At 33.7% G+C, this 66,268-nt stretch overlaps 3 protein-coding genes and 1 long non-coding RNA gene across 10 annotated transcripts; 2 read left to right on the top strand and 2 right to left on the bottom strand.

Annotated features, from left to right (window-relative positions):
• The first annotated feature begins 12,571 nt into the window (after positions 1 to 12,571).
• Positions 12,572 to 19,883, top strand: LOC129313476 (uncharacterized). 3 transcript variants are annotated; one of them, XM_054956632.1, is made up of 13 exons: positions 12,572 to 12,729; positions 13,633 to 13,732; positions 14,054 to 14,181; positions 14,468 to 14,621; positions 14,758 to 14,867; positions 15,282 to 15,365; positions 15,448 to 15,496; positions 15,579 to 15,670; positions 16,485 to 16,608; positions 16,794 to 16,873; positions 16,948 to 18,452; positions 18,940 to 19,053; positions 19,179 to 19,883. In XM_054956632.1, the coding sequence occupies exons 2-13, from the start codon at positions 13,640 to 13,642 to the stop codon at positions 19,739 to 19,741; spliced, it is 3,096 nt and encodes a 1,031-aa protein (XP_054812607.1). In that variant the 5' UTR covers positions 12,572 to 12,729; positions 13,633 to 13,639; the 3' UTR covers positions 19,742 to 19,883. The 3 variants fall into 3 exon arrangements, with proteins under 3 accessions (XP_054812607.1, XP_054812605.1, XP_054812606.1); XM_054956630.1 differs by having other exon boundaries at positions 16,479 to 16,608; XM_054956631.1 differs by lacking the exon at positions 12,572 to 12,729 and adding an exon at positions 12,750 to 12,802 and having other exon boundaries at positions 16,479 to 16,608.
• A 239-nt stretch (positions 19,884 to 20,122) lies between these two features.
• Positions 20,123 to 21,692, top strand: LOC129313478 (uncharacterized). 2 transcript variants are annotated; one of them, XR_008593955.1, is made up of 2 exons: positions 20,123 to 20,506; positions 20,803 to 21,692. It is a non-coding gene; the product is annotated as an uncharacterized LOC129313478 (long non-coding RNA). The 2 variants fall into 2 exon arrangements; XR_008593954.1 differs by having other exon boundaries at positions 20,793 to 21,692.
• A 671-nt stretch (positions 21,693 to 22,363) lies between these two features.
• Positions 22,364 to 26,370, bottom strand: LOC129313477 (AP2-like ethylene-responsive transcription factor TOE3). 3 transcript variants are annotated; one of them, XM_054956633.1, is made up of 10 exons: positions 25,284 to 26,366; positions 24,958 to 24,983; positions 24,827 to 24,857; positions 24,615 to 24,702; positions 24,392 to 24,537; positions 24,101 to 24,145; positions 23,881 to 23,984; positions 23,651 to 23,775; positions 23,422 to 23,535; positions 22,364 to 22,766 (listed from the first exon to the last, which is right to left on the bottom strand). In XM_054956633.1, exons 1-10 carry the CDS (start codon positions 25,808 to 25,810, stop codon positions 22,497 to 22,499), a joined length of 1,476 nt encoding a protein of 491 aa, XP_054812608.1. In that variant the 5' UTR covers positions 25,811 to 26,366; the 3' UTR covers positions 22,364 to 22,496. The 3 variants fall into 3 exon arrangements, with proteins under 3 accessions (XP_054812608.1, XP_054812609.1, XP_054812610.1); XM_054956635.1 differs by having other exon boundaries at positions 22,602 to 22,840; positions 25,284 to 26,370; XM_054956634.1 differs by lacking the exon at positions 24,101 to 24,145.
• Positions 26,371 to 54,489: 28,119 nt separating this feature from the next.
• On the bottom strand, positions 54,490 to 60,339 carry LOC129313558 (DNA repair protein RAD51 homolog 2). Of its 2 annotated transcripts, none has more exons than XM_054956784.1 (12): positions 60,157 to 60,339; positions 59,761 to 59,874; positions 59,528 to 59,680; positions 58,493 to 58,596; positions 58,328 to 58,391; positions 58,154 to 58,209; positions 56,882 to 56,962; positions 56,470 to 56,526; positions 56,294 to 56,385; positions 56,097 to 56,219; positions 55,573 to 55,716; positions 54,490 to 55,357 (listed from the first exon to the last, which is right to left on the bottom strand). In XM_054956784.1, exons 1-12 carry the CDS (start codon positions 60,238 to 60,240, stop codon positions 55,320 to 55,322), a joined length of 1,110 nt encoding a protein of 369 aa, XP_054812759.1. In that variant the 5' UTR covers positions 60,241 to 60,339; the 3' UTR covers positions 54,490 to 55,319. The 2 variants fall into 2 exon arrangements, with proteins under 2 accessions (XP_054812759.1, XP_054812760.1); XM_054956785.1 differs by having other exon boundaries at positions 58,328 to 58,346.
• Positions 60,340 to 66,268: the final 5,929 nt, after the last annotated feature.

Below are 66,268 nucleotides of genomic sequence, written 5' to 3'. Positions count from 1 at the left end.
TCTTAATATAAAATTAAAAAAAATATAAAAATATAAAAATATTAAGTTGGGAGTTGTAATATTTTAAATAAAATACTTTATATTTTAATAATATTTATTAAATTTTATTTTAACAAGACTTCAAGGTACCCAATGTTCTTAGAAAAAGACTTTAGGCTACTCAAAGCTCCTAAAAAAGAGTTTAAGAATAAATTAACACTAAAGAACATGGTCAAAGTCTTGCATATCACTATGTGTGGACTCTACGCAGGTGTCGCATGAGTAAAAAAATGTAAAACTTAAATGTTGAATAATAGAAGGGTGTTTTTAGACCTCAAATAAATATTTCATGGAGAAAATTATCTCACTTAAGAGTATATAGTGCCTAACACTCCTAAAAACTAAGTATAGGAGCAAAATTAAACATTAACCTTATTTTTTTAGCAAATGAGATTATTAAAGGAGATAATTTTTATTTTATTTAATTTTATAAAAATCATTACAACAATAGGATAAATGACAGTATTAGTTCGTGCAGTATAATATCTTATATAGTGTTACATAAAAAAACTTCATAGTATCCAAGTCTTACCAAACTTTATCATACCATGCTTCATGCTATCAATCAAATCTTTTGCTACACATGATACACTGTGCTAAACAAATCATGAGTGAAATTAAAATACAGAACTATAATATAAAGAAGATTGGAATTAATCAAAGGGAAAAGGTATTTTTTGCCTTTGAAATTTTCTCTAAGAAGCTCCCAATACTCTAAAGTATTTTGTGTAACATTTTTACACTTGAAGTAGTTAAAATGAAACATTCCCCTACCTTACTGTTGTATGAGCACAAATGAAGGTTTATAGTCAATTTAGTGGTCCCCATTTTTTGTGCATTTTTGTCGCTTCTTTAGTCTTCTCCTTCTTCTTATCTCCCTTCTAGTCATAAATGTTTGCTCTCACTAATGTCACCCCTCTATGTCTCTCTTTCTCTTCATCTCCCTCCTAATCCTAAATCATCCCCCTCTCTTTCTCTCATTTCCCTTCATTTGATGCCACCTGTTGAAACACACTTCCAAATGTTTAAATAAAAAGCTATCCCAACCAATAACGTAGAGAATCTCCATTATTTTTCTCTGAATATAGCCTATGTCTAATTTTTTTACATCTTTAATACTACTCAAATAATAGAAATTGCTCGCAAGAGCCAAATGCAAATGCTAACTTGCTTTATCTCTCCCTTTTTTTTCATTCTTCAATTAACTAAATATATAATGTAAAATTTAAAAAAAAATTATTCAAATGATGTTGAAAGGATGAAAGAAATGAATAAGAAAATTTTTTAATTGAGAACTAACCTTCCATAGTACAGTACAAGAATCATAGAATGCAAGATATAGCCTATAAAACTGTTAAGCATGCTATTGCTCATAAAGCTTCCATAGCTGTTAATGCACAATGCAACATGAAATGTTACAATCACCGAAGAGCAAACACTAGATAAGAAGCTCCCTGAGAATATAACTAAAGGACCCCAGCGGGTTCTTAATTAACCCATTAATGGCTGGGAATCATGGCTTGAATCTCTAAAATGGTGAATGGAGGAGGAGGAGGAGGGTCATTTCTTGGCGTTGTTGGAAGAAACAGTGGTGACACTGTTAGACATCTTGAGTCCTGTATTGGTAACTATTGGGGGGTTCCTCTAGTTGTGTTCAAGGACATGGAGGGAGAAATTAAGGGTTAATGGAGATAAGGAAGAAAGAAAAGTCTTTCTTTCAATCAGTGTTTGTTGAAGACTGAAGAAGTGATAGAAAATGTGTGACAAATAGGGCCCGTAAGTTGACTTCTAATGGATGTATGCGCTTAATTAGCAGCAGGGTGGAGAAAGTTTTGTTTTAATTACTTCAGGGCAAAAATGTTATGTGAAATACTTTAAGGTATTGAGTGTTTCTCGTAAAAACTTCAAGAATAAAAATGCACATTTACCCTTAATTAAATGAAATTAAGAGACATATAGGAATTGAATTAAAATATTAAGAGTGGAAAATATTTTAGCCAAATTAAAAATGAGTTCTGTCCATAATTAAACTTAAAATATTCATAATTGAACCAAATAGTATATGAAAGTGTAGGAAAATGTACTGAATTGGCATCAATTTCAACTGATTATTAATAATCCTTATTAGATCTTACAACCTCCATATCCTCTCCAATCCTAAGCTTATAAGCTTTATCTAGATAACCTTTCCTAACAATTTCACAATTAATGAGTTCATCTATGGCTAGGCACCATGGTTTGCAAAACCCGACCAAACTAGCTGATTTGCTAATTCATTGTTCGATCAAGTTTGTTGTTTTTTTGGGAAGGATAGTCAACTCAAGAATAACTCAAATCAGCTCACTTAACCCCACAAGTCAGGCGAGTTAAGTGGGTTGATGATTTGTTTTTTTAGGCACCCTAAAATGTTGGAGTTTAGAGGGAAAAAGACAAATTAGGTATCAGCCTCAATATAGCATAACTTTTAAGATTTTGGTTTCCCTTTTTTACCTTCAACATCAGATCTGTGCGCATTATCTACTTGTTTCTTTTCTTCATCCTCAGTATCAGCAACCTGCTATATAACATCCTGAATTCTTAATTTTGAAATTAAGTAATTAATAAGGGGTGGATTAGTAAATTGATATAACATCCAAAAAATTTCAACCCTGGTTTATTAACCTAATAAGGGTAATTAGTGAGTTAATGAGGTGTGTGGCCAGAGGGGCTTAACTTAGCATAAGTGCTGTGGTTTCAGCCCTAGAAGTGGGTCCGGATAGATAGTGTGCCACCCAGGTAAGGAAAGAGGAAGAAAAGTAAAGCATTGTTCTCTGTGCCATGTGTCGTAGCGTGTGGTGGGTCTGCCACAACGCATGGAGATGAATTTAAATGCAACGAGCTCCTCTATGCCATGCGCCATCGCGCACAACCAAAATTTTTGATAAATTAGTTCATGTGCTATGCGAAAACATAAGAGAAAAAGAAGGAAATAAAGAGCTTGACTTTGGCTCTACCAAGGCACAATATTGGGTTTTAGTATGGATAGATTGAAGCTCTCAAACACCCAAGGTAAGTTTATGATGCCTTCTTCTTCCTTTCTCTCCCTCATTGATGATGATTTATGGTACGATTTGAGTTGGGAGATAGATTTTCAGTCCATAAGAGTATGGGTCTGATTTCATTAGTTAAAGTAAGTATAATGGGGTTGTTTAATGTATTAGAATACCACATTGATGATTTTAGAAATGGTTGGTCCATGGGAGCATTTAATATTTAAAAATTGATATTTATGAGGTAGTTGGGAGAGGTTTGTGGACATTAATGATGGTTTGAGGTATTGTTAATGATAATGTGCATTAATGAAAATTAATAAACCCATTGAGTATAAGTGGATAGTGATTACGAGTTGATAAAAATAGAGTGTATGGAGTTATATGTTGATGAAACTTTAAGAGTCAAACAGTGATGAAATTCTTGTAGTATGAATATAGAGAGGTTCATTTTTAGCACCATTCAAGCTTGTTGAAGCTTTAGGAAGTTAGTATAGTAAGGGTTAAATCTTTGACCTTTTAGAGGTTTGAGGTAACCGGAGGAAACTTAATCTTTATAGTTGAATATTAATTTTGTTTATGAAATGTAAATTGTGAGCTAAATTGATGATGCATATGGGTAAAGTGTTTGATTTGTGAAATGGTTTTTAGAAAAAAAATTTTGATTTTGTCACCCTTGATGTTTTATGAAATTGATTATGATTTATTACTATGTGCGGAGAATTGTGATATATTATGTGTTGAATTATGGAGTATTGAATTATGTGAGTTCATGTATATTGAATTAATTGTTAAAATACATATTATATGAGATATGTGCATAGCATGATCATTGACGAGAGTTCACCTAGGGAGAGGAGTAGATTAGTTGAAATTCACGTGGTATTGGCAGTGACCGTTAGAATCGAAAACTAGCTTTAGCACCGACTATTGGACTTGGGAGGTAGCCCTTATCTCATGATTAATTTAGGACCGTCTCACTTATTCTATGAGGGATTCAAACCTAACCAGTCTCCACCGATTCATGAAGAGGCTAGATTAGGGGCACGACATCCCATGGTTATTAGTATTGGGGGAAGCCAAATTACATAAGTGAGTGAGTTTACCCTGACTTGGTAGCTCCTCACAAGTGAAAGATTGGGTTAGTCCGTAAAGGACGTAGCCACGTGACAGCCACCGGTTTTGTGTCGAAAGTAACAGGAGGATATAAGGTTGGCATATGATCATGTATATAAGCCCGGTTATATGGTTTATAGTTTTGTGGTCTGGTATATGTTGAGGGTGCATGGTTGTTATTTTTGCGACCCTATGTTATGTTTTTGCTAAATAACATAATAAAATGTTTTGTGCCAAGTCCGGTCATATGGTTGTTAGTCTTGTGAACTGCGGCCGAATGTTATGTGCTGATTGTGCTTATTTACTTATTTGCATCTATTTACAATTGATATGCAACTGTATGGGTTAAGTGAAACTTGGTTACTGAGTAGTTGTACTCACTCCTCAATTCTCGATATTTTTCAGGACCTGGCTCATCGGATCCTAGTTGGGGAAAACATACAAAGGCTTAGGATTTATGGAGTAGTCCTCTATATGCCTCTCTTTTAATACTGTCATGTATATTTGTTAATTTAATTGCCAACTAAGATTATTTGACATGCTTTATACACTACTTGCATGATTTTGTATATAACTAGTGTATTTTATGTCTTAGGTTAGTGAGTTTTGGTTGTGAACTCGTAGATAGGGCCAAAATACTTATGCTAGTGGAAACATATGTATTTTGAGAAATTTAGAATGAAATTGTTGATTTTGTGCAACTTTTCCTCCCCCTTTGTGTTTTTATGAAAATTAAGGTTGAGTGGTGATTTTATAATATATGCGTTTTTGATTATGTGTGGTGCATTGCATGAGTCTGTACGAGTCTATGGAGTGTGGTTGAATGGTGGGTGTAAACTACTGGCACATGTGGTTGAGTTGGGACATCCCATTTAAGAGATTTTGTAAAAAAGTGGCCAAAATGGGTTTTGGTATCCAACTTTTTATAGAACATAAGTCCAAGTGTGAATTTGATGTCATTAGCTAGAATTAGGAGAAAGCTCCATATAGACACCAAAACCACCTCATTCAGATATTGGACGAAGATTTGGGACGTGTCGGAAGTTTGCTTCTTGTGCTGTCAAATGACAGCACTGATTTGTCAAATTTCGTGCAATGCGTCATGGTGCACGTGACACTTTCTATACAAAATCTGTTTTTGAGTTTTAAAACTCATTATTACGGGTCCCAATTGATTTTTAAGCTTTCACTTTACTTTCAAAACTCTAATTTGGACTTATTAAGTCATGTTTGAGATTTGAATTGTCGAGATTGAGATTCCTTTGAAAGTTTTTTTTTAGAAATTCCTCTTATAACTTTACAATTTAATAATCTTATAAGGGTTAAATCCTGGAATACCATGATTTGGAGTAATTTGCGGTTTAACCTCGGGGAGGTTACAATTGACATGTGAGAAAGACTTCAAATGATGGAGTATTGTTTTGATTTTTTAGGATATTATATGAGCAGATTAGAGTGGGAGAGTGTTATTGTGAAGCTAAGTATGTGAACACAGTGAGGAGTTTTCTCACTAGGTTATGCACCACAATACATGGTATAGATTTTTGCTTTTTTAGTATATGGCTCAACTCGTAGAAATAGAAGGAGAAGGGAGAAGGAGGCATGAGAAAATACCAAGCTCTACTAGGGCAAGCAATTTCGAGAGCAATGACGACATTTCTGACTTGTTACTTATCGAGTAAATCTTCTACTACCTTAACCTCCGATTCTACACTATTTTCTCTTCACTTAAACTATTGGGAAATTAAATTTGAAAGTTTTAAGTGGTTGATTTCTTATGCTATAATAATAAATAGGCTTTCCGGAGTTAAATTAGGATTTTATGACTAGTTTAAGTCTAAATGATAAAGTTTTGAAGCTATAGGCTCAAGTTAGTCAAATTTAGAAAGAGAAATAGGTAGAATTTAAGAATAAGCATGTTAAGAGTCGTAATAGGTGGCATGTAGGGTTAAAAAGTGGAAATGGATTTGAATAGGGAAAATGATAATGTTTGGGTGTTTAATTGTTGAAAAAGATATTATTAAGTCAAGCTGGTTATTGATTCTGGATGTTGATATGATGTAGGTTATTAAGTAATGTGTGAATTTAAGTGAAAGGGACTCACATAGAACAAGTGTACCCTGAGTAACCTTTATTAAGAACAAAAAAATTGAGATAATCATATAGTTTGTTAACTATTATAATTGTATAGAAGTAAATGTGTAAATTATGATTTCATTGTCCGTGAGATTTTTGTGCATCATTTTACAAAATTAATGGTTTTGGCACTAAAGTGGTTTAAAGTGCTTGTTGTATGACTATTAATTTTCAAATGAAATGAATATATGTATATAGTGTGATTTATACAAAAATAGTGGTATATGTGTGTGAAAGGCATGATCATAGGAGGTAAAAGTTCACCGTAGAAATATGTGAGGTTGTGTGTTATATGGTCGGCCTGACACCATAAGACATATGGTGTAGCACTATATTAAGACTATTACCATGGGACATTTAAGAAATCTAGCAACTTCTTAGTACCCGTGAGGATGCGGTTAGGAATCAACGACACCCCTATCACGTGTGTGTGTGTGTGTGAAAGGAAAAACCACAGTCAAAAAGTGGAATAAAATACTTTTAGCTAGGTATTTCTACCAATTGAAGGAGTGCTTGGGTTAATATATGATTGATCTACTAGAGTCTATGATTTCAAGTCGAGAATTTGGAGGATTGGTACATAAATAATCATGCTATTGGCTGTGATTGTTTGAAAGTATTTAGAAAGAGGAAACTTATGCTTACAGTTGATATATATAAATACTTATAGTTTGGTTTTATTTACTTATATGTGGTTATTCGTATTAATGAACACTTAATGAACTATTTTGGCTACTGAAATTTTGATCCTACTTGTGATTATTTATACTTTTACAACTTCCAACACTAGTGATGCCAAAAGAAAAGATACGGGTAGAAACTAGAGGATAACTCTCCCTAGTTGCCAATTATAAGAAGTTGGTGTAATGAACTTATGTTATATAAGTTGTATATTTGTATACAAGTTGCTATAGGAGTATATAGTTATGCATAAGCATTTTGATTGCAAATGTGTGCATGATTTTATATCTAATTCTATATGATGTATATATGCGTGTTTGAAGTGAAATGATGATACAAGCTAAGAAATTGATATTGAGTATGTATGGATAGAATAAAGTGTGATAAATGTGACAAGATTGGCTAATAGAATGAATTTATATTAAATGAGCAATTATGCCTGAATGTATGTTAAATAGGTGATTTATCGACCAAACTTGTATGTATATGTGATATTGTGTATATAAATGGTCAATCAAGTGTTAATTATTCTATTGGATATAATTAAGGCCTTAAAAGTGACTAATGACTTATGGTTTCAAATTGGGGTGCTCAAGTGGAAGATTTCGACATAAAATGGTCAAGATGCACTTGAATGTCATACCTTTAAACAAAATATTGAATTTAGATGAAACTAATGTCATTGGTTAGATTTTAAAACAAACTTTATATAGGTATTTGTATCACTTCAATCGGATATCGGATGCGAAAATAATGCATCTTTTAAGTTCGCATCAGAGCTGTTGTTTTGATAGTAGAATCTAATGTGTAGGCCACAGCACATGTGTCAACATGCCGTGGCACATGGCATAGAACTAACACCAGTATTTTTGTGCCACATGCCACAACGCATGGCTCATGTTTTGCCAAATAAGTGATGTTTAGAATCAGTTTTCTTTGAGGTTTCATGCACATGGTTTTAGTACTTCAACTGTGCACTGCTCTTCAACTTGAACACTTTAAAAATGGTTTTCAAATGTTTGAACTTGGGACCCAAACCATTATTAGAAATATTTTTAATTATTAAATTGTTTGTTTAAGTTTGAATGATAATATCGGGAAGGGCATTACATATTATAAGTCTTTGTCGTCTTTAAGGCTCAAGTAGTATGCTCTTGTACCTTCCCTCGACTTGGGCATCATCTCATTCATCTTTTGTCTTTGGCCATCCAACTTATGCTCTTGGGTTGCTTGGACTAGACTCACTCAAAGAGATAACTAAAAAGTAAGGATATAAGAGATGGATATGAAACAAAAAAAGTGCAGCTTGATGGGTGATGGAGAAGATGGTTTCATGCTTATATTTTTAATGGTTTTATTTGGTGTTTTTTAGGCTTATACACTGCACAACACAAAGATGACGTAGAAAGAACAAAGTAAGAAGAAAAGGTATTTTGTCTTTTGTGAAATTGGTAGGTCCTAAAGAATGACTTTGGGCTGAGATGAATGCTTTATCTAAGGATAGGGAGGGTAGTGGTCTAGTTTTGGTGAATTATATTATTCAAATTAATGTCTTTTTATTTTGATTATATTATTTATTATGACTAGTCTCTAATTTGACTCCCAGTTTGACCTTGGTTGAACTCGTGACCCTTAACACCCAATTCTGGACATCTCTTATGACCAATCTCATAGTCATGGGAATCTTCATCAATCACCTCTACTGCTTACTTCCTTTCATTATTCATTTTCTCAAAATGGCCCTTCTAGCCTCTCAAAATCTCATCCTTCTCATCATTCAGTGAGAGAAACCTTGAATGGTTGAGACTTTACAATGAGTCTCAACAAGTCATTACCTTCCTCGAGTACCTTATTCTCTCCTTACCTTTTTCAACTTTCTCAGTAACGCTGGGTTTCTCCGCCACAACCTTAAACACCATCATGTTGGGATCTTTAACTTCATTCCCTATACCATTGTCCTCCTTTCCACCTTCTCTTAGTCGCTCAGTTGCATTCATTTTCCTATGGTTCTATTTGTTGACATAATACTTAGGTTAAGCAAGCATCTCATTTGAAAAAAGGAGTGTTGATACCAATGTTTTAAAAGTCAAACTGAAAAAGCAAGTTACAATTTTTATTGTTTAAACGGTTAAATCGATGATTGAAGTGTTAACAAAATAATTAAATAAAAATATCAATATCAATATGAATCAATAAGAAGAAAAAAAATTATAAGTGTCTTAAAATAGAAAATAAAACTTATTATATTAATTATATAATTTTATTTTTTTAGTTTTATTTAATTTTTAATCAAAAAATAATCTTAAATTTAAAAAGTAGCATAGGGAAAGATATGACATGCTGAGTAAATAAAAAAAAAGACAAAATTGTAAGTGATAGGTTGATAGCCTAATAGACACTCTTGCTTTTAATCTTAATTCAAGGTGAGCATTGAGCACGAAATACAAAGAGCCTAAAAACCAAAAACACCATCTACAACACGATTTTGTTTTATAATATTATCTCTTTTTAATTGCTATTTCTTTCGAGCATCCAGATTCTTCCCTTCTCATTTTCTCCATTCCATCTTTGTCTTCACACTTCTTAAAGGCTTCCCCCTTTCTTTATGATTTGGTTTTTGTTATTGTTGATGTGGATAAAATTGAATGAACACAGTATCTACTACTTATTTAGCTCTCTCCTTACTTCTTTCTTCATCTTCTCAACAATATGATCTTAGCTTTTTCGTCTTGGCTTCCTCTCTCCATACATGCTTTTTGAGTAAGACAAAACACAATAAAAATATAAAGAAAGGTTAGTTAAATTAATGTACCTTTTTTTCTAGTGACATAGAGTCAAATACATAGAAGCTAGAAATTGAACCTACCAGTGGAAGGAGAGCAAAGCACACTGACAATAATGAAGGCATCAAGCCACCAATTCACGATAAAAGGCTGAGTGAGCATTGAGTTGAGGTCGTCATGAGCTTTCCTTCTCACCAGTGACGCAAAATGTTGGAGTTAGGTTAAGGATAGAGGCACATCAACATTAGAATTAGAGATTGAGTAAGCTTGGATGAGAGAATCAAAGTTTAAGCCTTAAGGGAGATGATAATGGTGAGAGTCAAGAGTGGGGGCAAATTTATGAATAATGGGTGAGAGATTGAGAGTGTGTAAGGTGTGACTGACCTTTGTTCTTAACTTCAAGCCTTAATTTTTTTTTAAGTTTGACCCGTTCTAGGTGGTAGGTTAAATCTAGTCCTCTTAAACTTGCTTGGCTCAATTTGTTTTGTTCGAAAGGTGACGGTTGGACTAGTCGAATCGTCCGATCCGATTCTAGTTTCAAAACACTGGTTGATACTTTTTATTGAATAATCCTAAAAAATTATCTTCTTGTTAGAGGCAACATTGCCTGCAGAACATTCTAACAATAGGCGTGAGTACTTTTTTTTTCTTTTATAGCATGGATTCAAAATTGCTAATATTTTCCTATTTCAATTTATAAGGCACTTTTAGACAAAATTATACATGTTAATAAAACTCATTAAAAACATTTTATAGCTTTATTTGTTTAAAACATTAATATAAATTTTTAAAAATATCCTCTATTCAATAGTATAACCTTATATATGAAACATTAAATAAAGAGAGAAAATATAACAAGGATAGAAGGGTAATATTGAAACAACAACAATTATTAAAATCTTATTTATGTTAACGTGCTTTATACGTTGAAACACCAAATAACATTCAAATATGTCTTATAGCTTGAGTGAAAGGAGTTTTTTTCCTTTTTTATTGACAATAAGGATATTAACAATCCTAAAAGGAGTGTAAAATTATATCAAAATAATCAATAAAGGTGGAATTTGTCATGATTAAAATTAACATTCAAAAAATAATAAATATAGTATCATTCGTTAATTTCATAAAGAATAATTGGATAAGAAACTTTTTGGGTAGATAGCACGAGCAAAAACAATGTTAATAATTTCGTAAAGACCCTTGAAACTAGAATTTTTTTAAGAAGAATTTCATTCAAAGACCTTAGATAAGATATATTTTCACATTAGTCTTAAAAAAATATGAACTTTAATATCATCGAAAGATGTTGGACCTAATTTGAAATAATATTGCCAAATAGAATGACCAAAATATCCTCATTTTAATGTGTTGCAGCAAAACACGTAACATAAGGAAATTAATAAACAAAGTAAAGCATTTAACATGTAATGTAATTGATTTTTCAAGTTATACTAACAGCTTAACAATAATAAATTTAACTCATCACATGAATTTCACAAATAAAGTTGTGGAGCTAGCACTTCATGTAATGAAATGAGTAAGCAAAGTTAAGGAATTCACATTAACAAGTATTCTTAATGATTGATAATCATATTATCTACAATATACTAGATGTGCCAAGTAACACAAGAAAATTAAACAAGCAAGGGCTTGTTTGGTTTTATTTTCTTAAAACAATTCTATACAATAGTTTTCCAAAACAAGTTTTAAAAAAAAAAATGAACAAAATCTATTTGAACTATTATTTTGAAAACCATATCTAAATTGACGAAATAAATGGTGAAAGAATAATTTATTTTATCAACATATTTTTCATAGGCATCATATTTTTTTTCGTCTTTTCTCTAATTTTGCAGGACACAAAAAAAAATCTAAAAGACATTCTGGTTTTTTAGTTCTTTAAAACAACTTTTAACATTTTTAAAAATAGATAACAGAAAACACTTTTCAAATGATTTTTTTATTTTTTTTTGTTTTCTGAATGAAAAAATATTCTAAAAACAAATAGTCAAATAAGTCTTAAAATTGTTGATTTTATATATAACGATAATGATAATAATTTAACAAGTTTCTGTAGATTTTAATCACCGCATAAACTTTTATTATCAATAAATTATATTACTTATTGAATATTTTATTTTACTTATTAATTCTTTTATATTATTTGTTACGTTACAACGTATTAAAAACAGATATTTTTTAATTTTATTTTAATTCAAACCTAATATCTTAAAGTGAAATTTCAGAATATTTTAGATTTGATTTGAAAATATGTCATAGTCATCTCTGTAATTCTTTAATGAAATTCTTCTTCTTCTTTTTTTTAAATTGCTCGGCCCATATAGTTCAATAAAAAATATCTTTTTTAACATGAACAGTTGAATAAAAGATATTCCAACAGCTCATGGACGCGAGAATTGAATAAGATCACAAATTAGGTTTATTTTTTTTTTTGGTTTATTTTCCCCAACTAGAACCCCAAGATCACAAATTAGGCTGACGACAAGGGCTTCTTCATGAAACCTAGAGAAAAAAACCTATCCGTCGGATGAAATGAATATCCACGTGTCGTTCATCCGAAGAACCAGTGACAGTGTAACGCGGATTGCGTTTGCCGAATACTGGAGAACCCAGCTCGACAAAACGGAACGGGCAGGAGGTCGGAACCAGAATTAAAAGGGCAGACAGGTAGTCTTCGTAATTAGGTAAAAATCTAAGGGTATTAACCAGAGGTCCATAATACTACTAAAATGACAGCGACGCGCAGCGAGCGAAGCAGCAGCCATAAAGCCATCCAAACAAAGCCGAACTCTCTCTTTTAAAGAGTCCTTGTGGCTTCCTCTGCCCCTCACCCTTTGGTCTCTCGCTCTCTTTCTGCGTTTTCGTTATCGTGCGCTTCTGAAACGATCTCGTCCTCACAGTTTCATCTTCTCGATCTCTCAACTGTAAGTCATGTAGTCTCAATCTACGGCCCTAATGTCTCCATCGAATTTATTTATCCTAGATCCCTAATTTAAGGTCAGCTGATGTTTTTTGATCGCATCGTCGCAATTATTTTTTCTAGTTGCAAACTTGTGTACTCTTGTTGCAATTTTTGAATTCAAAGTCAGTTTTCCGTTTCGGTTATGTTGTGTGTCGGATTTCGATTTTGATGTTTGTGAACAATTTGATTAATTTGTAGATTGTCAATTCATTCTCTCGCTATCTTTTTATTCGCCTGATTGTATGTTTCGATGCATCTTTCAGTTGATCTGTGGTCTCTCCAGGAGTTCTTAATTCGGTTCAAGTTTGAATATCGTCCTTAGACTTTTGATTTATATATCCGACGATTAAATGGTGCTGTAGTCGATACTGTTGGGGTATATTTTGTGATAAATGGAAGAATTATGTGTGTTTTTAGGTTTCAGTTCACTAACACGCTACTGATGGAGATCTCTCTGTTGAATCTTGCCTATTCTTCAATGCAATCTTTCCATTATTTTGTTGATTACTGTATTGATAGAGTGAATGTATCGGACTATAAGTATCAAGTTACAGTGGGCTTTGGTATCGATTTTTGCATTTTTATATTGTCATTATTGTTATTAAGCTGATTTCGAGGGGGGACACGGGAAGTTAAATTATTTGTCAAAATATTTTTTCCTGGTTCGAAGGCTCTTATTTTACTTGAACATCTAGAGATTATTCAATCCGAAGTTTGCGTCTTTGACTCTCTCTGATGTACATCGTGGGTGACAAATCTTTGTATGCTTTTGGATGTGATTGAGTGTTTTTGTTGTTGCAGTCTTTAGCTCTGGAATTGAATTCTGTTTGCTTATAGTATGCGTTTTGTTCTAATTTTCCTTCAGGGCAATCATGAGTGATGAAGGAGAAAGGACTTGTCCTCTTTGTGCAGAAGAGATGGATTTGACTGATCAGCAGTTGAAGCCATGCAAATGTGGTTATGAGGTTTTTTTCTCTTCCTTCATGGTTGTTAACTTTGGAGATTGTTCATTTTTCCCCTCTTGGAGCTGAAACTGTGTGCTTTCAAAGTTTTTCAATTGTTCTTCTCAGTTCCTCCCATTTGTTCTTTGCGGTCCATATTTTAGGATTTGGAGCACATATTATGTTATCTTTTAAGTTTTAAGGCTTATCCGTCACCTCTCCCTGTCATGTTTAGTTTTTTTTCAGTCCAATTTTGTTAAATCTATTGGAATTTGGAACTATCTCTTATGACTGAACTGTAGTTAACTTTATCCTCTTTTTAATTTCACCTCTTCTTAATCTCAGATATGCGTTTGGTGCTGGCATCACATAATGGATATGGCTGAGAAGGATGACACAGAAGGGAGATGCCCTGCATGTCGAACTCCATATGACAAGGAGAAGATTGTAGGGATGGCTGCAAACTGTGAGAGGTTGTTTGGTTAACAATATTTTTGTACATTTGATATGCATTAATATCTTTGTCGGCCTTTATCCCCTGAACATCTTAAATATTTCTGCCCCATCTGTAAAAAAACATCTGTTGGGTATTTCTTTTAGCTTGCTACTTTAGAAACTTAAAAGATAGTTTTTGTTTTCCGCATTGACTTTGAGATAGTTCAATAGCTGATGATGTTCAGATTTAATTATTTGTTTTCATTAAAATTTTACTTACTAAAGCGTTCATGTGTTTTCTTGGTGATGGGCTTTTCCCTGTAGATTGGTAGCAGAAATTAATACTGAAAGGAAGATGAAGAGTCAGAAAGCAAAGTCTAAATCTTCTGAAGGCCGGAAGCAGCTGAGCAGTGTTCGAGTGATTCAGCGGAATCTTGTCTATATAGTTGGATTGCCACTTAATCTGGCAGATGAAGAAGTAAAATTCTTTGCTTCTCCTCTACATGGGCACTGGACTGCTGTCTTTTCATTTGGATTCTTCTTCTTCTTCTAGTTATTGCCACGGTCTGTTTTTCCCTTAGAGTGGAGTATTATTTTCATCACCAATTGTGCAGATTCTTCAGCGGCGAGAGTATTTTGGTCAGTATGGGAAAGTCTTAAAAGTGTCAATGTCTCGGACAGCAGCTGGTGTCATCCAACAGTTTCCAAACAGTACATGTAGTGTGTAAGTTTATACTTCATTCTTTATCGTAGTTTTTCTTCCTCTAATGCTATTGGGTGTAATTTTATAGTTCTCTGATTGCTAGATTTTCAAAACTGTTACTTTGTTGCTGTAATATGACACTTAACTTTTTTTGTCATCGACTTGAATTAAGCACCTTTCTAGTTTTTTCTTTTAGACATCTTTCAGTTTGGACTATGTAGAATGGGAAAAGAGTGGCAAAAAGGACGTTTTGTTGTTCTCTGTGTGTAAAAATTTCCATTTATATACTGGAAATAGGCTTTTGCCAACCTAATGTGAGGAACTTGTTCAGGATTCTTTTTCTCCTTTGTCTACTTTATTACTGTGCCAGCATTTATTATTACCTTATTCATGATGTATTATTATCACGGTTGTTAATGGAAGGATTTATTACAGATATATTACTTACTCAAAGGAAGAAGAAGCAATTCGTTGTATTCAAAATGTACATGGATTTGTCTTGGAGGGTAGACCTTTAAGGTACTGACATATGCATGTGCTCGTGTTTGAGATGTTTGGCCTCTGAATCTTGCTTATTTGCTCTTCTATGTTGCACTTGCAGGGCTTGTTTTGGAACCACAAAGTATTGTCATGCCTGGCTCCGAAACATGGTACACTAAAGGATGTGCCTGCATAAATTTTCAATTTTTGTTATATTTGATTAAATCTGCTTTTAATATCTTCTGCTACCAGCCTTGCAGCAATCCTGATTGTTTATATCTGCATGAGATTGGCTCTCAAGAAGATAGTTTCACTAAAGATGAAATAATTTCAGCATACACTAGGTACTTTTTTTGCTTAATAGTGTCCATTTTATATCTTATTTGATGATGTTTATGAATCTATGCTCTTCCCCAATAGTGTGATTGTGATCCTAATATACTGACTTTTCCTTGAACAAAATGTAGATGGCTTTTTGCCTGTTTGGGGAAGAAAATACAAGTTATATTTTCCACCCTTGCTCTTGAAAGCATTTTGGTTTCGGTTGATTTTTTTAAAAACCCTTGTGTACTTGTTTATTTTGTCCTTTTCACATTGAACAATTAGACGAGGGTTGTAGGGTTTTTTTTTTTTTTCAATTCACTAGATCATATGTTGGTCCTGGTTAGAACTGGAAAGTATTTATCAGAGGGCTTCAAGCCTCCAACCACATGGTAAACCAAAGAGAAACGATGAATGATGCCAAAGATATTAGGAATTGTAAGAATAGATGATATGATATGTGTATAGATATTTGCTGGAAACTATCTGTTGCTTTGTAGTTGATGGTCTTAGGGAAGGTGTTTAGTCGTATTATAATTGAGATTTTGGCTATTGAGAAATTAATTAGTTCCTGGGGAACTCAATTTATAGTAACTAGATGTTTCCCCTTGGAGTCTGAAAAATAAACTGTGCTATTTATGGCTAAAAAATGTGGCCTTTTTATAAGTTTTATTTTATATATTTGATATATTGATGATGGAAGCTATGTTTTGGTTCCATTCCTTCAGAGTTTGTTCTTTTTTGCTTGCAAGTTTTTTGCTTTATGCTGCTTGAATTGCATGTGGTGATTATCATTTAGTGGTATGTTGTACTTATTTTTTATTTTTAAAGAAGCAGAGTTCAACAAATTACGGGTGCCACAAATAATATGCAACGGCGGTCAGGGAATGTGTTGCCACCCCCAGTTGATGATTTCATGAACCAATTTGCTGGAAAACCCATTGTGAAAAATGCCACAAATGTAAGATATGTATTTTACTTTCACCTAACTGTCTCCTTTTCCTTGGTAGCTTTGACCTTGTCACTTGCGCACATGGTTTTTTAGCTGCCTTCCCAGCTTGGGTATCCTGTTAGCAAAATGTAGTTTATGCACTTGGACGGCTGAACTTGAAGGATGTACTAACTACGTAATTTATTATTGAGTAGAATTCCTCTAGCACTGTAAGAGGTTCACCTCCGAATGGAAGTTCTGGAAGATCTATAGCTTTAGATCCTGCTGCTGCATGGTATGGTATTTGGCTGTTCAGTTTGCAATTGTTGAACGATGATATGTTCCCTGAACTTTTTATTTTTGTTTTAGGGGTACGAGAGCTACAAGTTGTGAGCCCTCTTCTGGAGGTTTATTATGTCCTAATGGACCAGCTAAGCCAAAAGCTGATGCTGTTAGTGGCACACTAGCCTTTTCTTCAGCTGTTACAGGTTCAAGCCAGAACTCTTCATTGCACAGTGATGCAACAAAGAGGCCACTGTCAAGTGGTGGAAGTCCTAATAACCTTAGAGTACGAAATGAATCATTAAAACCTGTAAAGCAACTAAATTTCATGGACAATCCGAGTAGTACATGTGAAAAGACTGCTACATCTGATGGTTCTCTTGCACCTGTGAATCGAGAGAGCTTGTTGTCTAATTTACCATTATCCAGAGATGGTGATAGAGGCAGTTGTACTACATCAAATACAACAACAAATTCTGCTGACTTCACTGGGCAGCCATGCAGCTCTGGTCTTGAGGAAGCAACTATTGCTACCAATGAAGAGATTCAGAACCTGTGCTCCAATCTGTCCACTGTTAACATTGATAGAAATGGCCAAAATGAATACTATGGTATGGTCAGATCTAATAGCCCCCCTTCTGATTATATCTTGACAAGGTCTCCTCAACTTCAAGCATCACAACAGCACAAAGATGACAAATTTAGGGATGTTCAATTTTCAAGTGAATCTGGTAAAGCTGCTCCATCTGATTGGGAGCAGTCTGATTGGAAATTGAATTCACAAGCCCAAATAGTATCAGTTACAACTGACTTGGAAGATGATATAGCTTCTTTCGATAATCAAAGGCTCAAAGATCCAGAAGTTGTTTGTCATTCTCCGTACATGCCTAAGTCAACAAGTTTTGTTCATGTCCCACTCCATTCTAATCATAGTCTTATCCAACAAGGGGAACAGTCTCCTGCTATGACTTTTGATTTTGTATCTGCTGATTCTAAGGTTGGGGATGATTCTCTATTGCATCCATCCAGCATATTATGTAATGGTCATCCTGATAAGTTGGTCCGCAGCTGCTCTTCTGATTTGAATAGCACCACTGATTGTACTTCACTTCAGGATATAAGAAATGAACAGTGCATTGAAAGATTATTCATCGAATCAGTTAGTGCTGGAAATGATGTTGCATTGGACAAGGGTGAGAGTAGCATTATTTCAAATATATTGTCCATGGACTTTGATTCTTGGGATGACTCACTAACATCACCTCAGAATTTGGTTAAGTTGCTGGGTGACAACACTGATAACCAGTTTGTTCCTTTAAAAAAATCCAGTTCTTTGAAAGTGCAGAATAATAGTCAATCAAGATTCTCTTTTGCAAGACAGGATGAACCTAAAATCCAAGCATTTAATGCAAATCCATCTCATGGTATTAGCGAGCAATTTCCAAGGAGGGGCTCTTTCATGCAGGATTTTTCTGAAATAGACTTGCATAATGATAGGAAGTTGGGTATGACAAATGGCTTCTCTTCCTGTAAACTTGAGGAATCTGAAAATCTAGGCGGTGGTCACTTTGTTTCTTCTAATAAGCACTCTGGTAAGTATTACCATTAGTAACCTGTTGAACTGGCTAATGTAGCTTTTATAGTTGCTTCTACACTGGATCTTGTTATTGGATTCACTGCTCTACTGTTTTCAATACCGTCCTTAAGTTTCTGCTTTTGCTCTTTCCTTGCTTGAAAACATTTGCTTTGTGTGAGATTCTATTTTGAAATATACTCTCTTTTGCTGTTATGTTTTGTAAAATGCACTTTTTTAATGGTGTCAAGTGAAAAAAGAAAACAGCCCAGATAGGCTTAAGGTAGCTAACAGCTGCTAAAGTTGTGCTGGATCTCCTGATCCCCACCTTTTGAGGTTGAAAAACTAAAGGTCTAGGTGCATCCTTGCAAAACTATCCATTGGCCGAGTTGATATGAGATTTGTATTTGTATTAGTGCTTCATTGTCTGAGTTGTTAAGAGATTTGCATGTGTATTTATGCTGCAAACATACATCTCATGACCTTGGTTTTATATTGATTTGCAGCTGTTTCTAGAGCTCAAATTTCTGCTCCTCCAGGATTTTCAGTTCCAAGCAGGCCTCCACCACCAGGTTTTTCTTCTTGCGAGAGAGTGGAACAGGCTTTCAGTTCAGTATCTGGTTAGTTATGATGTCTATTTAATGATTTATTGTCACTTGAAAATGTACACGTTTCGATATTATTAAGGTAAATTTGTTTATATATGTGCATGATTTTTAAGGTACTTATGTCTTCTTCTTGATAGGGAATTCATTGCTCGACCCATCCTCGTTGAGAAATTCATATCAGATACCCACAGCTGGAAATATTGGTGGTACAGGGGACATTGAATTAATAGATCCGGCCATTTTGGCTGTTGGCACTGGCAGACTTCAAGGTCCACTAAACAGCCCAGGGTTGGACATCAGATCTAGTTTCTCCCCACAATTAAATTACTTTGAAAATGAGGCCAGACTTCAATTATTGATGCAAAGATCTCTCTCACAACCACAGAACAGATTTTCTGAAATTGGGAGTACTTTTTCTCAGATTGGTGATTCTTATGGCATTTCTTCAAGGTTAGATCAATCACAAGTCAGCAATTTGACCCCCTTTGCTCAGTTGTCCTTACAGCAGTCTAGAAATGCTCTTTTGTCTAATGGCCATTGGGATGGGTGGAATGAAGTGCACAGTGGAAGTAGTCGGGGGGTGGCTGAGCTACTAAGAAATGAAAGACTTGGAATTAACAAGTTATATACAGGATATGATGATTCAAAATATCGGATGCCAAATTCTGGAGATCTTTACAACCGAACTTATGGGATGTGATTTACTTAGCTGTCTAGTTTTCTGTTGGCTAGCCACTGAAGCCAAGACAGAGATGGAAACTATTTTGTTGCATAGCTGAAGGTGATGGGACTGACTTATGATTGATCTGTTGGGCTAACTAGTGAGGAAACATTGTCAAACTCCCTAGAAGTTTGGTCTTTAGCTGCAGCTGGTAATCCTCAACTGTTTTTTTTTTTTTCCTTCTGGTTTAGTTGTTAGCTTGGCATTTTTATCTAGATGTGCGTTTAAAGTTTTTTCCTCCCCCATGCCCTCCAGATTTTTTGTTTGGCTCCCTGCACTGGCATTCTCATTATACGTTGAGTGCACTGCTATTTGCTTTTTATACCATGGGCCCTGATTTTACCTTCCTGCCCTTTGAAGGTCCGGATTCGCAGAAGTGAGCTGTAGTGGTGTACAAATTGCCAATACCATTGTTATCGAACTGCCAGGTAGAACTTAGTTGCGAGTGTTTTCCCTACAGAGTGCAGAGCTGAAAAACTTCTTGTTGATTTAGATCCAATCAATGAATCCCATGTTTATTAGTATTGTAATTTTCTTAATGTTTTAACCACACTTGTGGATAGAAGTATATACAAATTTGATGGGACTGATTCAATGGCAATTATTGTTCTTAGAGCCTTTGTCGCATCTTCGAAGGGTTTTGCCTTTCGTATTATTAGGTTCAGTGAATGAAGCGAAAACTGGAAAAGCAGCCTCGGAAATTATGTAATATTGTCGCTTGCTAGGCAGAGCTTGTGGCTTCTGGTATTTCCTTGAAGATCTAAATTATATTGCATTTATATTTATTTTTCTTTGCGCTAGAATATTTAGAGCAGCTCCTTTTTTTTGGGGGGGGGGGGGTTGCTCTAGTCCCCAGCTAGATAGGTCCGGGCCTGTTAAGCCACTATTCTTAGTTTCATTTTTAATAAAATGTCTAGTATTAGTGGTATTGCTTGTCTTTATCCTTGTCTTAATAAAGTCGCCGTCTGAACCATCTTATGCGTGAGCTGTAATAGCAGCCAATTTTCTGTATTTTCTGATCCACCAGTAGTCTGCTGCAGGTATCCGAGCTTGTTGAGACAATTTGAAGGACATGTTTGTATTGTCGATGCTTAAAAATAAGGTCTGAGTTCAAATTCTAAGAATTTGTTGCCATAATATCAGCCTTGGCAGTCCGAAGTTTATTTTGTTTCAATGTTAGTTATTGAAAGTTATCTTTTCGAACTAAACGAACAAAGTGAAAATCAGACTTGTATCACTTCCATCTTTTTAATTTTAAGAATGGATAGCAGATCATTGCATTAGGGAATGTCGCAGCCTGAGCAAGGTCCGTTGCTCAGATGAGAAAGTCTGGGAAAAAAAAAAAAAAAGCCATTGAACATGCCCTTTGGGTAGCCAGTTTGCACGTTAGTTGTAGTGTTCGCGGTTAAGGCTGCAGGCATGCTGGAGGAATTAATCTTCCAGTAGTGGTGAATCTGATTTTTCAATCAAACAAGTTCTGGGGTTCGTTGTAATAAGTTTTCTGAATGGTGAGTGGTTAAAAGAGAGAGAGAGAGAGATGATGAAAATTTGAAGATCTGTAACGCTGGGGAAAACAAGTAGCTAATGGTATGGCAGAAATTACAAAAGAATTGTAATGGAGAATCGAAGGAAAAATAATAAAGTAACGGTGTTGGATTTCCATGGATCTGGGGGATACGTCTACGGAGCCCGTTGAGAAATCCGAACCTGGAATTTGGATGCAGCAATTAATGTTCGCAAATGAATCCCGCGGTCAGTCCCGTGTTTTGTTGTTTGTACGAGTCCTGAAATGGGCTTTTCTTTCAGTCCTTGGACTTGGGATTCCATGGCTTCTCTTATCAGTCCATGTAGAGGAATGAATTTGTCATTGGAAAAATATAAAGGATCGCTGGTAAAAATTGATATTAATCGAAGATCTTTTGTTATTAAATTCTAAATGAATATTTATCAATGCTACATAATCTTCTCTCTAAAAACTTATTTAAGTTTTCTAAATTAACAATCCATCTAAACTTATTTTTCATTTGAATTTGGACAATAAATTTTTATTTGATAGAAACTTCCTATAACGGTCCTTGATTCTTATTTTCCCTTCGTCATTTGATGTCACTTAAAAATTAATTTCTGCTATGAATACTTTTTGACAAATATAAGGGGCATGTCATTATCTAATTGCTTGTTATTTTTAGCATTGAGACTTTCAACGAGTGCTCCCATAATGATGGTATTTAAATTCCTTTAATTAAAAAAAGTAAACAAAATTTTAAGCTATTTTCTTAATTAACGATACAACAAATTTTTCTCATGATAAGATTGTAAGAACACCTATATTTAGTACAGGAAAATTTCCAATGAATACATGCATATATACAACTACGCATATATTGATCCATGTATTTGCATGTTTTGTCGTTTGCTCCGCCTTTTGGCATCATTCAAAATTATATTGGCGCACAAATTCATTCTACATCTAAAGTTTGATTTTGGAAAGCGTATGGAACAATGCAACCCATAGTTGGCGTCTAATCTTCGAAATCGAAAGTGATTGTATAAAGACATGTATGATGCTTGATGCAGAGTCAATCAAGCATGAGACGTAGATGATGGTTTGAAAGTGAAGATAACGCATAATAAAAGGGATCAATAACCAATCAGGTTTAGAGAAAACCAGGAATCCCGAGCGTGGGAGTATATGAATCAGGTAACTTGCCAAGCATCAGACACAAAAGTTAGGTTAGGGTGGAGAGTGCGGGTGCTTCATGTGGCAATAATGCTGATATGTGGTGGGGGCAGCTGTGCTGGATGAAGAGGAAAAAGAGAGAGTGAGGGGGAGTGAGTTCATAGGTTTCACCGGGAAGATGGCAGTGGACGGTGGAAAGGTGGATGAAATGGAGAATCCTGATGATGCTGCAGCAGAGAACTGTGGAGCTGGGGTAGCACTTGGCTCGCCATATGTTCGCCACGTCCAGCTGGGGAGTCCCGTCCTCATTATCTCTGCCCTTTCCTGCGCAAATAGGTAAAACAAGATCTCACACTATCTACTGCCAAAATGTTGTTCATGCGCATTGTCACCACCCTCTATGTAAGCAACAACCATAAAAAAAGACAATTGTTCTTATCAGAAGTTCAGTCACCTTGCAACACACCAGAAATACCATTATTAAAAAGTGACGCCAGAAAATTTTAATTCACGGAATTAAACATTATAAAACGTATTTAAAGTTCTTTCCAATGCTGTGAATGGACTTAAAAATACAAGTTCTTCAGCCACACTCTTCAAGTTATCTTAATTTAATTTATCGATATAACAAGCAAAACTTCCAAATGTCTAATAATTAGTAGATTACCGGGACGTGCTTATTGACTGATCCCCCATGTAATGTTTTCACAAAAATTATGAAACAGTTTCTCATCCAGGTATTGAACAACGTAGCCTTAACTTTTCCGATGACATGCATAGCACCAAACAACTAGGATTTCTGGAACATAAAAGTCAATTTTCACAGTTTGCTATGAAATTAAAAAGCCAACCACCCCTCCTTATTCAAAGACAGACACCAGCAAGAATTGTGATAGGAAAATTTTTGGCAGAAGCACGCGGTCAACGAATAAGCAATCAGGTCAAGTTGTGAAACTAAATACCAGACAGTGATACTCACCTCACTGGGAAAGAAATTTGGAAATATGCCATTCCATACAGAAGGGCTATCTCCAGTTACTAGAAGCTTTTTCATAGCTCGATTGCCATTTACTGAGTCAGTGTTGGTCGCCACCTGCAAATAGGAGAGAGGGGGAGTTATTGTTAGCGAAATAGGATCTTACAGATGCCAAAACAACTCTCTCAGACTACATTTCAAAATACCATCCCTACACTAAAGTTCAAAATACCGTTGAACTTGTTCTGGCATGCATATTGTAAGGAAAAGACTGGAGCTCAAGATTGCCCCTGCTTTCATTGGGACCTTTGCCTGGGGTTGCTATGCCTAAATTGAGGTCAAGATTGTGACTGACACCTGAGTTATAAAAACAATTCCCACAGAAATTATCTTTTAGGCGGACAATCAGTTAGAAAGTAACTATACAGAGAGTTGATCAAATATCATTATAAGAAAAACTACCTTCATCGATTGCATCAGCGTCCAACTCCCCTTCATAAGTACTCGGCTCAAAGTTAGTTACTGCCTCCCTTCCATTGCACTTAATGGCTGCTCTATCGTAAGCCCTGATTTCAACAACCAAAAAAAGGAAGATACATATTTGATGAAAGCCTCATCAGCTAAATACTTCAGCATAATTAAATTCAGTGCAGGTAGAATGTAATTCGTGTATCATTAGGACCTTGCAGCTTCTACTTCGCTGTCGAACAGCCCAAGGTATATATACCTGCATGAAAGCATTGCAATCTCCATAATAAAGACAACTTTGCCAATTGTTTCTTGGAAATATGCAGTTTAGTTAGACAAGTTTCTCCAAACAAAGGGATATGCGGGAAAAGAGAGAGCCAAAAATAGCCCATATGAACTCATTTGAAACCAATTTTTATTGCAAATCAATTGATGCTTGGATTGTAACAACTCATCATGAACCACAACACTCCATTACTTCAGTTTTTATGAAACAGGTCCTCACTTTTTGCCAAGAAATTGCCCCATCCGAGCTTCCCAGCGTCCACATTTGTGTAGTGTTACGCCTCGGTATCTTGAGCTACCCCTAGAGAAACCGGTACTCTGGCGACGAAGAATGTGAACAAACTCCTCCTTGGTGAGATTCTTCATCTGTTCATCATTTAGTAAATGGTGACAAATTTTACGGTCAGACCCTCAGATTGATCAGTGCTTGTGCAGTTCCAAACCTGTTTAAGATCCTCCTCATAATCACTGAGGTTGAAATTGATATCAGCATCAACTCCCCTGAATTTAATAGCAGCTCGATCGTAGGCTCTGCAGATGAAAATTCGAAGTCAAGTGAGGAGGACAGTGAACATGTTCAAATTCTTAGAAGATGCAAAAGCAGGTTCCAGAGCGGAAATATGCCGATGAAAATTATGTATGAGCAAAAGTTTACCTAGCAGCGGCATGTGCAGTGTCAAAACCGCCTACATGTTCCCATGACAATTTCGTCAAAAATTGCTAAATATAGTAAAACGATAGATAATAATTTAAATATTAATTGAATTCACAACACTAAATTCGTACCTAAATAGACTTGTTTGCCGCAATCCCTACGTTAATTAGCCACGGAAGAAAAGAACATCAGAGGTAATTCAAACACGTATTACCAAAATTAACATATCAGCACATTATTTAATTTCATTCCCAATATATTATAGATGATCGCGTGGTCAGAGGAAATCAGATTAGTTAAATAAAAGAAATAATCAAATTCAACTAGATTCAACATAGGCAAGCACTGACATGAGTAAAAGGCCTTAACCAAAACAAAAAGTAAAAATGCGACCAACTTGTAGAGAGGACATGCTAGAAATTAAAATGAAATGCTAAATTTATCTAATATTACCAACCAGATATGTGATTCCCATCTGCCAGTCCTCCTATAGAAGGTGACTCCTCTGTACTGGGAGCTCCGAGACCTTGGTCCTCTCCTGCTCTTCTTCACCTGCGGCTGAGGTTGTTGCTGAAGTTGAATCGTCTTTGCCTGTGCGCGGCCACCTTGACTATCGAATGAGAGTTCCATCCAGCTCTCATTGGATGGAAAAGGCGATGAAGATTGCCCCTGCCAAATCCCTGAGTCTCTATCCACTCCTTTAGTTCCACTCACTGGAAACAGCTCCCTGGTTGAGACGTCGTTGCCGCTGTCCACCTTAAGGATATCGAAATTGAAGGTGACTACGTCGCCGGCGCGTGTAGAGCAAGAGTCATCATCGCCTCCTCCAGTACTGGACCCGTCGGCATTGACAACAGATGAATTAGAGGTCCCCGATTCCGCCATTTGATTCGCCGAAGCTTCAGGAAATTTGTCAAGGAACATGACCGAGTTATGGTTATGAGTCAAATCGGCTAAATCCGCATTGAGATTAAGATCTAACATGGTTGTCAAACTTCAACTAAACTCTCTGTATTTTCGGCACTATATTATTAGCTATAACAGTCAACTATTCTTGGTACAATTCCAGGTATGATACTCTTTCCATCGACGAATCCGAAGACGAAAATCGATCCGATTGAAAACAATCAATCGCAGGTAATGTAAGCAAAACGGCAAAAAATGAGGGGTTCCAGAAAAAATAGAGTGAGAACGTAAGTAGAGTTGAAGGATGAAAGAACTTCGGAGAGCTAGGGATTACACTACACAACAAAAACAAAGCAAAAGGAAGCAGAAGCTGCTTGACTCTCTCCAACTCGCCGGAGCAGGTTTCCGACGACGGTGAAAGAAGGAGAGAGATGATATAGCTCAACGGCGGAGATAAGAGAAGGAAGCACCTACACTTGAGCCAAGAGAAATTGCATTCGTAATTTCCTCGGCGATGAGTTCAGCGTCGGGAGCGAAAGCATCGCCGACTATCGGATTCCATGAGCAGAGAGAGAGAGAGAGAGAGAGAGAGACAGAGGGAGGGAGAGGGAGAGAGATGGGACGTTTGAAGGAACACTTCAACCCATTTTAAGAGGGGATGGAATATATAAACATTTTCTCTCTCATGGTGGTAACCGGGTTCTTCGGTCACCAGTTCGAGATATTGCCAAGGAGATTTTTTTTTGGGAAAAAACAGTACGAGAGATGCGAAGACTTTTTTTTTTTTAACCAACAGAGAGATACAAAAACTGTTGGGCAAAAAAAAAATCAAAGTCTTAAATTAATGCTATAAATTATTCTAGGTAAAATTAAAATTTTTATATATATCTCATGAAATTTTTAGGTAAATTTAAAAAGAAACTGTATGTTATCATTTTTAAATTGAAATTTAACACTTGATTTCAAAATATAAAATAAAAAAGTTAGAAATGTCAGTTGGAGCTAATTCAGACTCGGGAAAAAAAAATCCAACTTCTAAAAAAGGTGTGAATTATAATTTAAAGATGCCCAAGAAGGCTCAAACGTACGTGACATTCAAAAAATGAGTCATTTTTATGCTTGTTACTGGCCTGATCAACCATGTCCATTTTTATTTGTAAGACATGCCAATAATGAAGATAGAGAATGCAAGTATATTTTAAATTAAAATAGCCAATATTTCTATGATGAAATAAAAAAAATTGAATTATTAAATTGATCTATAAAAGGTAAGAGATGATGGCACATTTAAATTTAAATTAAAACCATTGAATCGATCGCTAAGTGATCATTTTCAATTCAAAATTTATATAAAAAATTAATTGAATAAATATTTAGAATTTTTATCTAATTATAACTCAGTTATTGAATTTTAACTTATTATAATTCAGTCTTTATAGTTTTAACTTGATTGTCGCTCAATCCCTTGCCTCTTGCAATTAATTTTCTATAGTTTCAACAACTTAAATATTAATTTTTATATTTTAAAAAAATAAAATTATAAAGATTAAAAATATTTTTAACCTTTAATATTTATAATACTAAAAGATAAAACCCATAATATTTTAAAGTTTTAGGATTTATAATATTTTAAACTTTTAATATTTATAATATTTATAATACTGGTGAAGATTAAAATTATGTTGAAATGTATTGCTAATATTTTAAATTATTAAACCTTTTAATCTTTATATATATTATAAATATTAAAGATTTAAGATATTTTTAATCTTTATAATTTTATTTTTTTAAAATATAAAAATTAATATTTAAGTAGTTGAAAATAGAGAGACTAAATTATAAGATACAACATTTAGGAACTAAATTATAACTAAGTTAAAATTATAATAATTAAATTATAACGAGTTAAAATTTAGACATTGAGTTGTGAGTGGAATAAAACTACAAGGATCAAATAATTAATTTCTTAAAATTTATAAAAAAACATATTTTATTTAAAAATAATCATGCACTCCTGAAAAATTACTTGCTAATTTGACATTTGAGAGGAAACCAAACTCAAACTTTGTCCTGGATTTTTATTATTCATTGCGTAAAAGCTGTCCAGTCACTGGCAGCATTTAATTTCATGATATTTACAACGACGCAAATCACGGTCACATTGTCCCTGATATCTATGGATATATGTGTGTAATGTCTATCTTGATATTATCAAAATTCACCATACAATCACAACAAACAATCATAATTAAGAACAAGGATTGCTCCTAAGCTTACATTATCTATATAAGAGTTAAAATTTATAATCTTTTAGATATAATTTTGAAAAACTTGAGATCCCATAAAAACTCTTTAAATTTATAGTTTGAGCTCAAACTTAATAATTTATAAAGGTATTGGAAGCATGGACAAGTTTTGGGAGGCAAAACATTTTAAAATAGGGCCAAAAATGTCATTTTTGAATATTTTGGTCCATGCGCCGCGGCATGTGACACAGAAAGGCAAGTTTTTTTATTGTACCGTGTGCTGCGACGTATATGTTCATGATAGCAATGCTGTCATGACAGCTTTTCTGAACGAATTTCGAACACACGTCATTTTTGCATCCAATGTTCGATTGGAGTGATTCAAGTGCCCACGCGAAATTTATTCAATAAGCTAATTAATGGTATAAGTTTCATTATGATCCAACACTGTATGAAAATTTTAGATACTCAGATGCAAAAGTCAGTTTTTAAAGTAATTTTTAACCATTCAAGTACCTAAAATACATAACTTATACCATTAACTCATTGTGAAACTTAAACCAAGTTCAATAGATCAAAATACACTTGGTTGAGGATTCAAACACATAAAAACATACCAAACACAAAATTTGGCCACTCAATGGTCCTTTCACCTAATATGGTCAAAATACACAATCAACACTAGTCATATAATACAATATATATATATATATATATATTGTCACCACATAAATAAAATATTCCTTGCACTTGTATTAGTATTTTAGCCCATCACTACAAAAGTTGCCACATATTCACATCATGTATAATATTGGACTAAAATACAAAATAACATAGTATGAAACAAGTGCAACTAATCAAAATGATATGCATTCCTAGTTGCAACATATATCATATAACAAGTTTATGTATACCACTCAAACCAAAATTGAGCACCGCTATTTGATGTAGCAAATCTGCTAATCCTTGCCCGATTCCTTCCTTTGCTTAATCTCAACGGTAGAACTTGTAAAATGATAACCACGGAATGAGATAAATATCTCAGTAACTAAGATAAGCTATATTATTGATTAACATGCCATGTTATAAACAAGCCTTAAATCAAGTAAAATAAATACATCATATAAAATCACCACAAGTTACATGCATGATTCCTAACCATCCAGTCCTCTAATACTCTGGACCGAACTGGTAGGCTATTTCACAAAACCAAATCACATGTATAATCTCCAAGCTTGTCATTTATGGTAGAACTACCCGGCTAAGGTATCCTAACCCACTTCTGGACTACTGGTTCTCCTATTACATGTAATTGAGGTGTCATTACTTTAACACCGCATCCTATGGAAGCTAAAGAGTATGGTCTCCAACTCCGCACTTTTTTAGGGACCAAGGAGAATAAGTCTCCAACACTACACTCATTTTCGAGTACTAAGGAGAGTAAATGCTGCACCTGACATCTCGAGATGCCAGCAATGCCATATGAACTTAATCTTCACTGACTCCACTAAGGTGACCTCCCACCCTCTAATATGTTACATTTCACTACATATATCCACTTAATTATGCATAAATCATTTTTTAAACTAATATAATGAATATTACTATTTACTTGAAAAACTTGACATTTTACAAGTCAATATTTCACTTATTTTTTAAAATAGTTAACTTTGATAAAATTCATACATATAAACATACAAAACATGCAAGAACAACTTAAGAATAACTTATACTAGGTAATAAATAATGTAAATTATTTAATTACCTCAACACTTTTGTTATTAAAAGGGTTACCCGTAGTACTAAATCTCTTCTTGTGTCAAGATAAGTCTTCCCACACCACAATCTACATCAACAAGTATTATATATTAATTTTTAATCAATACAAGCACTATTAGCTACTAATAACCTCTCAATTCTTCCACTTCTCACTCACATTCTCAACAAAGAGGCTTGTTAAGATTAGAATTTGTTCACACAATCCTTTCAAGCCTCCCTCTAATTCTCTCAATACATAACACTTAATATCTCAACTTATCACATTTCAAATGATCAAGTTAGGGCTTGATCCAAATTTCACCAAACAATAAAGTAGCTTCATATTACCACATATTCAAGATTAATAAACCTAACTTAAATCTTTAGAGTCAATAAAAACCTTTAAAACATAGACTCATGGCTTAATCCAGTCAAAGTAAATTCTCTCACTTTCAAATCTTATGAAAAATAAGATGAAAAGGTAGAGGAGAAGAGTAAAAAACTTACTCAAGAGTTTGAAGGCTCGATTTATCTTCAAAATCCTCCCAAAATGATGCATGATGCCCTAACAGTGCCCAAAACTTACTCCTTTGTGTTCTAGGTTTCCACCACAAAAACTATCATTTTCTGATCATTTTTTAAATTTTAATTTACCTGTTGTGCTGTGTGTCACAGCACATGTCACATAAGTTGCGGCTCACGATGCAGCAAGCAAAATGTTGATTTTGCTCCCCCTGATGCCACCTAACTTGATCCAACTTTTATCCTAACTCAATTTAGAGCCAAATATGACCTAAAAATTCAATTAACAACTCAAAAACATATTTAAATTAATTAATCATATTTTTAACTAATTTATCTTTTAATTAGTCAATTTTTTTTAGATTTAAAATTTTTGGATGTTACAATGTGCATACACTAATTGTTATCGGTAGGTAGGAAAATGAAGGTTGCTTAAGGCATGTCAAAGGACATTATCTTTAAGAACTATTCCGGCACATTGGTACATCAAACCAACGATTCTTCAAGATTAAACAAGCACATTTTGCAAACGCAAGGTAACAGAAACAACAAACATCAGCAAACTCAAACAGACCAAAACACAATATAAGTCAGAGGAGGAAAGAAGAGCCTCGAAAACTCAAGAGGCAAGCAAATGGCTTTGTTTGCATGCATACCTATATATAGGCTGGTATCTTGGACAAATGTTGGAGCTGCAATCATCAAATTAATTTCAGCATTAGACCTCGGTTACAAGAATATTATTCCCATTAAACCTTGGGGGGACAAAACGCTAATGAAAATTGATTAACAAAATATGTTTGAGAAATGGTTTAAAACCCAGAAATGGCTAAGGTTTGAATTCAAACCTTAAATAGTTAAAATTCAAGGTTTTCTGGTAGGCTCATTTAAATAAATAATTATTTATTTTTTTTTTAAAAATAATCTAATAAAAAGAACCCAGTGCTTCTTGAACTTGCGTTCACAGGAAGGCAAATCGACTATTTTCAACTGTGATCGTCCTGAGTTGATCTGTTTTATATGTGTGAGCCCACTTCTTATTTAACCCTATTTCATTTCTTAATATTTATATGTTATAAATCATCTTTATTTAGATAATGCAGAACTTTTTTTTTTGGACACACACAATTTCTACAGCTTTTCATGGTCTATATAATGTTACCTGAAGGTAATGTTACAAAATCGTGCGATGTTGTGTTACGCGCATAAAGTAGTTGATTTTATTGTCCAATCAATGCATAAAGTAGTGGATTGGAGATTATATAGTATTAAAAAAAAAAAATCATAACAAGCATTTGTAGTGAAGGTATAGCCGTGTGAGATGGCTGGTTCATATCATATACATTTGAAAGAAAAACTTATATACTTGATATTATATATTTAATTTATTTATTTTTAATTAAATCAAGACATGTAGATATTTTATAATTCATGTATTTCATAATAATTTTTTATTATTAATTTTATTAACATATTAAGATTCACATGTCATGATTTGATCGAATATAAATATATTATTAGGTATATAAAACTAATTATATAAGTTTTATATTATTATTTTGAATGCCACATAGCAAGTTACATTGATGACAGAAATAGCTGAGATTGCTTTTCAAGTAAAGCACTCAATGACTCAATGCTTTACATTTAGGTGAAGCACTGGTCAATTACATCAGACTTACCACTCAACAGACCACCCAAAATAGCAACATTTATTTATTATTTTTAATCTTTCCTAACATAATAGAAAAATGTCTGACCTAACCAAAGAAAATAATAATGGTAGCAAGTGTCGTAAAGATACCAAAATTTTAAAGCTAAAATCCTAAAGAGATTTTCATCGATGCCTAGTAATTTTTTTTCCATGGCAAAATGTATAGGAGTTGTGATTTTCTGCCCACGTTCTGGCCAAAAAAAAAAAATCTGCACATGCGATCATGTCTGCGCCTGTAATCTAGCAATTTTTTTTTTTGTGTTAATTGATAATCATGAATATACTTTACTTTAGCGTTTTGTGCCAGTGATATATTGAGTTCATTATAACATATCAACATGAATATTTTCTCAAAAATCAATTACTCATTCCATTAAAAAATATAAAATATTTTTTTAAAAATTAAATATTAAAAAATATAAGTCATTTTTAATATTTTAAAGTGTAATTATTACTTTTTTAAATTGTTCCTATTAAATAAATTACTTTATATTTATTATAGGGTGTTTAATAGAAATAAATATAAAAAGATAGAGTTAGTTTAAAAATAAATAATTACTTTATTGAAAATAAAATTTAATTAAAAATATATTATATTTTTTAACGTAAGGAGTCCTGACTACTTTTTGTCATCGTTATTTTATAAATATAACTTGTTTCAAAGGTTATCAGCAAATATAATTGGTTTCAATAATCTGATGAAGCAATTCTATACTTTATTCGATTCAGAATCTTGAATAAACGACAGATATTTATTGCATTATAAACGACGGATATATGTACGGATAATTTAATTAAAATAAATGTAGTTATAGTTTTTTTTTTAAATAAGAGAGACAAGTGCAATGTAGTTTTTTTTTTTTTTTACGTTCAAAAGATATTTGGTAATTTGAATATCTGTTGAGGGAGGAAAAGTTGCCAACAAATAAATTTTTTATCAAAGTATCGGACACGGCAAACACGGATAGATAAACGGCGTACAAGCAAAATTGCAGCGGCGAACAAATATAACGACAAGCAATAATAGAAAAACAATAAAACGATCGGGTCACTTGGCATCCGCACCACATCCAAGGGTGCGTGTGTCCAAGGACATACCTGTCTTTGGAAAGTTTTTGTTTTTCCGGAGTGAGCATTTGGTAATTAGTTTAAGAATTCATTCATTCATTCATTTATTTTTTACCCGAAGCTCATTTTCTTACTATGCTTGTATATCCAGACAATTGAAAATGAAATTCACTTCAGTTGTCTAAATTAAACAAAACCCAATCTTAATATACCACAAAATCGTTATAATAAACACAACCGCGGAAATATATAGGATTGTTTTTAGATATTAAAAAAATCATTATTCCATTGTTATTATAACTCATTATCTCCAGCTGGTTTGTTTATAATACACAATTTATTGTCTTGTTAAAAAAATTAATTATAGTTTATTTGTTATAATATGTAACACAAAATTTTAGTTGTGGCTTTGCATGATCTGATCGCATTCAGTTCAGTCAGACCTTCAGGGGGAAAGTTAGTCCATTTGGACTCGAAAGTGCCTTGGCTTCGACTTCACTTCCTCCGCGCAAGACCATTTACAGGCGATAATTAACCAAAGAAACGTTGATAATGATCATCCATGGACCTTATTTATTCTTAAAAATATGCATGCATGTTCCACTCTCTCCAAAACGAACGCATTATATATCCATCACTCAAGACTGAGATGTGTATATGAACCCAATTTACTGTTCAATTATAAATCATATGCTTAACGGCCATGCCAATATTTTTCACTCAATTCAATTTATCGCCCAGCTAAAATTTATCATAATTCCATTTTAATTTCGTTGCCTCCATTTCTGCCGTTACATTAATTTCTCCTTCAAATTTTTCTATCATCGACAAAGAGTAAGGGCCAATGGAGAGGACAACCAAGGAGTTATTCAATTCGGATCGTTGGAAGATGGGAACGCTTCGGATGCCAGTATTGATGATTCTTACTGCGGATGATTAAAACAAGAATTCCAAATGATCGATATTGTTTAATGTGAAAAGTAACTTAAAATTAAAAAAAATATAACGTAATCAGCACTAAATAAGATGGGTCCAAGGGGTTGTCAACTCATTTCTTGTCACAGAGACATCTTGGCGCAAGAGTTAAGAGGCCATCAATTGACGAGAAATGGGTGATTAACACTATGAAACCAATTAGGGCGGTGGATAGATAATCAAATTGCATCACCAGGGAGAAATAACAGAATTTTTTTTATTATTTTTTAGTGATCATTGGAAAAATATTTGTTTATTGTTAATATCTCCAGCGTCCGTATATAACAACCACAAGTTCAGGCGGAGGGCGTTTTGAGGTTGGCATGCCCATACCAAACCATGCCCCGTTGATGACTGGAGGTGCCAGAGAAGATAGCAAAGCACTGCGGACAGGCGTTTCTTGTTGCGTAGTTACGTGGGTCAAATCACGTTGGTCCCGGTTCCCTTTTTTATTTCTGTTTTTCCAAAAAAATTATTGAAGGAGGTTTGAAATGATATTGAATATCATTTCAAGCAAATAAAACATTGATAATTGATAAGTAAAATTTAAGTTTTAACAAGTATCAAGTTCATTCAAATTCTTGCCACGTTAAAATTTTTAAGATTTTTTTTATTGATGCTATTTCAAAAATAAAATAAAATATTCTTCCAACATTCACTCATTGCTCTTGTGCTTTTGGTTCTCGCCTTTCTGCTGCCTCCCAAGTCTCATTGCTCTTGTCCTTTTGGTTGCCTCCCGAGTCTCAATCATGCATTAAACATCCAACGGCTGGGAACAGCCAAGTCATATCACGCTGTCTTTTACTTTTGGTATTTTCATTTTAAAATTTTTAATTTCTCATTCTCCATGTATAATCATCTCCATATAACAATTTCATTATTATCGACCAAAGAGGTAAAATGACAATCATAAGGTGGAATTATTCTTCTGATAACCAAAATCTTGAATATTATATGAAAATAAATCAGGCATTGTAACAATCAAAGCGTGCAAACAACAAACATAATAATCTAAAGTAAAATAGATTCTTTTTTATTAATTGGCTGTTTGGCACTGCTTTTTATCAAGGGTTTGTGTATAATAATATAAAAGAGGAAAAACATAAAAGTTTACATTGTTCGTTTGAAAACGAAATATTAAAGTCATAAATCAATATCAACAGTTATATCATGTCAAAAAAAGGTCATAACAAGTTGCATTAACAGTGGGATTTATTTTCAAAATCTTGTGCAGTTTATAAGAGAAATTGAACCACCCTAAAGTTTACCTTTTACATAATTATAATTAAAATATGCATGTATCATATCAAATAATATAAACATAGACCGGCGTGTAATCTGTTATCTATGGATATATTGCAAAGTTTAAGATTGATATTAAAAAGAAAAGTTCGGGAAGTAAATCAAGTAAGGGAACGGGTACTAAAGAAACTAATAAGAGAAACATTTGCGTCGCAGGAGTCATGGGAATTGAGCGTGCAATAACCGTACACGTCGTTAACTGCCCCGACTTTGACAGCTGGGCACCATCTTTGCTGGCCGAACTATCCTTGGACCTCCACCTTGCATACATTGAGGGTTTTCCATTCCGATTTTCATTTTATTTCTGTAATCAATATTAAAATTATCAATATATCATCAGTATAAAATGTACATTTATAACAAAATATTTTAGAACATCTCTCACCTTTGCTTATATCTACACATTTCAAAGTCAAATTTCCGTATTTGGAGTAATAAATTATTTTTAAATACAAGATCATGTTAAAATTGTGCACGGAAAAAAATCAATTCATGTCATAGCCAACCAATTTGTATATCTATTTATTTTTCTAAAAATGTTATCATTTAGTCTATTAAACTATTTTTTGAACCAAATAAAAGAAAGGTACAAAAATGAGGCCCCCAAATGGTTGATAATATCTGCATTCTAGTTAATGATTGACTGTTATATTAGTGTTGAGGATAATTATCTTTCTCACATATAAGTGTTAGAATTGCTAACATTAAAAGTATGTTTGGTTGTGAGGTTTTGGATGGATGGGAAGAGAAAATATTCTCACTCCCCTCATATTGCTCCCCTTTAAATTAATTTTTTTTACTAATTTGTCTTAATCTATTTTTTTAATATTGCATATATGCTTATAGCCCAAAAAACTCTCCATAGCATATTGCGCTTTACCCTAAACAGACTGCAACTTTACCTAATAGCTCTTCTTTAATTTTTTCTTGGTCAAAGGGGTGGCTACCATTCAAAGATAAACAGTTAAAAAATATAAATACAAATTTAAATTAAGGCGTACATTAATTTGTATGATAAAAGAAAACAATTAAAAATAAATAAATAAATAAATAATAATAAATTAATTATTATCTTCCATCATGTACTTCTCTTTAATAAAATTAAATAAGGTAATATATTAATATTTAAAACACTTCCTTCCCCCTCACCTCCCTCCTCTTTTTTTTTTTTGCTCTTCTCCTCTGCCTTTGCCTTCTTTTAAACCTAACACACATGAGAGAGGACGATCTGCCTTCCGCAACTTTTTATAAAATGTGAAATTCCAAGATTGACCTTTGCTGTACCCATACACGAGCAACACGTGCATAGTATTCTTCTCTGCTTTCTGTTATCTATAGTATTTTAACTGTTCTTACTTGTCATCTACTCCGGGTGCGTTACCCCACAAGCCCCAAATCCGTGCATGAATTTACAGTTATGCCCTTGCTTTGGATCCAATCTATCCACCTCTTCTGATGCTGCAATAAAGAAACAATTATTTTATATAATAATTAAAATAACAAAGAATACATGCAATGATACATGTAGATCATATGACTAATGACTGTGAGGATAGAATCTTAACCAAGGCTTAAAGGGGATATGAAGGGCAAGGAAATGATGCTTTCAACTCCAGCAAAAGTCATCGTCAGGCCGAAAAACGCTGACAGATATTTATCTTGCAAATTAAATTAAAGAAGAATTGCAGAGGTTTGATATGCTTGAGCAATAGGGATTCGCGACTGAACGCATCCAATCAAGCTTACTTTCTTGGCTAGGCTAAACCTTCGCCGTATCCCAGTATATCAATGCTCTCACGAAACAAGTTGTAATCTCTCAGTTTTTTTTTTTTTAATGTAGATGAGAGGGATTAAATGTGTACTTCATATCACAACTCACCAGTATATAGAAATACACGACACCTACTCATTAAAATAACCATAAAAATCATCGTATCATTGCTAATTAAAAAAGCTTACTGCGGTTGGTAAAGAAACAACGGAGAAAGGAACTCAGTGACACATGCGCGATAAGTGGTGCAGTACTGCAGTTTTGCATCAAAGATGAATATAATATGGTCGAGAGTAGAGTTTAGCGGGAAGGTCGAGGAATCTTTTATTAAAATAAAATATAATTATAAGGCTTAGATTAAGCCACGCAGCACCTGCGTACCACCATTTATAAACTAGTTTTTTTCCCCTGCTCTTTTCTTTTCCTAAAGTTGTGCTCGATTCTGTAGGTATCCACTTGCCTTATTAAAATCCTATGAGCTCCAAAAGTCTGGGCATTTATTGTTCTTCCGTATCCTATAATTGTCAAGACCTAATATTGTCTTCCTCTTCATTTGTTGTTTTCTATCACTCACCGACACATGATTAAACTCACCTGATTATTAAAAAAAAAAAAACACACACACACACACGCATATATCATTTAAGAATTTTAGATTATTGAATGATGAAATCAGTTTTATTATTGATATCCGGTCATATGGATCGGGGCAATAGTCACGTACAATGTGGACGATTGAATACCCGACCGAATAACCAGATTCCTTGGAACAGAGTCGAGGATAATGGATCTGGCTCCACATATTCTTCATTTGATTTAACTAACACTAGTTAACTGTCTATACCCTACACGTGTTCTGTCTCGAAGAGAGAGATGAGGAAATACTGTTAAAAATAATGTAAGTTTTAGATGCAAAATCTTACTTCAACAATCAATTCTTAAAATAGTGTATGCTATGTAAGAGTAAGTACACATATTAATGATAATCCCAAAGAGAACAGCCGCGAACGGGTCGCAATATTTGACCAGAGCTAATGCAGGATCCACGGAATCGATGTGAGAATTAAATAAAATGAGGGCTCGCTTTTATAGGAAACATCAAACCTGTAGAAAACCACGGGGTTTGTCTCGCAGGGTGAAACCATGGTTAGCTTCCTTATCAATCACGGTGCTTTTTCTGACCCTCGTTTCATTTTGACGTGCGACCCCCCTCCCCTCCTTCTGGTGATTTCTACTTGGTTCGCATAAAGTGCCTAAACAATCGATGTGAAGTGACTTTTTATGTGATTCGTTGGACCCATAAAAAAAACAAAGAAATTACTAAAGCAGAGGTAGTGATTAGCATTAAGTAATGAGTTATGAGGTCGATGGGGATGGGGATGGGGATGGCCCAACCACCACGTCGCTCAAAGTCACCGCATCATCAATGCGATTTTCCCCCGTATGCTTTTTTCGTGGAGTCGGCAATTATTGTTGTAATCTAGTGATAATGTTTTGCATGTAACTATTCGTCGATATCATGTCGACACCTGTTACTCCAATTCAGGCACGTGTTTTTTTTATTTCTAGGATTATTAAAATATTCAATTTTATTTTATATATCTAATTAGATCACATTTAAAGATTATCAAGTCTAATTAAAAATATGAGTGGCTCTTTTAAAAGCTCTTTTTTTTGTTTGCATTATACAAGCTTAAACTAAATATATATCTCGTGTTCGTTCAAAAAAGCCTGGTCCTTTCCACCACCATCTCAATTATCTACTACAATTTAAAAAAAAAAGCCTTCGGGGCATTTATTTTTACCCTTCCCTACAAAATGATATTGTATCTTATCACTAATTAACCACACGAAAAATTAAATATGTCAAAAAATAAACTCAATGGACAGCATATTTGGTGTATTTTCAAAATTAATTATATTTTAAAACTTGTACGTATCAAAAGAAAATTAAAGCCGAGAATTATTGACAGATACTTGTCTGGGTGTTTGCTCGTGGAATACGTAGCCATCAAGGGGGTTCATTTTGACAAGTAAGAAATTATTAGAGCAATCAGTGTTTATAAATTAATTAATTAGTTAATTAATTAATAATCAAATTAACCAAATCAGAACATGCGTCATCTTCCATCTTCTTCGCAGCTGACACAAGGCTCCAGCCTTTTGTTTTCGTTTCACACCTGCGATGACAAAGTGATGTGCATTTTAATTATGGAAAACGGTATCCCACTTGGTGAATTTAATTTCACTAGCTTGATTTATTACCGTTCAACAACCTTGATTTACTCTAATATCATTTAGTTACTAGCTAGTGGAATTTTGCATTGTTTTTTTACAAACGAGATTTAGCCTAAAACACAATATTTTGTGGTTGCTTTTGTTTTGGTGATTTTAAGTGCATCGAGTAGTTATATAAATGGGCATGTAATGCGAACATCGTATCGATCGCCATTAACTCTGTTTAATTATTTGCATTTATGTGCTGGTCATATATGTCATTCAATTACTATTTGAGTATAATTGGTGAGCTTTTAATTAGTGATCTCTCTTTTCACTTTTTTTTTTTGTGATTTTACATGGATAAAGTTATAAGCATTTAATTAGATAAAAAATTTAAAATTACAGCCACGTATATAGTTTTTCCTTGAAGTGAATAACTTTATATCGAGTTTAAGAGCCACGAAGACATGAGCGTATATATGATACTGTTAACCATGAATATACAGGATGCTGGTCTATTGGCGGCGTCGGACTTGGATGGCACAAAGCCTTTGTAGCATCTTCCTCTCTGAGGTGTGATGCACAGGCTTTATTATTGAGGGTTGTTGGGTGGTGTTGTACTGGCGACCTTTCCAAAATTCTTCTCTTATTAGATTGTCTCCCTCTGCATGACTTTGTCAATGCTATTGCGATATGCCCTGAGAATGGGAGTGCTCACCGCTCAGCCTTTGTAGAATTGATGTTATTGTGAATTTTGGTCGTACACTTGTCATTGCCACTTTCCAAAGAACCAACATCCTGCAGGTTGCAGATTTGATCGCTCTGGCTGCAATAAAGGATGTGTTCCTTGGATTGAGTCTTAATTAGGCCCTCAATATTTAATTTCCTCTGACTCATCTCCTAGATCATGCTACAATTGATCTAGAATTTTCTTATTTTAGATCTTCTTGCGGCTGTTGTTTTTGGCTGTTTTTTTTTCTTTTTAATCTCTGGTGTTGCCTTTTGTTGGCTTGTGGGTTGGTTTTTGGCTTTGTTTTGAGGTTGCTGCTTTAGTTTTATGATTTTTTACGCGGAAAAAAAAAAAGGATGCTGGTAGAAAAACACGAATGCATAGGAGACCTGCATGGGTAACCCAAATGGGGAGAGGATCGCTGATTTGGAGGGTGAAATTTAACTCTTACAGAATTATTATTAAAATATTAAAGAATAAAAAATAGATATTAAAAATCAGAATACTAAATTTTAATCTTAATGTTAGAAATTAAGAAGATGAGGGAAAGAGAGCCAAAAGGAAAGGGGAGAGAATTCAATTCTTTCCAGAACAGGTACGGACAAGTGGTGGTGGTTGGGTCTACATTGTTTTGTTGGTTATAATTAATACCTGACCTGTTTTCTGCTTATTATATTGAGGCGATCTTGTGCTTAATTAGACCAAATCCCCTCTCTTCAAACTCGATCGGTTTTAGAATGAAATTTCAACCAAATTATTGCATATGAATCGTATAAGACACGTTACTGCTTCAATTGTCATTATAAAGAGTTCAAATTATTTAAAATCATTATTGCCTCGTATCTTATGATATGCATCATATATGATGTCAAAACGCAATTGCTAATTGCTTGGCCAATACCTTATATTTTTCGTCGGCAAGTTGCAGCTACGGTGAAATTTTAAAAAATAGTAATGTAATTATAATTGATAAAAGCTTTTTTTTTTTTGCCAGAATTTATAAAAGCTTAATTGGTGGCAAGTGTATTAAAAATCATGTGAATTTTAAAATTTAGTGGTGTAAACTTTGCAGTTATTGTTTATTAGAAGCTGAAAGGCATTATTTAATCCGAAGGGTTTGTAGATTATTGTTGGATGGCTGTTGGGATTTTGCTTGAAAGGGGGACAAGTTTAAGTTAATTGGATTGATCATATTATATTTCTTCCATCCTAAATTATAAAATATCTTTAAAAGATATCTTACATGTCAATAAAACTCTTTTTTTTTTTGCTAATATACCAATAAAACATATTAAATATACTTAACAACTTTATTTTTAAAAAAATAAAAATATAAATATTCAAAAAATAGTTTTTATTTAATATATTAAAAAGATTAGAGAGAAACATAAAGTAAATAGAGATAGAGACTACAGAGGATAATATTGGAATTGAAACCTTAATCTCAAAAAGTATTTTGAGAATTTTGTAATTTGGGATGAAAGAGTATAACGTACAGTAATAAATACAAAGCTAAATTTTATTTATAATCTAATCTAATTAATTATAATAATAAGTAGTACTTGATCCCTCCGTTTTGAACTGTTAGAACCAGTTGATGAGCTCAACGTTGTCCCAAGTATAAGATCTTATCTTTTGTCACTCTCGTTTTACTATTTCTTTCTCAAACTATCCCTATTGATGACATGCAATTGATAAGGAGGTAATTACTAAAATAGGACTTTTTTAAAAAAAGCAACACATATTTTTTATGAATTAAATAACTTTGTTATCTACTTTTTTAAATCCATGTGAATTAACGAACTAACTCATATTTAGTACCGAGGGCGTATAACCTTTTTTTCAAAGCTTCATGAATTATAAGTGGGGGACTTTGTTGAACTTGGTTGTAATAATTTTACACCTCAAATTATATATATTTTTATGACAATTGAAATGCTAAGTCGCTTATAGATTTACCCGGCATAAGTTAACATGAAGAAGTATTATGACACGAGTCGATTGACCGCAAATCGGGTCAGTCCATTGCGTTCACATAAAGAAAAATTAAATATGCTGTATTATCCATTCGTGATTGTGACAATGCAACGTACGTGTTTCTGATTAAACATTCAATGTCAATTTAGTTGAACTGAGAGGAATGAATTCAATTTTCTTAAGCAAAATTGATGGTTTTTTTTTTTGGGCCAAACAACAAAATTGATGGCTTGAACCTTGTAGATTAAAAAAGTAACCATGCGAAAACTATTTTTAACTAGATCCAACACTACATTTTAGATGATTACTGGATGGAATCCGACTAATTTTGATTAAGTTGAAAAGGCTGCAATATTCCATCACTTTTTTAAATAGAAGGTCAAATTTTATAAATATTAAACAAGAACCGAGTATACAATAAGAAGTTATAAATTCAAAAATTAAAACACGTCCAAGGAGAAAAAACCAAAAATAGAGAAGAAGCCTTCTTGAGTCATGCGAATATCAACTGCGTGAAAGATAGTTAGCAAGGAGGCGAGATCCATGAACACTGTATCAAAATGTTGCCTGTTGTGGATGTCTGGGCTTATGAATTTTCGCTTCAAACAAAGTATCATAAGATTTTCAAAAGCAAATTCATAGTCCTTGCAGTAAGAGTGAATCCACCAAAGAGCCAATCGCAAACATAGCAGAAAGAAGGATGATGAATCAATGGAAAGCTTCTTGAAAATAATACCATTCAATGGTTGATGATTGTGACATATAACCAGCAAACATAGAACCCGTCTACCCAACTTAATCTTCTTGAACTAGATAGACCATATCATATTGCCACGAGAAGTAGCAGAATTGGACATAACAATGGATTGGGAGTCCAAGCAGGAAGCCTTTGACCAGTCACAGATGTGGTCAAGTACGAAACATTGGCTATGAAAAACTCTCTGAAATTAAGAGGGACTAATTTGCTATGTCCATGATAAATCACATGATTCTTATAATGCCACACAAGGGTGAGAAAAATGATGATATGCTTCACCAAATCAAATCAAGCATCTTTAATTAGATGTTGGAACGTAGAGAAAATCCAAGATGCAACCCTTAGGATTGAAATCCGAAGCTCGAATGAATAGGCAACTAAACCACAAGGATCTATCCAAGGAACAATCCGCAAAGAGATGTTGAATAGACTCTTCATAAGGGCATACAAAAAGGCAAAAATTATTATTCTGCAAATGATGATCCCATAAGAAGTCTGCTGTGGGTAGGGCACAGTTGAGGAGCTTCCAAGAGCTTCCAAGTAAGGACTGATTGATCAAGGCAACAGATCCAAGTCCAAGATCTCCTTGGTTAATTGGAGAGAATAAAAAATTCCTACTTTTGAAATGCATCCGATTGTTGTTTTCATTTTGACCCCAGAAAAACCAATGCAAGCAGCATCAATAGCATTACACACAAATTTGGGAAGCTTGACACAAGACGTTATGTAAATATTTGAAGAAGAAAGTACTAGCTTGATTAAAGTTAATCTTGATGCCTGAGACAAAAGCTTACCTCTTCATGAATTGATTTTGCTATTAACTGAATCAAGCACTTGGGAATAAATAATTGATTTATTCCTCTTGACATTTATCCAAGTGCCAAGATACTTCCCAAGTCCATCAAACTCCAAAAGATCTAGCGAAACCTTGAAATCCTGCAGGATGTTGGGGCTGCATATGAGTAATGGTTTGTTATAATTTATGGCTTGTCTAGACACATCTCTGACCCCAAGAAAATAATTGCCTTCAAAAAACGATATCGAATCATCTGCATAAAGAAGATGGGTGATTGGTGATGCATTAGAACAAACTATAATACTTCTCAACATGCATGTATCTTCATATTGGCTAATAAGAGAAGATAAGACATTTCCCGCCAACATGTACAAGACGACAAGGGGTCACCTTGACGAAGACCTCAACAAGGAAACATGGGAGCAGAGATGTTACCATTGAATTTGAGATGGTATTGAACTGTGGAAACACATTGAAGAACACGGTTAATCCATTGTCTTGGAAAATTCATTTTGATCATCACTGCTTCAAAGGAATTCTATTAAAAGCTTTAGAAAAATTAATCTTAAGTGCTGCTAGTTTTTCCTCCTAGATTTCGAGATATTAATTTGGTTTATCAGATCAACTGCTAGTAAAATATTATCAGAAACGAGTCTCGCAAGAAGAAAAGTATTCTGACGACGAGGTGAAATGACTTGTTGTAGACTTCCTCGAATCTGTTACACAAAATCTTTGAAATGATCTTACATGATTCATTGCAGAGATTAATTGGTCTCAAATTCTTGATGGTTCGAACATTGAGCCGTTTTGGTGTGAGAATAATACGAGTCTTGATAATATATTTGAGAATAAGCTCAGATCTTTTTTTTTTATTATTATTACTATTATTACTACGTGTGGGTCCATATGTCTTATTCATGACTTCTGGGCTCGCGGGTGCATAAGGCCAAGAGGACCCAAACGAAGAACCTACGCGTGGCGGTGAAAACAAACGAAAGCAACTTGGCGATAAAAATAGAGTAGCGAGGACGATGAGACTTTGTCGTGCGTGACTGCTGCAAAGAGCAATCCTCCAACCTTAAAACCTCGGGGTTCAACTTTGATTTCCCAATTTGGGTAAACCAGTCTTCCCGACCCGACATCCCATATCCTCGCTACTTTTCCAACTCCCCCTCTTAACGGGCTATAGCCGGTAGTCTACTCGTCCAAGTTGATCCACTTCTAAAAGTTTCGGTCCAGCAATCATGTCCGATGTTTAATCTTGAATGCATTTCTTTAGGTTCTACTAGTACCGTGATTATGTTTTTTATTACATCATGAAAATTGAAGTCAGTGAAAATACTAATAAAATATTAAAAAATTATTAATTATATATAAACAAGTGTTAAAAAATAAATTTCTTTATCTAAATAAATATCAAAATATATTCATCAATATGTAAAGATAATAAATGTAGATTTTACTTTAAATAACGTGACACGGTTGTGATGATATACAATTCAAAAATTGATAGAGTAGATACTAAAAATTGAACGAGATGATTGTCCTTTGACGTCTGTCAATCAGCCAATGAGAGAAGAACACGTTTCTTCCTATTTTCCACGCACACTGCGGATTGCTCTCACCATCGCTGGTCAACGGTGTTTCATCGGACGGTTCCGTGTCTTCTGGAGTGGGAGTCTGCATTTACAAGCAAACGAAATGAATTGACACTTTGTTTCGCCCAAAAAGGAAGTTGGATCTTACACACCTCTTAGTCAGACGATGCATTTATTACGTTGCACCCAATCCTTTGAAAATTTGAGTCTTACTAAATGTGTTGCCAGGTTACTCGTTCACCCCTTTTCCTACTAATTAATATGAGATATATAACCTTGTGCATTTCATGAAGTTTAAGAAATGAGTTATTTAGGATTTATAATATAAACATTGACTTCTCTATCCTAAATTATAATGAGTTATTTAGGATTTATAATATAAATATTAACTTCTCTAACCTAAATTATACGATATTTTTAAAAATATTTGACATATCAAAATATCTCAAATTATAAGATATTTTTCAATATTATTGATTATTTTTTATTTAATTTCTGTTCATTTGTTTTTTAATAAATTAAATAAAAATATTTTTAAAAGCTTGTATTTTATTTTAAAAAAATAAAATTATTAAATATATTTAATAAAATATATCAATACGTGACATTGTGTCTTAAAGTAATAATTTGAGCGGGATTGAGTATAATTTGTCGAAAAAATTATATTTATATTGATTAATTATAATTACCGATAATTGATAGGAGTACAGCACAGCATGCCACGCAGCCCCTCTTGTAAGGGTGGGGTCCACTCTAATCTCATGAGCATAATTGCGCGTTTGATACGAGGAGAGAACAGGAGATGCGAGAGTTTTAATATTATTTTATTTAATTTCGTTCGAGGGAGAGAAAAGGTTTTTAATAATCCTTGCTTGATTTAAAAGGGAAGAAGAAGGAAAGTAATAATTAATTTGTTATTATATTTTTATATATTAATTTAATTTTTTTAATTGTTTTTTGTAGAAAATAATTTTGCACCTCAATTTAAATTATATAATTTTTAAAAAATTCACTCTCACCCTATCATATTATCAATATGTGAATACAAAATTAAACTAATAATTATAATGATAATATTTTTTTATAAAAAACAAATAACTCCCTTAAATATAGAATAAAATATGATGAATTGTAATTTTTAAAAAAAAATTCAATGAGATCAATCGAGGTCTGGGAGTGAAGAACAACTTGATATGAAGGAGAGTTTTTTTATTTAGCTATGTGTATACTTAAAATATTTAAAAATAGATAATGGAAAAATAGTCAAAACAATTAGCTCTGCTAAAAAAATTCCAATTTGGAGGGAGGGGTTATTTTTGTAAAATCCTATCTTTCTAAACACAATTAAAATTATAATTCAAGATAATTAAGGAATTAACCCCTTTAGAGATTATCAAGTTTGTAATTTTAAAAAAAATAAGATTCTAAATTTTTATAATTTAAAATACCTTAGAAATCATTTATTAACTTATAATCAAAGTCAAATGGTGTTATGAAAGCATGAGATACCTTAGAGAAGTAAAAAGAGCTGAAAACATTAGAAAAATATCAAGGGGTTGAAAACAAAGCAATATGCTGTGATTCGTACACCATGTGCCGCAATTTGTCACTCTTTGTGCCACACATTGCAGCATGACATAAGAGAGCAAATTTTGTTGTCATTTGATAGCAAAATCTTAATAACTTTTGATATGCCCCATTTCTTCATTTAACATTTGAATGAGATGATTTAAATGTTTACGAAAAGCTCTTATCATAAAATAGCTAATGGTACAGCCGTACGGGTTTCACTTCAAAAACAAGTCACGTTAAGAAATTAGACACCTAAACACATTTTCACAAATTTTCTCAAATTTCACAACAAAAGGGTGTCTAAAACCCTAAACTAGTGTCAAAAGTCATTCCTAATACTCAACCCGTATGCATTAGACTTAGGATTACTCGTACAACACACCACATACACAAATACACCATTATATCAAAATTTTACTCATCAACCCCTTTAATATCAAAAATAAAAAGGGGAGGTTTTTACATTGCATTCAAAACAATATTTACTATTGTAATTAGATGAATATTCATATACTTACATTAGTATTTTAGCCCAAACAACTTTTATAATTTATCATAAACAACATCTCAAGGCCTAAAATACAAACTAGACATCATAAATAACTATATAGTGCAATTGTAAACAAAATGCACCCTGATTTGCAATATTAAGTTTATTATAGAAATTAAATAAATTCTAGAGGCATTACACTAGAAATACCCAAATTCTTAAGCCTCTGAAGTTTTTTCCCTCTTCACACTAGAGTTAGAGCTTGTAAAATGTTAAAGAAGAGAGATGAGTCTACCCACTCAATAACCAAGATGAGTCTATGTTATGCAGTTGTACATCAATTGAATAGACACATGAGTTTGAAATTGATTTTCTCAAAACACGCACTAACATATGAATCATAAATTACCTTTTTTTAATTAACTTATCTTCATATCAATCATAGGTACATTGCCATAAGGCACACAAACATGTGACAATAACCCAATATATTAAACATGACTTGCCTCAAACTCAATCATGTGACACGCCTCATAAACACATATGCATGATCGAACCATGCTTATAACCTCCTTATTTCCTCCAATTGAAATCTTAGGCTATAACATCAAATATGGCTCCATTTGTATAATTAGACTACCCAAGCTTATCAATTATGAGGTATGATCCAGCTAAAAATCACAAGATTCACTATCAGATTATGGTTTTTCCTACTTTTGAATCTTTGAGGTATCGTATGCCCTAGGTTAACCTCCTCGATAAATTAGTAGAGGTAGCTCGATTCTAGTCTCTCAAAAAATTATTGGATAGTCTCTCGACAAATTATGAGATAAGGTTATACCCTTGTGCATCGGAGGGTAGCTGAAAATACCATATGAATTTGTAATTACTCATCTCCCTAAGCAAACTCCCACTTACTGATCATGCCATGTATGATACTCACTTATTTCACAATTTTATTTCTTCATTATTAACACATTGAACTCATGATAATATGCTACTAAATTGAGCATCAATTTCATTATCACTTTTACCATGTACAATGACTATTTTTCAATCTCAAAATAATTATCTTTAACCCATTATACTTAACCAAAATTTCAATCTATCATACAATCATCGATCACTCATTCCAATATCACATTATAATTTCAAATTCTTTTCAAATTCACTTTCACATCTTTAATTCACATTAAGCAAATATACTATCTCATTTTCATAACATGTGTACATATTCATAAATTACAATTGTACATGCCAATACACACCGTTTACATTATAATGCAACTAATAAATAACTACTTAAGATAAAGTTTCCTTGGTTGTCTTAAACCTTTGAAAGGTTAAAAGTTTACCCCTCAATAATTAACTTTCAACCTTGATTTTTCAAGTTAAAAATGGTGCCCAAATGCTCAATCTACAATTAATTAATTCTGAAGTCGTCAACATTGTCAAGAACACAATTTTAACCTTCATACTTTCACTTCTACAACACTCAACACCCTTATTTCTCACCTTTAAACTTACCCATTGAGTTTAATAACTCTTTTTGTTTCCAATAACATCATTAATCATTTTTACTATCATTAATGTCCCAAAAACCTTCTTAATCTCAATTAAAAGCTCATTTGTAGGTATTAATGAGGCTCACCAACTAAAGATGTTAAAACTCATCATCTTTAGGTTTAAATACTCTAAACAATTTTTATTAACTTTATTTGAGTCCATGAGTTCGGAACTATAACCTATATAGATCGAAAATCATCTTCCATTACCAAACTCTAACCACTAACTTCAAGAAAAATGGAAAAGAGAGGGAGATAGGGCTTAGGAAACTTATTTTAGGTGTTTTATAGCACTAAAATACTTCTAAACCACTAACGTGGCAAACCTTAGCAGAGTTTCTTGCTTGTTCTCTATTTTCTTTGTTTTCTATCTGTTCACGACTAAATTCTGCAGAAAAAGGATGTGTGCTGTGGCGCACGCATCATGCGCCATGACACATGGCATAAAGTGGCCCTCTCTCTTCAATTATCATATGTGCACTATGACAAATGTGCCACATGCTGTGGTATGTGGCACATAGATACTTCCTTTGTGTTTTCTCCTCTTTTCGATGCCCGAGTGGCCTAATCTCATTTCGAACCCATAATTAATGTTGAAAACACAACTAAATACAATCATTAGACTTTTTCGGCTACACACCACACCAAATTACTCAATTATCATAATTAAATTTGATTAATTCTTTAGTAATTCAAGGATTAAAATTTGAGATGTTAGAATTTTAGCTTTCTTCCCCTTCCTTCCAAAATCTTTCAACCAAACAGACCCTAAACGACGCTAACCTTGGTGTCCATTGGGACCTTGCACTTCTATACTTACTAATATATATATATATATATATAATTTGAATATTTTATTTAAATATGTCATTTTTTATTATTGCAGTTACCTATTATTCAAGGGCAATTTGACATAGCCGATTAAACTAGCACAACCTTCTTTTAATTGAGCTACATGCTTGTTGGTAATATTTATATATCATACATGTAAAATGATGTATAATTATTTTTTATAAAACACCCTCTCACACTCAATATAATCAATCATACTTAATAGAATAAAATTTGTTATTATTGTTGTTGAAGTAACGGTGTCAATTTCATGTAAATTGGATTGATACAAATAAATAACTACAAATTTATTGTGTTGTAGTTTTAGTTTTAGTATCGCAATAAAACACATAAATAATTAAATTTCATAATGAAATTAAGGATTAGTACCATGTTTTGGCCGAAAGGATTGGTACATTAAAAATAAAAATTGAAGAAGATACTTTCATAAAACAAGAGAGTTGAATTATATACTTAAAAATATTATTGAATATCATCAGTCATATAATTATAGTAAGTTGTATTAACTGTAAACAATAAAAAGAGTGATTATATTTAGGAAAATTTGGGATTAGGGATTTGATAACAAAAATATTTAGGAAAAGGAAACTATAGTTTTTCAAAAAAAAAAAGGAAGAAAAAGTGCAAAATAGGAAAGCTAAAATGCAAAACATATAAAGTAAATACAGATTTTTTTTGAAAAATAAATGCTGAATTTTTATTAGATCGTGTTTTACTACACCCAAAAAAAAACTGCACTTTATCTTTTATATTTTGAATTTACATGTTTTCCTTCGTGGTATTCTGTTATAAAAGTCCAGATTATTTTCGAATTGAGTTTTTAATTGGGTCCTTATCCCCAAGTTTCCCTAAATTCAGACCTCATGCAAAATATGATTGTAATTCTATGAACAGTAAGAGTTGTTATGGCCCTGCCATCTTTCCCCGTTGCTTCCTTCCTTGGCATAGCGCAGGATCAACCTTATTTATGAGAGGAATTATAATTTAATTCTTGAGACAGAGCAATTCTAATATTTATGGTATGTGATATTGTGTTTTTATTAAATTTATTATAGTGAGAGAATAATTTAATTTATTTTTATTTTTATTTTTTTAACATATTTTATTGCCATCCATTCCAACAACCAAACCACTTTATGTTTATCAACTAACTGACTAAAATTCAGGACGAATGAAAGTCAATTATGAAAAGAAGGAGTTGATGACAATCATATCTTCAATAAAATTTCTTAAATAAATAAATAAATTACAAATATAAAAATAAATGTAAATTTAGGGACTGTAAAATTTATAATTAGAATTTGTGTTTGTAACAACTTGAATTAATATCTATAATTTATTTTTAAAAAATTATTAAGGATTTAATCATTAATTACCTTTCAGGATTTTAATCATTTTATTGATATTATCTCTAAAATTTAAACAGGCACTGTACTGTTATAATTTATTACATTAATGGCGTTGAGACGTGACAATTTGATGGATATTTTAATGCAACCAGACAAGACGTGACATTGCAAAATGGAAGTGTCCAACGTGGTAGGGTCTGAATATTAATTAAGATTAAATATTTGTAGTAACAAAGATAATATAGAAAAAAAAGAAAGAAAGCGAAGAGGCTCGGTATTGCTTTTGGATGGGGACGTTGTCGGCAAGATGTACGAGGTTTAGGCCCTGCGGAAACGTGGGTGCTTCTTCTCCACTCATTGTTTTCTTCCCTTGCTCATTATTTTATAGGACTACTTTCTTGGTCATTTTTATAGGATTACTTTTGTTTTCCAAATGATGTTAAACAGTTAAAGTAGCAATAATCATATGATAAAAATATCACGATTTTTTTATAATTTATCCTCCTCCAACTTTTATGTTTTATGATAGCTGGGGTTTTAAAAAATGGCGTGTTTATATATTCCCTCCGTTTTTATATATAAAATATTTTTAACAAATTAAATAAATTAATAAAAATTAATTATTTACTTAACAACATGGTAATGTTTCAACCTTAACTTTAGTTATTATAAACAAAAATAATTTTTAAAAAATAAATTAATAAAAATATTTATCTTTTTAACATAATAAAAATATAATAATTTATTTATTAAAAATATGTTGGTAAACTCTTATATTCAGAGAAAAGAAAAGTATTGAAAATATTTTACACATAAGGAACGGAGGGAGTATGTGCACACTACGTATGCCCTGGGAGGCCACAACCATTTCCTGAAATGTTTGTTCCAGGACGTGACAGTGACACGGTAAAAATTATAAAAACGGGTCAACGTTTTTTAGCCATTTGAGGAAATATTGGTTGAATTTTTCTTATAAAGCAAATTTAATTAACTGTGTTTATTAAATAATATGGTTATATTTTTCAAATTGTTTAAAAAATTTTAATTTTAAATTTTACCCTTATTTGCAATTAATATCCCTCAAATTTTTTAAAATTCAAATTTTAAATATTAAATAATACAAACGTGTCGCATAAAAAATATGAAAGGGTACCCACACGAAAATTACTCTTTGCCCCTAACCACGCTATGGAATTTATACCGTGACGCGTGACCGGAAAACATAAAAATACGACACAAGGGAGAGAAGTTTAGAAATAAGACCACTTTTTATAACTAAAATCAGAATATGAACTTTCCCGAAATGAAAATAAAAAAAAGGGAGGGGGTACGTCGCTGATGAAACTGGCCCAAAGAAAAAAAAAAAAAAAACAGAGAGAGAGAAGGGGGCAGTAGCATCATCTGGTACGTCACGGTCTCATTTGTAATGGTCTTGCTAAAATCAACTTTAAGTTTAAAATTATAATTTTAAAAAAAATTATTTAAATACTTCAATTTTTTTAAATTTTATTTGATTTTCAAAACTCTATTTAAAATACGTTAAAATTTGTTTCACTTTTGAAAATTAATTTTGAACATTATTAGCTTGTCACTTGAAATAATAGAATTATCCACTTAAAATTAATTTTAAAAAAATTATCCAAATATCATCAACTTTATTATAACCAATTTCTAAAAATTTATTCAAACATAATCACATTTTAATAATTAACTTTTTTCATAATTAATTTTTTTAATTGAAATCTAAACACACACTAAATAATGTCGGCCACAGTATGTGAACTGTTGAATTTTGTAAATGAAACAAAATTGCACAAAGAAAGTTTCCTCATAAAATTTATTCTCATTTGGAGCCATCTCGTATTCTCATATAAAGCTCAGGTTCACATGAATCACGCCGGAAAGCTGAGGTTGTTATCTTGTTTTGATACAACTATCAAGATGGCAAAAAGAAAAGATGCAATCATCTAACCTTGGTTCTTACCAATTAATTTAGATCCCTGTAGTATTTGCCTTTTTGGTGTAAATAGGAAGTCATACTTTAGGTTAATATATTATTTGGTCTAAATAGGTAGAAACGGTTAGATCTATAGCTTATTTTTCTTGTTTAGCATTAAATCATTCACCGTCTGAAAGCTGTATTTGGCTGGACTAATTAGTTTATGTCGGGCAGAACCACACTTGTATCTATGACTTTGGATAGTTAATATAATATCCAAAGTTTAAGTCCGACACCACTAATTAAAATGACACAGTTTACTACCAAGTCACGTATTTGTTAGTATTTATGTCCTTTTTTTTTTTATGCACGTTAATATACTATTATTTATCTATTACTTTTTATTCTACAAGTATTAATATTATTTTTCATTCATAAAATCATCTTTTTCCTTAACTTTTAACATTTCGTGTCATTATGTATATAAACAGAGGCACCAAGAAGGTTAAAAATAGGAAAGACAAATAGCAAGGACGAGAGGCAGATCAAGTAAACCCATCAGAAGCAGTTAAAGAAACAACATCATCAGCTAAACAAAACAAAATTGAAATGATAATGCCTGACGAATTTTAAAATTCTGCAACTTGGAAGCATAATAATATTAAAATGATAATGTCTGGCCTCTCAACTGTATATTTCGAGGAGATTAAGATGCCAAGTTTAGAAATAAACAAAATTAAAGTGGAACAGCCATCAGTACAGGAACTACTCATTATTTGTGTACAGCAACTAACGCTGGTTACCCCAATGCTCAAAAGTTAAACAAGCTTCAATAACATAGTAATAGACAAGGTGCACAAGTCATTTGGCTGTTTTCTAATTTCTGTCCGAAGTCAGCCTGTTTGGCGTGGCAGATGATTCACGTTTCAAATAACCAAAGCAGCTATACCGACAAAACAGAGAGAGAGAGAGAGACACACACACAGACACACAGGGCATGACGGCAGGGCCAGAGATAGGTTCAGTTGGTCCAAAAGAAATCACGATTCAATATTATATGGCTAAAGAAAGAGAAGAAACCTTAAATCAAGTGGAATCGTTGGATTTTTGTCTTGACTTAAAAACCAATACCGGAAGCCGGTATAGCTTATGCCTTTTTCTTCTGGTTAGAGCAAGGTACCAAGTTTAATAAATGATTAAAAACCTTTATTTCCTCAGTTCTCTCAAATAAAAACAATAATGTCAAATGACTAGTTCTCGATGACAATGCCAGACTAAATAGTCTCAAAGTAAGTCGGGTCATGGTTATACAAGGGAATTCTCTAGCTTTTTTTTTTTGTTTGGACCATGAGAATTTTCTGGTTATTGAAAATCAGAGAGGATACGAGGTTGATACAGACCTTTGATTAGCCACACTTTCAAGTTAACTGTAGTCATCATACATCATTACAATGTAAACAAACAAAACCTTAGATCCAGCATAACAAACCTCAAACATTTTGATTTAAAAAACGAATAATTGATTTAGCAGAATTCAAATGACAAGCCCAAGGATCTGCAGAGGCCTGCCCCATCTATGTTTTGGAGTAGAAAGGAGGAATGCATTAATCAATCAAGGAATACACACGTGAAACAGAAACAGTACAAGATGAGGAGATTAAGCTGGGCCATTAAAAAAAATAATGGACAGCGTTTATGGCCCCGATGAATAATAATCCATAATATTAAAACATAATTCTTCAGCAGAGAAAGATTCGTTGTTGGCATGGGCCCGCCCTTCAATACAGTTAAACCCTACTCATCCCTGCAAGGCCGCGCATGCTTCACATTAATCCACGCGTCCCACGACGCTTGGTTATATATAAGAATATACCCACTTATCATCTTTTACCGTGGCGTTTAAATAATTGAATTGATGAATTTATATTTATATTTAAAATTCACGTACTTAACCGCAATATTACAGTAATCGAACTGAAAAAGGAATCCACGATAAATCATCCATTACCCACAATAAATCTTCCGTCATCTAAAGATCAAATGATATTTTGAAAGTCCCATGTATCAGTGCATTGGCATAAGTAGCTTAATATTATAAACCATAATATAATGCAAGATTCTGCCATTAAAAAAAAAAAAAAAACACTACGATGCAAGGAAAAAATATATAGGAAATCTCCAGCTCAAGAATGAAAAAATACAAGATGCCTACACAACCCTAGCAATATAGAAGCATCTAAAAATTAACTTAGACAACCTTATATCATCTGAAAGATAATGGATTGCTAAACTGTAGACAGCCTTTTCTTTTCAAGTTACGAATATGGTATTATATTGCCGCGCCGTCCCATGCTTTCAACAAAAGCAGACAATCAACTAATTAGAGCTACTTTTCCCCTTCAAATCTGAAGAAAGTGTTTTGGCCTGCATATTTTCCGAAGATAAATTAAAAAAGATGGCACAAACATTTCACCCATATCAAATTTTCATCTGCGCAGGAACTTTTCCTACAGAATGAAGGGGAGGAAAAGAAAATAAAAACTAAACAAGTAATGGAAGCCGGCCACTACATCTGCACCAGTTTTAATGCCCCGAGCAGGTTTCTTAGATTTATTAGCAACGAAAGCTCAATAACAAACCTTGGAAGTGGATTGTATTTATATCAGACCCTTTCAGCTCCATCCCAATATCGTCCAGAAGGACTATCCCTGATGAAGTTATGTTAAACCGGAAAGCCAGAGGGGGGGATATGGGAGATTTTGCCAGCTTAATAAACCTTTCACCTGCGAGAAAACAAACCACTGAAAGTCAAATATTTACAACAGAAGAGTAATCATATAATATAAACAATAGTTGGTTTTTCAAACAACGGAAAAAAATATTTTCAAATATCATTTCCACAACTTTTAAGCACAGATTATCAGAATTTAAATCAACAGTGAAAAAAAAGTCATCCATAATGATTCCTGTCTTACAAAATAGAATAACAATTAACACCAAAGTATTAATTTCTCGTTACAACTAGTTAAGTAAAAGATAATATACAAGAGTCCATGGAGAATTTTAGAACAGCAATTATGCCTCTGAAGAATCTGCGCGATCACATCTTACATGAGGAGCAGGATTTTCCTTATAGTAGTAACCTAGGTTCACATAAACGGACCTGATTTAGCCTCAAGTACAAGGCGGATGGTCACAGCATGAGCCCAGCTAATTCCCAGAGCAGCAACAAGGTGAGAATCATATCTAGGAGAGTTGTCTTTCTTTCCAGCATCATTCTTTGCAACTTCAAACATAAAATGATGCATATAGCATTGGTAAATAATTGGAAGTGCTGAGAATCTAAGTTTGCCTTCGTACCTTGGAAGGGATAGAGGCAAGCTTCATCACCAATTTGAGATCTTACTTGATTTGTCACAACAACTGGAATTCGCGAAAATTCAGCGAGTGACCTAGGAAGGTTCCAGATCAGTACCACCCACGGGAAGAAACATTTTCCCTCTTCTAAATATACCAGAAGAGTAACAGTATCTTACTTGATAAATGAAACATGCCAACCCAGTTTTTGTTGTCTAGAAGCTCCACCCTCATCTCTGTGCAGAAAAATTGACCAATTTCACTTCAGAACAAACAACACTGCGTTTTGAACCCTTCATATAATGGTTTTATGCTTCTGATCAAGATCAATTCAAAATATAAACATTAGTTTGTAGGCCAAGTTTGGACCAGAAAAGGCAATAAAGGTCCCTCATCAGAAATAAAATATTATGCTGATAAGAAGCTCAAATATATTTCCATGAAAAAGAGAACAAAAATGTTGATATATAATTTCTAGACATGAGATGTCCGGGAAGAGGATCAGACCAAATTGATCATAAATTTGAGGAGCTTTTGAAGAGATCAACATTTTCATTATATAATTCACAATCATCACGAAGCTAGACTTACCCTAGAGCAAGAGCAGCCATGCTATCAATGATGAGCAACTTCACCTGTTGCTGGAGGAGTGATAGCTTGATCTGATGCAGACTGTTAAAATGAATGCAGCACATCGTACATTGAACAGTTTCAGTAATCTTAGTATTATGATCGGATCTTTTGATCTAATCAAAGACAACCTTGACACAGTACTTATCATCAAGAAATTAGGGAAAGTTGATTAAGAAGAAAAAGAGGAGACCAATGAAATCATACTATTGAAAGACTCAACTATGGTGAGCATGACATTGACTCTCGACCTCTGATTATACTAATACTATAACCACACACTATCATTTACTTTCCATTCCCTGCCAAATAACAAGTTGTTTGACCTACAAGGTTGTCCAGAACCCTTACTGCCTCTTAGTACGTACTACATATCAGTAATTTGTTTCAATTGCTGAAAAGGAAAAAAAAAGAAAGAAAAGAATGATACGGAATGACCACCTGCAACGAGATATATACCATACCTTAATAGAAGCTTAATTATAAGTAACAAGCAGAGATATTTAATCAATTGCAGACATTGAACTCTACAGATAATCTAGTTATTTATTTATCCAGGGTAAAAGCAAAACTTAGTCTTTTGCATTCTTAACCCATCCTGCTAAATTTGTTTCAATTGATAAAAAGGACAAAAAACAGAAAGAAAAGAATGGTATGGAATGACCACCTGTAACGAGATATATACCATACCTTGATAAAAGCTTAGTATAAGTAACAAGCAGAGATATTTAATCAATTACAACCATCGAACTCTGCAGACAATTTATTTATTTATTTATCCAGGCTAAAAGCAAAACTTAGTCTTTTGCATTTTTCATCCATGCTGCTGAATTAATAATTTGAAATTTTATTGGTGAATATAAATAAACATTTTGGAATTTTTTTTTCCCTTGACATTCTCTTAAGATTGCAGAGGTCTAGGTATCTTTATACATTGCAAACACCAGAAAGATCCCATATTTCAACATATTGATATTACCTTATAGATTTCACAATCCATTCCCTTACCATTAACTTCAGAATCTTTTGCATTTTTATCCCATCCTACTGGATTAATAATTTGAAATCCATCCCTTCACATTCTCTTAAAAGTTAAAACTGCAGAGGTTCAGTTTTTTGTACACAGCCAGGCATCAAGTTCTCATCTTTCAACCTCTTGGTATTACCTAGTAGATTTACCATCCACTTGCCCTTCCTTACCATACATTCCAATGCCAAGTACAAAATTCGCACCTCTCAGTGAATTCAGAAAGTGAAGTGGGGCGCAAAATTAGGATTCTGCCAGCCATCTGCAATGTGTTAAGAAGATAACTATCTGTAAGTCTCTAAAGAGACTAGCAAGTTCACCTGGGACAGAAAAGCCAGGAAAAGATATTTTGAGGGGAAAAAAAAAAAGAACCCACATACCTCCTGTGCCATTCCTTTCCTGTGAAATATTTCAGGAAAATTCTTAATTCCAATCTCTATCAGTCTGCAAAAAATAAATTCATAACCAAAATATATAGCATTTTCTTATTGGAGTACATAATAAGAAATTATATCACATGATTGTTTCGTGTCTGCTTCAATAACCTTTTAGAACTGAATTTTGACTCAGCATCTATATAGATTACTCGACCATCTAAGCCTCCACATGTTGGCGGCAAAGAGGCTAGCAATGAGAGCTTCAAACAAAACTGCAATGTAAAATTTGTCCTTCCAGATCAATGGCTCCTGAAAAAGTATTAACAAACCTATGGCATTGTTGAAGGCAAGTATAAGAATATATTTGACGTGCTTATCTCTAAAAGATCAAATGACACGGCAAATATATTTCCACATAACAAGCATCAGTATATAGTGTTCAGAATTCACAGATAATGCTAATCAAGAGGACTTAACTAGTCCTGACCAAGACTTAACTGCTATATATAATTACTAAAAAAAATACACCACCCTTTCTTTTCCACAGTGAACCAAATGTTTCAGTTCTCCACAGATTAAACACCAAGAAAATTTCCTCAATGTGAATAAACCTCTTATATTTCTGTTGATAGAAACCTTTTATCCCATTGACTGTGCCTTTTGTCATGGAGCGATTATCATGAAAACAGAAGAATTATCTTTAACTCAAGTCTATCTAGCGTATGAAACAACTCAGTACTAGCTGTTCAACCACCCAGCAACTTTAAGGCCAGATTAAAAACTTGACCGTTGTGTTGGAAAGCGTCTCTATACCTATGTCCCCAGCTTGTAAGCTTTCTTTGTTGATCCTTTCAAGCAACATAATTACCATGATAGTATTCATTATCTTGTACAGTAGAAGAGTCACTTTACTAACCTGAGGCACTTGGTTTAAATTGAACATAAATTGGTTATATGTTCATCAGACTCGTCCATCTGGACACAATGATTCAGAATAGTTGTTACCAATTTCCATGGAACTACCCCTATGAAAGCATAAGTGGAATCTTGATTCTTGACTATACTGCAAATTTCTATATCAAGGTGTAGTATGACAAAAGAAAAAAAATCTAAATCCTTCATGCACTTCAAGTCCACCATTCATAAGGCAGATGTCCAAGATATTCCTTGCAGAGATACCCAATAACAGATTAAAACAACGACCTGCGTTTTGCCAATTCCAGCTGGACCAACCAACTCTGTCAAAGCACCAAATGGTATACCGCCACACAAGGCCTCGTCTAGTCCTTTCAAACGAGTGGGAAGATGACCAGCCAAATTTTCGTGTTCTACTCGATGCTCCATCAGATACAAAGCCTGGGAACACAGCTGAAACTGGTCACTGCTCAGATGCTTAAACCAAAAAGGGGGAGGGAGGGAGGGAGCGCGCATATTACAGTGTGACATGGTGGACAAACAGCTTCACTAATGTGTGCTACTGCACATATTACTTCAGCCAGCCCAACGTCCAGCAATTCCATCAACTCTAATTCAGTGAGAGATAACGCATCCTGTGATTTTACCAATACAAAGTATAATGGTGACCGGTATGAACTGTAAAAGACGAAGGATGCAAACGAATTGGCAACTAAAGGGCGTGAGTTATATTCGGAATACTGAACACGACTAAGAAAATCGAAATCGGAATTCGATGAATAGTGATTTTTTATGCAAATTTGAACAGTTGGCGACGAGTTATCAGTTATTCTGGGCGGGCAATAATGAGAAATTGTAAGGGGAAATAGAAGAAGCAGAATACGAATTAAAAGCGCAAAATGGCACAATAAATTAACCTTGGCAGTGACGATGTTACGAGCAGCAAAGATACTAGCGATCCATTTGGGCAATCCCATCTCATTGATGAGCTTGTTCGCCATGTGTCCCTCTAATGTTTACCTCTTTCCCGCGTCAAGCGTAGAGTTCGCGTATTCCTTGTCTTCGGCACGAATCGCACCCTACAAAGTGTGCACTGAAGAAAACTGCATTCCACGTCACGGGTGGAAGAGATAACTGTGGAGCCCTACTTGTGTTTTTGTTACTTCTTCTTTTTCTTTTTTTAAAAAAATATTTTAGTGCTTTTATTTTTAAATATTTTAAATTTATAAATATTTTAGATCTTTTAAAGTCCATAGACTTTATTTATTTAGAAATTTAAAATATTAAAAAAATATTTAAACTTAAAATATCAAAAAAAATAAAAATTATAAAATGTAAGTAAAGTGGAGAAATTTAAAATATTTTTTTAAAAAAATGACAGACCATAATAATTAAATTATGTTACACCTATATAGCATCTAGATGTGATTTTTAAATATTTAACTGTAAGTTAATTGCTTACTGTCTCTAACGATTTTACGTTATATAAAATAATTGTTTTTATCCAATTTACTTTTGAAATTAAATATCATCTAGCCAGAACAAAAATCCTAAATGCGAATCTTAGTGGTTAGTACTCCTCAAACACAAGCAAGTTTTTTTTTTTTTTTTGGACAAAACAAAGTCATTTTTATTGATCACCAAAAAAATAAGTACAAACACCAATAGCCAAAATTAAGAAAAAAAACACTCAAGAAAACCTAAAAAGTACAACCTAACACCAAAAAAAAAAAAAAAACTAACAAACACAATCAGAGCAAAAGTAACATTGGCCAGCCAATACCACTTCTAATCTCACAACCAAAAGCATCGCTGTTGCAATTAAGAGCTTCATCTAAAAAAAGATTGGCAAGAGGGAACGGAGATGTTGCCGCCCAATTCCAAGGACACATCCCCTTTAATGGCCTCACGGCTGCCTAGTCAGCAGTTTTGTTCATTGATCTGGGAATCAATGAAATCTGCACATTAGCAAATCTACATAGCTTAGCAGCAATATCCTCCACCACAACCTGACTCTTCCAATCACATAAGTCAAGCCTTTTCTCTAATGAGCTCCTAGCTAGAAACTTACAATCAGATTCAATCAGTACTAGCCTACTTGAACAAATATCCACCATACTTAAAGCCTTTCGCATAGCCAAAGCTTCAGTCATTAGAGCAGAACTAGAATGAACCCTCCCTGCAAATCCATCAATCATTCTTCCTTCGATATCCCGCACTACCACCCCAATTCCTGTACTTCCACTCTCCATCTGATAAGAACCACCCACACTGATTCTAAATTCCAACCCACTTCTATCAGCTCTTATCTTACCCTCTTTTGATCTACCATTTTTCTGCAGTTCGATGTTAAAGCCGTTCACTTTCCAAAAATCATTAACCAATTTTAATGCATCAACAACAACCCTAGATGGCCTGAATTCTCCTTGCTAGAAAATCAGCCTACACCTTTCCTTCCACATACATCAGCGCAAAGTAGCAATCATTGCCTTTTCAAATTCACACGTAATGCTTTCCTTCCCAACAAAACCGTATATCCATCTTTCAAACCTGTCACTCCCAGCACTCCTAGCCAACAGAGCCAATAGACTTCCGAACCAAACTCTTTGAGCCCATTCACAAGTTAAGAGACAATGCTTAATCGACTCACTATCAGTTTCACAAATTCTATAGATAGGAGTTCTATACATTTTCTCTTAACTATAGCTGCCTCTATAGTAATACCACCAGTAGCAGCTATACACAAAAAATGCTTCACTTTTGGGACCACTTTAAGCTTCCAAATTTCCTTCCATAAATCATCACCCACTTTATATGAGCATCCAGTCCGAGTATGTCCATTATCCTTCTTATTCAACTTGATCTTCACATATCCCGACTTTACTTCATAATTACCATTTCTACTTCTACTCCATCTCAATTTATCATCAATCGTGGCACTAGGCAAAGGAATTTTTCTGATAGCTTCTACTACATTCTTTAGTAGCTTGTCAACCAAACTATATAATTTCCAAGCACCATTAGATATGATATCAACTACCAACTTGCCAGATTCTCTTTCCTATTCAGAAGCAAAAAAACTAAATCAATCCCTGACACCCATACGTCAATCCATAACTTCACACTCCCTCTATTCCTTACATACCAGATCAAATCAGACTTGATTACCTTTTTACCATCCAACAAACTTGACCATCCCCAAGAAGCTCTTCCACCCTTCTCTGCTTCAAGAAAATTAGATTTGAGAAAATACAATCCCTTTGAATTTGCACCCACATAGCTTTAGGATTCTGTAGTATCCTCCAAGCTGTCTTTCCCAACAGAGCATTATTAAAATCAACAAAGTCACGAAATCATAAACCTCCTGCACCTTTAGGTTTCATTAAATCCTTCCAAGCCATCCAATGAATATCATCACGCTCCTTATCCTTACTCCACCAAAACTTGGATATTAACCTGTCAAATTCAACACAAGTCTTTTTTGGGTATTTGAAACAAGACATAGGATGGATCGAAACAGCATTAGCTATTGCTTTCATAAGCGCCTCTTTACTTGCCTGAGTTAAAAACTTCTACTTCCAGTTTTGAATTTTCCCCGCCATCTTTTCCCTTATAAATGGCAATGCTTTAGGTTTCGACCTTCCCTAAACACTAGGCAGCCCTAAATACTTGCCTGGATCCCTTGTTTCTCTTATTCCAAGCCAAGTACACACCTTCACCTTCTTATCATCAGGTGTATTTTCTGAGAAAAAATACCAAATTTATCCAGATTAACAAGTTGACCAGAGGCCCTACCATATACATCAAAAATTCTACTCAACATTTCACAACTTTTCTTATTAGCCTTCAGAAAAAATAAAGCATCGTCAGCATAAAACAATGAGATAAAATTAGACAATGAGTTGTTAACTTAATCCCAGTTATATCTTTTCCTTGTATATGTCTCTTAATGATCTTGGAAAGCACTTCAGCAACAATAATGAAAAGGTAAGGGGAAAGAGGATCCCCTTGCCCTAAACCCCTACCAGGAATAATGTTAACTACTCTTTTTCCAGACAGATTAATGCTATATTCCACAGATGCAACACATTCCATAATTCTTAACACCCATATATCTTCAAAACCCATCTTAAGCAAGACCTCCTTCAAAAAATCCCAGTCCACCCTATCATATGCCTTGCTTATGTCCATCGTCAAGCAAATTCATACATTCTACTCTTCCTTTTTCTCTTCAAGTAACGAAACCCCTCATGAGCTATTAAGATATTATCTTGAATCAATCTGCCTTTCACAAAAGCACATTTGATTTTGTGAAATAATTTTAGGCATGATGCTTTTCATCCTATTAGTCATCACTTTTGCTATTACCTTATAACAAAAATTGCACAAACTAATGGATTTACACTGTGTTACCAATTCAGGCTCAGCAACTTTAGGAATCGTTACTAGATCTGTCTTATTAATCACATGCAAATCCTCCCCTTTCTCCAAAAAATTCTAAACCATCTCAAAAACTTCATTGCCAACTGTTTCTTAAGAAAAATGATAGAACTAACCTGAAAATCCATCTGGTCCTAGAGCTTTCTGGCACCAAGTTGAAAACAAGCTATTTTCACTTTCTCTCTATTAACACTTCTCAGCAGCTCCCTATTATCTTATTTAGTAATGCGCCTCTCCACATAATCCAGCACAAAACTCATATCTCTTTGCCTTGAACCTGAGAATAATTCTTTATAATTTTCTACAAACTTAGTAGCAATATCTCCTTCATCCTCCAACCATACATCATCACTTTTCTTTAGCCTCACAATCTTATTTCAGGCCCTTCTTCTGATCATGAGAAGATAAAAAAACTTTGAATGATAACCTCCAGCCTTCAACCATTTAACCCTTGCCCTTTTCCTCCAATACTTTTCTCCAGTATCCCATACTGCTTCCATTTCAGCTGTCAATTTTTCTTATTCAGCAACTTTAGATTCTGTCAAGATACAGTCCTTGCATATCTCCACCTTCTTCATCAATTCATCTAAAATTTTCCTATTATTAAGAAAAGTATTCTTGCTCCAATCTATCAAAACTTTCCTACACCTTCTCAACTGACTAACCAATTCAAGAATTTTATTCTCTTCCCAACTACTACCACAAATCCATCATTTTCTCACCACATCCCAAAACTCTTCATATTCACATCATACTTCCTCAAACTTGAACCTTCTAGGAGTTCTACTATCCACATAACAAAAATTAAGCAAAAGTGAATGGTGATTTGACCCAACTGGATGTGTATGAAACACCATAGCCCCTGGAAATTTTAATCTCATTTCCTCATTTCCTAGAGCCCTATCAATCCTTTCCTTAATGTGAGCTTCCCTTCCATTCTGCCATGTGAATTTCGAACCCTTAAATTCCAATTCCATCAAATCACAATCAGAAAGCATACTTTGGAAATTTAAAATTTTCCTAACAGCCCTAATATTACCTCCCAATTTCTCCTCTTGCTTCGGAATATCATTGAAGTCACGCACACACATCCAAGACCACTCAATAGTTGCTGCTGTAACTCTCAATCTCCTCCCCACCTACAATCTTTCTGCTTCTTCTGGAGACACATTGATCAAAGCAAGATATTCTAGAAAATCAGCCCCAGAATGTTTAGTTCGAGCATGTATGATGTTGCGAGAAGCCTGTAAAATATCAACTTCTAGTTCATCCTTCCGCCACATTGCCAAACCACCTCTTATACCCCTTAGATCCACATAACACACCTTTTGAAAATCAAAACCACTTCTAACCCTTTCCAATCTATCTTGTTGCACTTTAGTTTCCATCAAAAACACTAAAAGAGGTTTAAATTTCCTGCAAGCCTCCTTTAGGTTTCCAACTACCAAGGAGGCACCAAATCCTTAGCAGTGCCAAGATATCACAGTCATGGCGCCTTGGTGGTTGATTCTGCCCAACCATCAATACCATCAACTATCTTCTCACCACCATTACTGACTTCATTCTTGGAAAAATCAAAATCTAAAGTCTGCTACTTACTGACCTGACTAGTTCTTATTTGCTTACTATCAGATCTTGCCCTTCCTCTCTTTCTCATTTGTCTTTTCATTAATCTAACACACCTCTTTTCAACCTTACTATCCTCGTCCTGCTTTACCACAATCTTACCCTTAATACAATCTTCAAAAAATAATCTCCTTTTCTTAGATGACATATCCTGCTCCTCAATTTCTCTACTTCTCTTCAAATCAATCTTCCTTACCCCTGCTGTAAGAGCTGATACTGGCGAAACTGCGTGAAAAACCACAATTACCTTAGACAGATCCTCACGAACCTCACCAATACCCTTCTCCTTCATAATCTCTTCTTCCACACTCTTCTTCCTCTCATCATTATCAACTCTCTCTCTTGCAAATGGTATACTAGTTCCTGTACCAGATTTACCTTGAACATCATTTTTCCTGTATTATTCTCCAAAACCTGTTTTTCAACTAACTTTGATCCTTTTCCACAATTGTCGGATTAACCTGTATGATTTCAAGTTTATTAAGATCAAAAGGCTCCTTATCATTACAAAGTAAATTCTTATTATTCCTGCCCCCCATTTGTCTTTCTACATTTGATTTCAAAACTTCATCCCAACCCTCCTGACAAAATGAAATAACGTCTTTTGTCACTCTCAATCCCTAAGTACTCAGCCAACTTCCATAAGTCACTTCTACTCCTTCCTCTTCTTCAACATCTCTCATACATGATCTCTGATCATGTCCAATCCTACCACATCTAAAGCAAAAATTCTACAATCGCTCATATTTTGCTATAATCCATGTTAGATCCTTACCTAGCCTAGTCGACCAAGCTTCAGTAATTAATGGTTTCCTTAAATCAACAAGTATACTTGCTTTAAAAAAATTCCAACTCAACAAACCCAACCTCCTCGGGTTCTCCACCATAATAACTTCACCTGCCACTGAACCCAGTCTGATTGCATTCTCTGCATTTAAAGCTTCAAGTGGCAAATCATGAAAT

Source organism: Prosopis cineraria, unplaced genomic scaffold, assembly GCF_029017545.1.
Source record: "Prosopis cineraria cultivar Desert tree isolate PC_DT_omini unplaced genomic scaffold, ASM2901754v1 PC6, whole genome shotgun sequence".
In the NCBI taxonomy this organism is placed as follows: domain Eukaryota; kingdom Viridiplantae; phylum Streptophyta; class Magnoliopsida; order Fabales; family Fabaceae; genus Prosopis; species Prosopis cineraria.
This window is presented reverse-complemented; position numbering and strand designations above follow the sequence as displayed.

Excerpts from the sequence above, each read along its gene's own strand:
- LOC129313476 (XM_054956630.1), top strand. The coding sequence starts at position 13,640 with ATGAGTGATGAAGGAGAAAGGACTTGTCCTCTTTGTGCAGAAGAGATG. Across the intron at positions 13,733-14,053 it reads CATGCAAATGTGGTTATGAG|ATATGCGTTTGGTGCTGGCA; the intron begins GTTTTTTTCTCT and ends TCTTAATCTCAG. Across the intron at positions 15,366-15,447 it reads TTGGAGGGTAGACCTTTAAG|GGCTTGTTTTGGAACCACAA; the intron begins GTACTGACATAT and ends TTGCACTTGCAG.
- LOC129313477 (XM_054956633.1), bottom strand. The coding sequence starts at position 25,810 with ATGTTAGATCTTAATCTCAATGCGGATTTAGCCGATTTGACTCATAAC. Across the intron at positions 23,536-23,650 it reads ATGCCAGAACAAGTTCAACG|GTGGCGACCAACACTGACTC; the intron begins GTATTTTGAACT and ends TCCTATTTGCAG. Across the intron at positions 22,767-23,421 it reads CAAATTTCTTTCCCAGTGAG|GAAAGGGCAGAGATAATGAG; the intron begins GTGAGTATCACT and ends CTATTTGCGCAG.
- LOC129313558 (XM_054956784.1), bottom strand. The coding sequence starts at position 60,240 with ATGGCGAACAAGCTCATCAATGAGATGGGATTGCCCAAATGGATCGCT. Across the intron at positions 58,392-58,492 it reads TCAAAATTCAGTTCTAAAAG|ACTGATAGAGATTGGAATTA; the intron begins GTTATTGAAGCA and ends TATTTTTTGCAG. Across the intron at positions 56,963-58,153 it reads CTTTCTGAATTCACTGAGAG|TCTGCATCAGATCAAGCTAT; the intron begins GTGCGAATTTTG and ends TCATTTTAACAG.